General features: G+C 41.8%; 1 protein-coding gene across 1 annotated transcript; it reads right to left on the bottom strand.

The window, feature by feature from the left end:
- Nucleotides 1-17,795: 17,795 nt before the first annotated feature.
- Nucleotides 17,796-19,845, bottom strand: LOC111904733 (transcription factor MYB20). Its single transcript, XM_023900462.3, has 3 exons — nucleotides 19,591-19,845; nucleotides 19,051-19,180; nucleotides 17,796-18,735 (listed from the first exon to the last, which is right to left on the bottom strand). The coding sequence occupies exons 1-3, from the start codon at nucleotides 19,721-19,723 to the stop codon at nucleotides 17,985-17,987; spliced, it is 1,014 nt and encodes a 337-aa protein (XP_023756230.1). The 5' UTR covers nucleotides 19,724-19,845; the 3' UTR covers nucleotides 17,796-17,984.
- Between the last annotated feature and the right edge of the window lie 52,244 nt (nucleotides 19,846-72,089).

Below are 72,089 nucleotides of genomic sequence, written 5' to 3' on the forward strand. Positions count from 1 at the left end.
AACACCAAATAGCAAGGAGGATGATTTGGGAGAGAGGAAAGGGGAGGAAATCGGCCAGGGGTTCTATACTTTAGATGAAGTGTCGATTGCCTTATGCCATAGGGTCTATTTATACTTGTAGACTCCTTAAGGGTTACAACCTAAACCCTAATTAGATAATCTTCTCTTAAGGCGATCCAAATCCATTCCTTAGATAACTCTTGGACGATTTGAGCTATCCTTTAGCTTCTAGAATCCGTCCAATCCATATCTATATGGATTTACAGTCTAAAGTTTAACTATCAAACAATTGACAGTTTATACCCTCTTATTTAATTAATCTCTTTAAATCACCAAATTAATTCCAATTAATTCTATGACTTATATTAATCAAATAACAATATATTATTCTTTATATTATTCTCATAATATACTAATAATATTTACTCTCTCTTAATAAATCATCCTATCAAGTTGCTATGGTGAAGGCAACCGAAAAGGACCATGCACAACAGGGTCAAATACTTGTCTAATATAGTTGCAGCCTTAGACACTATTCCAACAATTACGACCACTAAATCGGGTGCGACCAAAAAGCCCCGTATAACGGCAGTATCGGGTAGATTTCCACTGAGCTTCAACTCAAGCCCCTATATAAGGGGGAGTAAACTCCATTTCAACCTTTTTCACCCTCTCTCTATACTCTCTCTCATAAAACCCGATTTTGTCCCAAAAACCGCAAGTTTCCGCCTCCAAATCGTAAGTTCTTGTACCCTAGCTTGTTTTACAACCTATTGCATGTCATTATAGCACAAAAATCGACCATTTAAGCTGTTCAAAAGGAGTTTACGGCCTAAGAGCCTCCTTAGGCCGTAAACCCCTAAAAAGCGGCCAAAATGACCCAAATTTGTCCCTAAAAGCTTGGAAACTAATTGGGGATTTAGCCTAGGAGTGTTTGCACCTTAAAACAATCAATTTTGGGACATAAAAGAGGGTTTACGGCCCAAGCACATGCTTAGGCCGTAAACACCCTCTAAACTTGTAAAATCACGTTCCAAACACTCCCAAACCACCATTAGGCTTAAGACATAAATTAGGGACATGCTATTTCAGGTGAGTTCATACCCCTAAATGAACCTTTTAAATGTTTTTACATGTTTTATAGGGGGAATACAAGTTAAACATGCCAGTTATCATATCAATCATATGTGATTGATAACCCGCATGCACAAGGATTTTCCACACTGTTAACTGTTTTACCGAGTTTGATATTGTAAATGGTTTTCTAAAATGTTTCCACTTGTTCAAATCTCTTAATTATATTGTTTTATCAAAGTTTCATTTAAAACTGATTTATGAAAGGTTTCCAAAAGAATTTCTAAAGGTTTTTCAAACTTATTTTACCAAAGAACACCAAGTTGTGATTTTCTTAAGTATAAAGTTGTTCTTCCATGTGTTGATGCCCCACTCGTTATATACCACTGCCTTGTTATCCTTTTACTTAGTTGATACTTCAACTTAGTTAAATGCTTATACTTGTTTACACTCTTACTTAGTGATACGCTTTTGTAACACCCAAAGTTTTGAAAAGCCAAGAAAAGAAAGAAAACCCCAATTTTAAGCGGAGACTCGGCGAGTCCAAGGAGGGACTCGGCGAGTCGGCCAAGGTGACTCGGCGAGTCTGCCAAGGTGACTCGGCGAGTCTGGTCTGAGCAAGGAAAACCCTAAATCCGGGATTTGGAGCTTATTTAAACGTCTCATTCTCCCCCTAGGGTTCCTTTACTGCCTCTCTAGCACATATCACTAACCCTAGCCGCCATAATCGTTTTGGAGCAAGATCTACCCTTAGTTAATCTTTTGGAACTTGAGAGAGAAGTTAGTCTTTGTGGAGCAAGAAGGGGGCCTTGGATCCAGAGTTGGTGGATCATTTCTGAGCATTTAAGGGTAATAAATCGTTACCTTCCCTCTTTTGTTTAATAGATCAACCTTGGCTATGTGATTTAGGGATTTTATGCCATGCTTAAGAACTATTTCGAGTTAGAAGCCTAGATCTGAAGTTGCTACTTCAGATCTGAGTGTATCTTGGCCTAGAAAGTCATAAAGCATCTGTTCTTAGGTTGATAGTGAAGCCTCTTTGTCTTAAACCCTAGTTTGGATGGTTTTAAGCCAAGATCTCTTGATCTACACGTAAAGTTTGCCACTTTACGTGGGGGATAGGCCTTAGAAGTATGGATCTATGAGTTGGAAGCCCTGTTTGGCTCGAAAAGCCACTGCATGGATTAAGGACTGAATAGACTCGGCGAGTCCTTCGAGTGGACTCAGCGAGTAGCTTGAAGATGAGGAGGAACTCGATGAGTGGGATGAACAGCTCGTCGAGTCGGATGAAGTTAGGCATGAACTCGGCGAGTTGGAAGAACAACTCGACGAGTTGGTTGAAGATTGCCTTGGGCTTGGCGAGTCTATTCTTGGACTCGGCGAGTCAGGTCGCGAAACCCCAAACCCTTCGAGTTGAAACTCGAATGAGCGAGTCGGGTGAAGACTCAGCGAGTTGGACAGGTCAGGACTCGGGAATAGTTGACTCGGTGAGTCATGGACTGACTCGGCGAGTCGAGTCGCGAATAGAAGGACCCTGAGCATATGAACTCGGCGAGTCATTAGGTGGACTCGGCGAGTAGGGTTGACCTGGAAGGTTGACTTTGACCAGGACTTTGACTTTGACTAGAGTTGACCTAGTTGACCTTTGGAGGACAGTTAGACTATGTGTTATATTGACATTGGTAGCTCGAGGAGCTAGTGGAGCAGCAGTTCGGAGTCAGAGGTCAAGTAGCAGTCAAAGGATTGGCAGCATCAGTTCAGCAATCTCAGGTGAGTTTCCTTCCAGTAGGAACGGGTGTAGGGCCACAATGCCGGCCCATTTAGCTAGTAGTAGTTTCCAGATTTGATCCGATGCAGTAGTTAGCATGTTTGATGCCTTCGTGGCTCAGACAGGATTTATGTGTTATGTGATCCGGGCTACGACCTGATGTAGTATATATGTGTTCATGCTAGTGGATATGTTTATGCTATGTTCAGTCAGCTTCGGACTTCGGTCCGATGTAGTGGACGGAGATCCGAGTCAGCTTCGGACTTCGGTCCGATGTAGGGGACGAAGATCCCAGTCAGCTTCGGACTTCGGTCCGATGTAGGGGACGGAGATACCAGTCAGCTTCGGACTTCGGTCCGATGTAGGGGACGAAGGGCCCAGTCAGCTTCGGACTTCGGTCCGATGTAGGGGACGGAGGTCCCAGTCAGCTTCGGACTTCGGTCCGATGTAGGGGACGGAGGTCCCAGTCAGCTTCGGACTTCGGTCCGATGTAGGGGATGGAGGTCCCAGTCAGCTTCGGACTTCGGTCTGATGTAGGGGGCGAGGTCCCAGTTAGCCCGGACTTCGGTCCAATGCAGTGGGCAAGGCCTAGTATGTGTTTATATGTTATTGTGTGGTATGTGGTAGTTTGGGGGAGCTCACTAAGCTTCGTGCTTACGGTTTCCAGTTTTGGTTTCAGGTGCTCGGTTTTCAAAAGAGGAGCTCGGGAACATTGCAGTGCACACACCATAGTCAGTTAGCCTGGGGATGTTTGACTCTGATAATGAGATTATGTTTTGAATTAATACTCTAAAAATTATGTTATGACTTATGATACAGTTTTGTAAATATGGTTTTAGTATTGTTTTAAAAGAAATTTTTGGTCGTGATTTTTGGGTTGTTACAAGTTGGTATCAGAGCCTTGGTTTGAGGGATTCGGGCGCACTCCCGAGTGTGTCTGAACTCAAACTAAGGATGTGGTATAGAGTTTTCAAAAGAAAAACCATGGTTACAAAAGGATTTTGGGAAAAGAAAACAAGTTTAGAAAAGTATAAAGAAAAGAGTTTTAGAAAAAGCAAAAAGAGTTTTGAAAAGAAAAAAAAGGTGTGGTGCATGCAATCAGCCGAGCTCAAGTAAGTATTCCCAATTTACCCATACAAGTTATGTTGTGATTTTCAGTTCCAGTTTTAGTTTCAGTTTCAGCTTCAGTTTCAGTAGAACAGCATGCTAGTATAGGACTAAGGATCTAGGAGGATGCCTTATGTGCCTGCTATATGTGTTACAGCTTTATGAGAATTGCATGCTAGTATTGAGTAGACAGCAGTAGGATAGCCTGTTTAGGTTATGCCTGGTAGCGCGAGCTTAGCATTGTATGCTAGTGTAGTTTCTTGTTATGAGAATAGTTTTGCCTGAGTATGTTTCCTTTACCCGAATGCTACTTGCTTTGTGCTTTGTGGGATTCTGAGTGATGGGAGTTAGCCATTAGGTGAATATGTCACATCACATGTGATCAGGATTGAATAATCTTAGAGTGCTGGATTTGGCCCTATTGCGCAGCTCTTGTCTGAGTCCAACCGTTGTAGGGACGAGACTTTTACTCGAAGGATTGTCCGAGCCTCATTGGATGTGATGGTAATCAGGTGGTGGCTAATTGGCATTACAAGGAGGCCTTTAGCAGCTGAGGACTGTTTGGGTAGAGTAAAGGGGACTTGGTGGAGTTGAGGTAACTCTTGAGGAAAGTACGGATAGATGTGGAAGGTAGTATGGGCCCGTACTACTGAAAGCAGAGGATCCGTACTCGATTCAAGAGGGGCCAAGACAAAAACTAGGGAACTAGTAGAATGTGTGAGAGATTCCGCAGCAGTAGTGTGTAATTGAGCAGGGATTGTTATATTTTTAGTATGGTGACATTGCGCGAGCTACCAGTTAGTAGTTCAGGCGTCGAGGAGGGATCCGACTCGGGCTTTGGAGCCGGGCAGCTTGATGATCAGATGAGGGATTTCATTTCCGCAGAAATCATGCGCAACATCATTGATCAGACTCCAGTGATTTTCGGTTCGGTTAGAGAGGCCATTGTGGAGCTCATAGACAGTCATCTTGAGGCCTTTAAGGCCAAGATAGTTTTAGGACAGATTGGGGCTCGTCTAGATCCCGATTCTTATGGAGTTCGGGGATCCATTAGGGACGGAGATCCCATTTCTAGTTTTTGCCATCAGAGGACAGGAGTGAGTGGGGCATCCTGTCTCCAAGAGAGACCTCTGCATGATTGGATAGTTGAGGAAGTTTCGCGAGCCATTCGCGAGAATCTGCCCGACATGGTCGTGAGGATCACTGATAGATTGATCAAGAGACTCCAGGATCAGACAGCTGTTGTTCAGTCGGCAGGCAGGGAGTCAGAAAGGAAGAGGAAAACAGACGAGACTCAGGTAGCCTCAGGATCGGGTAAGAGGCTCAAGGGTTCGGATTTGAGGACGAGGAACTATCAGAACCGCAGTCGGTGCGGGAAGTGCGGAAGGACGCACATGGGTGTGTGCAGGCGTAGAAGTGGTGGTGATGCTGGATGTTTCAAGTGTGGCCAGATTGGTCATTTTAGCAGAGACTGTGTTGTTACCATCGCCCAAGGACTTGATCCTTTATGTTTTCATTGCAGTCAGAGGGGCCACAAGAAGGCCTACAGTCCGAGTTTGTATACAGTAGGGCAGATGTCAGCTCCTGCCTCTGGGACATCGAGAGCCGCCAACGGACATCAGGGCCAAGCAAGGGCGCCTACGGCTCGGAGCCGAGTTTTCCGGTAGATTTCAGCAGGGATTCGAGCAGCACTGAGTGATGGAGGTATGTATCTTTTGTTTTTCTGTCATCTATTATTTGTGATATTATTGTTATGTTGCTGCATTGTTATCAATAAGCTTAAGTGTTGGGGGTATTTTATTACCTGCTTGTGGTTGAGTTTTATGCCATCTGCATACCTTGGAATTGAATGGTGAATTGGAGGTCGTCCCCTCTAGATCAGGTTACTTCGGATACAGTAACTATAGCATGTATGTGTAAGATGCAGTAGTGCCTCACTACTTGCGGAAGGCATTAGTCGGGTAGTGATCAGTTATATTTTCAGTAGTGATAACCCAGAGTTTTTAGTGGAGTAGCTAGTGGTCAGTAAGGAAGTGGGTTGGGGATGTGCACCCCAAACGCAGATTCTCGGGATGTAGCCCCTAAAGCAAATACAGTTAAGGATCGAAGGGTGTGGATCTGGTAAGAGTTAGTTGGAGTGCTAGCAAGGGTAAACGTCGGCGGACAGCATATCGCCCCTTTTAATGGAAGGAAGGTTGGAAATCCTTTCGACCACTAAGCAGTAAGGATCTAGTCGAATCCAAGTGGGGGAGAACCCTCCGAGTATACAAGGATAAGAGCCACGTAGACTCAGAATGAGTGTGCGGCCTCTGAGAGGAAATGATAGTAGCACACTGATCGATGGATCGAGAAGTTCAGAACTGGGAGTTCGGGGACCTTCCCAGTAGTTAGTTCATGTAATTGAGATGGTTAGAAGCTGGTTGGGAATCCAGGATTGGAGGACCACCTGTAGGGCTCAAGTGAGTCGGAATGAGGATTCTGAGAACGGTTAGCAAGAGATGTTTTCGTATTAGTAGCCAGTGTCAAATCCAGCATGCAGGATTGTGTAGATTCAGGAGTTGGGAGTTTGGAAACTTCCCAACAATAGCTTCTTATATCCGGATTAGTAGACGGTTGGTTTGGGAACCAAGCCGAAGAGTTCCTCGATGAAGCGCTAAGCATATCAAGGATATAAGATGTCGAGGATGATGCAGTATTCAAAGACTGAGGGCTGGTTTTGAGAAATCAGGATGAGGAATCACTAGCGGGACTAGGGATAGTCAGGATGTCCTCGGGATAGTAGTAGTAGTGTTGTAAGTCTGCGGGGGGTAGCCGTAGCATTCACTAGCAGTCAGATAGTAGTAGTAGTGTTGTAAGTCTGCGGGGGTAGCCGTAGCATTCACTAGCAGTCAGATAGTAGTAGTAGTGTTGTAAGTCTGCGGGGGTAGCCGTAGCATTCACTAGCAGTCAGGTAGTAGTAGTGGTGTTGTAAGTCTGCGGGGGTAGCCGTAGCATTCACTAGCAGCCAGATAGTATTAGAGAGTTGTAAGTCCGCGAGCGTAGCCACAACCTTTATCAGATTGGTAGGTAGCATAAACGTATGTTGGACGCGGGAAAGCAGTAGTACCCACCAGTTCGGGTGCAGTAGTGAGGATATGGGAATCCACGGGTTAGATTTCGGATTTCCAAGTATTTCAGTTATGGTTAAGTCGACGATTTGTCAGTATATCGTCACGTCATTTATGAGATCAGAGTGGTAGTGGACCGTTGGGGTTCGGGTATGGTAAGGGCTACCGTCAGTCTGGGAGCCATCATACTGTTAGTCGTGAAATTGATGATGTCAGGATGTGACGTAAGGACCTGATCGGTGGATCGGAAGGTTGTTAAAGTTGCAGTGTCAGGATGACTGGTGGAAACTAGTTCTAGAGGAAGATTTCGGTTAGAAGTTGTGGGAAGCAGCCATTCAGTCAGTCCACTATTTCAGTCAGTTTAGTGTGTTTCAGCCAGTTCAGTGATTTAGTCAGTTTAGTGTTTCAGTCATTTCAGTGTGTTCCAGCCAGTTCAGCGTTTCAGCCAGTTCAGTGTTTCGGGCAGCTTAGTGTTTCAGTCAGTTCAGTATTGCAGGCAGTTCAGTGTTTGGATAGTTTCAGAGTTTTGGACAGTATTGGTATTTGTGTTGGAATGCGAGTGCTGACGGTATAGTTGGTTGATTTGGAAATGGCAAGTCCCTCTCAGCAGGATGAGTTGAGCCTTCTACCAAGTATAGTGATCTGTAAGAATAGCTAGGCAGGTAGCTTTTCTTTCCGGATGGAAGGCTCGAGTTAGTAGGAATTGAGTAGTCAAATGAGAGATAAGTAGGCTGGTTCCAGCAGCATCGAGTCAGTATGGATGGCAGAATGGGTAGAACAGTTATAGATAGTCGAAGTATCTTCAGGAGTCGCTGGGAGCGACTAGGAGATTGCGATGGAGTGTAGTGACCGGTGGGAGTCCGGTAACTCAGATATTGACAGAATAGTTGGACCAGGGAGGTCTCAGTGCATCCGGTAGGCGGATGAGGGGTAACAGAATTCTCAGTCGGAGGAAGTAACATTAAGAAAATTATGGAAAAAAGAAGGATTCAGTATGTACCAACAGTAGTGACCAGCACTGTAAGTGGCTGGAGTGATGGACAAAAGGGGGTGTTAGATTTCCCATGTAGAGAGTTGGAGGCAGTTCGCAGGGCAGTTGGTTATAGCAAACTTCGAGGACGAAGTTTAGTTTAAGTGGGGGAGAGTTGTAACACCCAAAGTTTTGAAAAGCCAAGAAAAGAAAGAAAACCCCAATTTTAAGGGGAGACTCGGCGAGTCCAAGGAGGGACTCGGCGAGTCCGAGCGGGATCCGGGTTGAGGTATAAGCGACCGACTCGGCGATTCGACCAAGGTAACTCGGCGAGTCTGGTCTGAGCAAGGAAAACCCTAAATCCGGGATTTGGAGCTTATTTAAACGTCTCATTCTCCCCCTAGGGTTCCTTTACTGCCTCTCTAGCACATATCACTAACCCTAGCCGCCATAATCGTTTTGGAGCAAGATCTACCCTTAGTGAAGCTTTTGGAGCTTGAGAGAGAAGTTAGACTTTGTGGAGCAAGAAGAAGGCCTTGGATCCAGAGTTGGTGGATCATTTCTGAGCATTTAAGGGTAATAAATCGTTACCTTCCCTCTTTTGTTTAATAGATCAACCTTGGCTATGTGATTTGGGGATTTTATGCCATGCTTAAGAACTATTTCGAGTTACAAGCCTAGATCTGAAATTGCTACTTCAGATCTGAGTGTATCTTGGCCTAGAAAGTCATAAAGCATCTGTTCTTGGGTTGATAGTGAAGCATGTTTGTCTTAAACCCTAGTTTGGATTGTTTTAAGCCTAGACCTCTTGATCTACACGTAAAGTTTGCCACTTTACATGGGGGATAGGCCTTAGAAGTATGGATATATGAGTTGGAAGCCCTGTTTGGCTCGAAAAGCCACTGCATGGATTAAGGACTGAATAGACTCGGCGAGTCCTTCGAGTGGACTCAGCGAGTAGCTTGAAGATGAGGAGGAACTCGATGAGTAGGATGAACAGCTCGTCGATTCGGATGAAGTTAGGCATGAACTCGGCGAGTTGGAAGAACAACTCGACGAGTTGGTTGAAGATTGCCTTGGGCTCGGCGAGTCTATTCTTGGACTTGGCGAGTCAGGTTGCGAAACCCCAAATCCTTCGAGTTGAAACTCGAATGAGCGAGTCGGGTGAAGACTCAGTGAGTTGGACAGGTCAGGACTCGGGAATAGTTGACTCGGTGAGTCATGGACTGACTCGGCGAGTCGAGTCGCGAATAGAAGGACCCTGAGCATATGAAATCGGCGAGTCATTAGGCGGACTCGGCGAGTAGGGTTGACCTAGAAGGTTGACTTTGACCAGGACTTTGACTTTGACTAGACTTGACCTAGTTGACCTTTGGTGGATAGTTAGACTAAGTGTTATATTGACATTGGTAGCTCGAGGAGTTAGTGGAGCAGCAGTTCGGAGTCAGAGGTCAAGTAGCAGTCAAAGGATTAGCAGCATCAGTTCAGCAGTCTCAGGTGAGTTTCCTTCCAGTAGGAACGGGTCTAAGGCCACAATGCCGACCCGTTTAGCTAGTAGTAGTTCCAGATTTGATCCGATGCAATAGTTAGCATGTTTGATGCCTTCGTGGCTCAGACAGGATTTATGTGTTATGTGATCCGGGCTACGGCCTGATGTAGTATATATGTGTTCATGCTAGTGGATATGTTTATGCTATGTTCAGTCAGCTTCGGACTTCGGTCCGATGTAGGGGACAGAGATCCCAGTTAGCTTCGGACTTCGGTCCGATGTAGGGGACGGAGATCCCAGTCAGCTTCGGACTTCGGTCCGATGTAGGGGACGGAGGTCCCAGTCAGCTTCGGACTTCGGTCCGATGTAGGGGGCAAGGCCCCAGTTAGCCCGAACTTCAGTCCGATGCAGTGGGCAAGGCCCAGTATGTGTTTATATGTTATTGTGTGGTATGTGGTAGTTTGGGGGAGCTCACTAAGCTTCGTGCTTACGATTTCCAGTTTTGGTTTCTGGTACTCGGTTTTCAAAAGAGGAGCTCGGGAAGATTGCAGTGCACACACCATAGTCAGTTAGCCTGGGGATGTTTGACTCTGATAATGAGATTATGTTTTGAATTAATACTCTAAAAATTATGTTATGACTTATGATACAGTTTTGTAAATATGGTTTTAGTAATGTTTTAAAAGAAATTTTTAGTCATGATTTTTAGGTTGTTACAGCTTCTACTTCACTTATACTCGATATCGCTTCTACTTCACTTATACTTGATATCGCTCTACTTCGCTTATACTCGATACGCTCCTACTTCACTTGTTGTCGTTTCTACCTCATGATACGCTTATACTTGTTGGACGCTCCTACTTCACTCGTTAGTTGCTTCTACTTCACTTATTGACGCCACTACTTGAAGAACCACTCCTGCTTGTTAAACACTCACACGTAGTTAGATGTATGTTTGTGCTTGTATAGATGCATATAAATAATGATTGAAGGACTTAGGAAGGCTTGTTCGCCCTATTTCCTTTTCTTCGTTGAGATGTGGTCTGGTGGAATCGGATGGCCGTCCGAATGTCGTTTGCTTCATTAGTTATATATTATGTATACGAGTATAGACATATAGGTTTACTCTAGTCAGTTCAGCTATGAGTCAGTTCAGCAGCAATAAGCATATAGTTGAGATCTATAAGGGTCACGTCGCAGTTCATCAGATAGTACTCTCTTACGAACTCACTATATGAGTTAGGAAGTGACTGAAGAACCTAATCAACAGCCATCTCCTCACAGACAACGGATCCAACATTCTTAGCCTATCAATGTGTGACTTCATCCCTAGGACGTGTGCACACACCGACTTTCCTTCTTTATGTTTACTTGCCAAAAGGGCTTGAGTGATCTTGAACTTTTCAAGCCTTTGAAATTGTGGGTTAGGGAGAATAATTGGAGGAGGTGGAGGAAGTGAAGCATGATTTCTTGTTCCTCGATCGAATCGTGGAATATCATCTTCATGTGGGAAGCTTGTTCCACGGGATTTGGGAAGACCATAGTTGTCGAACTTTGACATCTACAAAACGGGAGAAAACGAATTCAAGTTAGTTGATTGATTGAGTCCTTAGTAAATCACCCAAATGAGATACTAAGGCTAGGACCCAACACAATATGCTACAACTCGGGAGAGGGATGCCGTAACCCAAATTGCAGAACATTTGAAGGTAAGTGAATAACGATTCACTAATTTCCACCATGAAAAACGAAAAAGGAAATTTAAGTTTTAAATCTATGAAAACTCCTAGATCCTATGAGATTCATTGAACATTTCAATGGCATGTTTGAATCTCGATATGCCCCTCTTGTTTGTGACTGGGATGCCGAGGATCACAAAGCGGGTGTGAGTAACCATGCAAACTACATGGTGCCCCCACATGTTACAGTCACCTATTCGATGTGCCGGTAAACTACACACGCTCTACCGAACTATGACAAACATTGAGTCACCCTTTGCTACCTTTGCTTAGAGCCATTTAGTGTGCCGGTTAACCACACACGCTCCACTAACGTCTTCGCAAGGGCACAAAGTGTAATTTCATGGAATTGCATCAATTCACTTTTGCCTAAGTAACTAAGATTGGGAATTTGAAAAACATTTAGTTACTTTTGTAATTAATTATACTTATAATGGAAGGTTTCGTCCCATCCTACCCGTTCGGCTAACGACCCTCCACTAGTCAAGAGTGCGGTGGGTAAGAGTGGATACCCATTCAATCGCCATTTTATAGGCAATTTCCTTCAACACCCCTTATAGACTAGCTTTGTAAATGAGGCCTACTAACGGTAAGACTTACTTTTACTCATACATATATGTAATGTTAGACTTTTAATGTTATATATAGTATAGGGTGTATTTTACACTTTTAAAACATTAGGTGGTCAAATTTAACAATCATACCTTTAATTCAATTAAATTGTAAACCAAAAACTTTATGGATTTATTAAACCTCTTTAAATTATACACCTTAATTAATTAATAAAACCATAAGGGAGTGATTTGAACTTTTCAAAACAATACTAGGGTTTTAGAATTTAACATTCCTAAATTAAACTTTTAATCAACTTTTAAATTCCAAAACTTGAGGGCAAGTTTTGAAACATTTCAAAATATTAGGGTTTAGGATTTAAAGATACATCAAAATTAAACAATTAATCAAAATTTAAATTCCAAAACTTGAGGGCATGTTTTGAAACCTTTTTCAAAACATTAGGGTTTGAACTATTTAAATTCCAAAACAACAAAACTATTGAGGTCAAATTTAAACTATAAAACCTAAAGGGGAAAATATGAAACTTTTCATAACAACAAGGATCAAATAACAAATAATCTAAATTAACAATTAATCACATAATTATCCATATTTGATTTATTTAATCATTTCTTGCAAAACAATTTATCAATTTAATCAAAATAATTAATCAATTATTACATAAGGAAACAAATATTTTATTAATTGATAAATATCTTCAATTAGATCAAGAATATAGTCATATATATATCAAAAAATTGGATTTATATTGATCTAATATGATAAGGCAAGTATCCTCAACCAAAAACAGCAAGAAATCCCGGTTTTCCCTCTTACTGACCAGCCGACTCGTCGAGTCAGGCATGGACTCGTCGAGTTAGCATGAACTCGGCGAGTTCATCCCCCAGAAACACAAAAATCGAACTTTTTCAACATACAAAGAGGGAATAACAATCACAAGTATCCTCAACCAAACCAGGCACTGATACCACTGATGGGTTTTGGTCCTAAGAACATCATATGTGCTCATACAAACCCTAATGCTTGGATCTAGGTTTCTCTATTGTACATGTAAGTTATCCAAGACTATAAACCCTAATTCTAGCATACAAGTAATCATATTAACATAATAATGGGTTTAAGATATTACCTTGATTGTTATGTAGCAATAACAATCACAATTCCTCCTTGTAATGACTTTAGAAAGCTTAGAGTCACAAATGTCACTCCTCTAATGGTTCACAAACACCAAGAGCAAGAGGATGAGGAGGAGAGAGGATGGAGGCTGCCCAAAATGTGTTCTAACCCTAGAAGGAAGCTTAGCCTCGTTTTTGGGTCATAAGGGATCTATATATAGTAAGGCTATTAGGGTTATCTAACAAGGAAACCTTAATTTGGATGCTTAAGCCCTAAGCAACCCATGGATCCCTTTCCTTAAGGCCTTGGACAATTTCCTTATGGGTTTCCCCATAGAATTCGTCCACTCCTTAATACAAGGCAATCCATGGCCCAAATTGTAATTATCTTATAATTACAATTCCAGTCCCTTAAGTTTAATTAATCTCTTTTAGTCACAAAACTAATTACCAATTAATTATTGACCAATATTAATTAAACAATATGATTTCTCCTTTAATATATTATTCTCATAATAAATTAATAAATCATATTTAATCATTTCTCTCCATAATTCATCCTATCAAGTTGCTTCGGTGAAGGCAACCCAAAAGGACCATGCACCATCGGGTCAAGTACATACCAAAATAGTTATGGACTTAGACACAAATCCAATAGTAACTGCATAGTTTCTTGAAACCCTTTGATTCCTTAAAGAATGAAGAATTTGGTGGTGGTCTGTATGTACGAGTGGTGATCAGCGATGGAGATGATGGTGAAACTGTGAAGCCAACTCCTTTGATTTCTTTTTTTTTTGTAGGTGAAGAAGACGTGAGATAAAAGCGAGAGAGAGAGAGAGAGAGAGAGAGAGAGAGAGAGAGAGAGAGAGAGAGATTAGGTCACACCTAATTATTTTGTTTCCTTAATTGAAGGGATTTAATTAAATGATCCCATTAATTAAATGTATCAAAATACGACTCAATAAAAATTATGACAGAATCATAATAATAATAATAAGCCTATAATAACCTTATAGACGATTTTATTAGTAAGAATGTGTGATAATGACAATAGTTATTTAAGATTGAACATATTCATATTATCAAACAACATATCTTCTTTGTCATTTTCAGAGAATAGCATTGTTCATACATCCGTACAATAGAAGTCCATCCACATTTGAACCTAGCTCTCTATCTCTCTCTCTTTATATACATATATATATATATATATATATATATATATATATATATATATATATATATATATATATATATATATATATATATATATCCTTTAGTAACTCCTAGCTTATGCTAACTTTTCTTATTTCAAATGATACATTACATGAATCTAAAAAGTGCAAATTTCTATATAAATTTATGTAGAGTTTTTTACATTTGTATTTTTTTTGTTAAATTTGGGTGGATAGAACCAACGTGGGTTGGCCGTGGCTTACTGAGGGTACTGGCAGTACCGATTAAAAGCCGATTCCAGCATGTATGTTATAGTGATAATGGTTAATTAGTCGTATAAAATATGTGGGTTGGGATGATTCCAGTTCCAATAATTGTGTTGATGTTGGAGAGGCTGGAGGTGATACGAAGAAAATTGATCAATTGTGTGTATAAGATCGTGTCTAAGATTCTCCTGGTAGGTCTTAGACCTATAGTGGACAATCTTGTTAGCATGGAGTAATCTGCATATATTAAAGGAAAAAGTATTATCAACAGTCCTTTAATAATTAATGATTTGGTCACTTGGGCAAAAAAGATGAAAAAAAGTTGTGTACTTCAAATTGACTTCGATAAGGAGTTTGATCACTGAACTGTGTTTTTTGGATTCATTTATGGAACAAATGGCGTTTAAATCCAAGTGGAGAGCATGCATTAAAGGATGTCTTACGTCTGGCAAGGCTTCCATTCTTGTTAATGGCTTAGCAACCATTAAATTCACCTTTAAACGAGGTGTTCGTCAAGGAGAACCAATGGCTCCTTTTCTTTTTATTCTTGCAATGGATGGGTTTAGTGTCACAATGCGATCTGTTTGTGAGCGTCATTTTTTCAAGGAATCAGCCTCCCAGATGATGGTCCTCTCTTATTGCACCTTATGTACGCAGATGACATTACATTCACTGGTGATTGGTCTAACATGAACCTTGTAAACTTAAAAAGAATCTCGTGATGTTTTTTTATTGGCGTGCAGGTTGAAAGTAAACCTCACCAAGAGCAAGGTATATCACATAGGCGTGAAGGATGCGAAAATTAATAATATTGCTAGAATTTTGTGTTGTGAGCAATGTAGGCTTCCTTTAAATTATATTGGGATACAAAATGGAGCAAATATAAAGTTGGTTGAAATCTGGAATCCAATAATAGATAAGTTTAAAAAGAATTTGTCTTCTTGGAAAGTGGACAATCTTTCATTTGGTGGAAGGGCGACACTTGTGAAGTCGGTTATCGGCAACCTTTCCCTCTTCTTTTTATCGTTATATAAAGCTCCTAGAATAGTTACTGAGGTAATACAAGTATTAGAAGGAAATTTTTGTGGTATGGCTCAAAGGAAAGGAAAAAGATCCACTAGGTAGATTGGGAAACTGTTACGTTACCAAAAGATAAAGGTGGTTTAGAATTGGGTTGCCTTCGGAGTCTAAATGTTACGCTTTTGGGGAAATGGGTGCGGAGGCTTAAAACAGAGCATACGAGTCTTTGGTCCATGTGTATTAAATCTTGCCATAACATCAAAAGAATTGATGGAAAACCTATTGCAAAGGCTTCTCTATTAGGTACATGGTCTTCGATTGCCTACATCAGGTATGACCTCGAGGGTGGGGTTTTTGTTTTGATGATGCTATTCAATTAATTATTGAAGATGAAAGTGGTACATTCTTTTGGAAAGATAGATAGTTGGCGGATGAGGCTCTAAAGGATGTTTATCCAGATCTTTACAAAAATAAAGTTGAGAGAGATTGAAAACAAGTCACAAATTGGTATGTGATAGACCTGGTCAAGGGACCGTGACAAATTGGAGATGGAAAATGCGACTAAGAAAATATAAAGCAGAGATTTCCTTAATAGACTTAGAACCAAAGATTGCTATGTTTAGGCTAATTTCTAGATGTGACTCATGGTGATGGAAGCATAATATCAATGGGGTCTTCTCTGTTAATTCCATAAGGAGATGCATGGCAATTATAAATATGAAGGTAAAATTACGGAGTTTAGTTGGATTAACTGGGTTCCTCAAAAGGTGACTTGTTTCGTGTGGAAACTGAAGCTTAACATGGTTCTGCTTCTTGATAACCTTTCCTAAAGAGGTATAAATTTAAACTCGATGCAGTGCGCCCATTGTTTGGCGGATATTGAAGAAGTTGGTCATCTCTTCTTCAAATGCGTTTATGCAAAGGAGCTGTGGTGGTAGTTTTGTGGTTGGTCTAAGATCTTAGAGCAAGTCCCTTTGAGTTTTTTCTCTCTGGTTAAGATGGTGGTTCCTTTAAAACCTAACAAGATGAAGTGGAAACTGTTTTTGGCTCTTGTTTATGTGGTGTTGTGGGCTACTTGGAGGTCTAAAAATGACTACATTTTCAATCGTAAAAAGGCTCTTGTTTATGTGGTGTTTGGCTAAATTTGCATGATTGGTGTATTAATCCTACTATTAACTGTACTTTGTAATGTCCTCCCTAGCATCTTCCTAGTCTTTTAATAAAATTATTTCACACTCGTGATTCAAAAAATCAAAAATAAATAAATAAAATAATAACAAAATAAATAAAATGAAAATAATAAAAATAGTAATAATAAAAACATAATAATAATAATAATAATAATAATAATAATAATAATAATAAAAGGTTATCAAAAGAGAAAATCAATTGTCAAATTTGAGCTCATCGGTATTTGGATTTAACGAAATATTGATAACAAAAAACGTTACAATAAAATATATATGGAATATTTACCAAATCAACATGGGTATTTGATCAAACGGAGATATAATATATATTAATCTATGTGATAGTTGATTGACCAGAAAGTCAATTGTGTACTTGTTCAGCAGATGGTCATGGCTTATGTCACTGAAAATGAAGGCAACCATAATCGCTTTCAAGGTTGGTGATGGATGCTGGTCAGTAACAAAAAAGTTGACATCTTTTGTAGTTAAAAATATGTTGACATTTTACCAAGTATTTTCCAATTATTATCGGTGACAAATACTTATTTATTATTATTCTTTGCTGGATTAGATTTGCTAATTTCGTCCATATATAAATATTTGTGTTTCTTATACTCATTTCGGTATGTGCTCACTGCCATAAAGTTTCTTTACTCTTTAGTTTTGGAGGATCCACAATGATTATTAGTTTAACTGAATAATTGAATGATATATATCGAATACGTAATTGTTATTCAATATATTAAAATTAACTTTAATAAAATATCATGTTGGTATTTAATTGTCATGATGGTATTTAATTGTCATTGAAATGCTGGATGAGAAAATTGAAAATTTTTAGTTAAAAATGATTAACAAATACATGATTTCTTAAATATATTTGTAGTATTAAAACATATTTCATTATTGACAAAACCGAACTAAAAAAAAAAAAAAAAAAAAAAAAAAAAAAAAAAAAAACTTGATTATGTTCCCTAGTGTCCACTCTGACTACCCAATATGAGGTTTGGATGAGGGCTCATTTTTGACGATAGTGATTATCCTTTTTGGATTGTGCCATGCACCATTTCTCATGGCCAACCCTTGATTGAAATGAGTTGAGCCCCTTAAGTCTTCATATTCAACTTGATATATTTTTTATTTTTGTTTTCAAACAGTAATTTATTTTTTAAAAGAAAAAAATAATAAAAAAGAGCACTAAATTTAACGAAGGGCTTTTCCTTTGTTATTGATTTCTTTTTCTTTTTCCTAAAACCCTAAATCCAAAAGAGTAGCAGGAACTGATAACCTTTCAGTTTTCTGGATTTACAAATCCACCCCAAAAGATTGGGAAAAAAAAAAAGATAAGAAAAGATACCAAAAAAAAAAAAAGAAAGAAGCGTTTGATTCACAAGAGTTGTTCGAATTTCCAACAATCATCATCCATGATCATTCTTGAGTAGTGGGTGACGTCAGGTGCAAAAGTAGTATGGCTTTGAATTTGAACATTTGTATCAGTTTCATATTCATCATTGATCAACATGTTCAAATTGCTGATGAATTCATCGTCATCCTCCCATAATCCTGCTTCGAAGTTGTTGTAATTTGTAGAATCAAAGGAAGGAGAACACCAGTCGAAACTTGGCAAAAACTGATCATGGAGTTCCTCATGTACATAACTTTGGTTGCAAACTGAAATGTCATAATTTGATGAGGTCGAAGAAGAGGAAGATGAAGAAGGAAAAGCTGGTAAAACGTTAACATCGTTAGGAAGCAGGATCTCATGAGGCTCTATCAATGGAACTTCATCAGTGCAAAAGTCAACTACTTGGAACGTTTCTGCAATTCTTTTGCTTTCTTGACCATCATCTTGTTCATCTTTAGCTACCTCGGTGACTGTACTTGACTGAATTGATGAAATTGTCTCGTTTAATACTTCAACTGATTCATTGTTTTCATGGTCCATTGCTTCTGAAAAATGGGTTTTCTCAGTTTCTGGTGGTGATTGGTGGTCTGTTAAAGTTGTAGAAGGAGGAAGTGGTTTATGGGTGAGAGGATCAATCCCCATTTTCTTAAGCTTCTTCTTGATATGGGTATTCCAGTGATTCTTGATTTCATTATCAGTTCTTCCAGGAAGATGAGAGGCTATCTTTGACCACCTAACAGTTAATACCAAAACTCAAATTAATTATTTCTTTTTTACACAAAACAAATTCATTAGTATTGAAATGCGACTATACATTTTAATAGAAAGAATATTATTCATCATAGACTATTGAGTAGGTGCATGACACCCTTTTCTTAAAAAACAAACAAAAGAAAATGATATTGCCGATGGACCATTTAAACTTTATGCACATTAGAATTGGTCCAATCATGTTGCCCACAAAGCCATTTCATGAACCAAAGCTTTGAATCATGTGCATATGCATGACTTGTCTGCCACTCAACATATAGAAATATGAGAAATTCACCTGTTGCCAAGCTGAGCATGGAGATCAATCACCATCTTCTCTTCATGTTCAGATAACAAACCCCTTTTCAAATCTGGTCGAAGGTAGTTTGTCCATCTTAATCTGCAACTCTTTCCACATCTTAATAGCCCTGAAATTTCAAATAAACCAATTCAAGTTGATAAATTTCGTACTTTTTTTTTTCAGATTACAACTTGTTACAAAGATAATTTGGCTATAAGATTCGAACTCATGATTTTATATTTAGTAATTAAGTAATATAGGAAAAAAGTGTTATTCAAAAGTAAATGTTATTAGATTTTTTATCCATATATACGTAAAAATTCAAGAACTTTTACGATTGCAGCACAACATCGAGATACTATACAACCCGTACAAGAAAATATTAATTGTATGCGGGTAGTAATGTAATTCAATGATGTGACACAATATATATGATTCTCTTCAAGTCACAACCCCCACAGTAAATAGTTAATTATCATCTCCATTTCTTTCCTAATAACATGAAAAGAGAACCGGCCCGTATATATAATTATCTACCTGCAAGTTTAGGGACAGCTCTCCAACAACATTGGCCATTGGTGAGGATGAAGTTAATAAGCTTCTTGTCTTCATCGGCTGTCCATGGCCCTTGTTTCAAGCCTACTTTATCGCAACATGGTTGTCTTCCCATTTCTCGATATATATAATATCGATATATGTATTTGTTATATCAGTATGTGTATGTGTATTTGTATCGACAAGTCTAACAAGCTCTGCAGAAAGAGAGTGATTGTGTTAGACTAGTAAAACCTTGAGAGGCATTGGGTTATATATAGCGTCGAAGTCACCTCAAGAAAACACGGTTTCATGTTTGCTTTTGTCTTGTTTTCAGAGTCTCATGATTTCTATATTTTTATATTAATTTTCTTTTCTCAAAGACTTTATCTTTATTTTGTAGCTCATACACGTGTCATAGTGATATATAGACATAGGTTTAAGTGCGTTAATGTTGTATATCAATGTTTTTAAAATTATTGTCATAACTTCTTGCTTCAACACTTGTATTTATAGTAAGTTTTAACAAAATATCGATTAAGTTATACGAGATAGGTTTATTTGTTCAAAATAATTATTGTGTGATTGTATGCATAAATGTGACCAATCAAAATTTAATAAAAAAAATTAAATAATTAAATAAATAAATAAAGGTAATTTAGTAATTTGATTAATGACTTCCAAAAATAATCTCTATAATCATGGTATTGATTTTTAACCTAATTTCTCCAGGTTTATATCTTAAGTCGTTCTCTTCTTTATCTAAAAACAAAATCTTGGCAGATCTGCAAAATTGGAATAGACTACAAAATCGATCTACAAAAATCGATTGACATCGTCATCTCCGATCGCCATCAACAATTACTCATCGACGTCATCTGACTGTAATGTCTACTCCGTCGCTCGTCGCTCACTATCGTCACACACCTCCACATACACCAAGAGAGGTCGTCGGAGCCTTGCTGTCATCTCCACAAACTGCCACCCTTTACCGTCACTCCTGTATAGCAGCCCCTCTGGATGCATCTCCTTTAATCCACCATCTCACGTCCTTCTTGTATACATCAGCCCCTTCATATGGGCTATTGGAATTTTGCTCTCATATATGTGTGTCATCGAGAACTAGTTTGAATGGGCCATTGGAGTTTTGCTGACAACCAGATGTGATCATGAATCTTGTTCTTAATCTAAGGTAACATCTTTTTTTTTTCTAAACCTAATTGACGCCTAGTAAGCCTAGTAAATTTAGTGGACTAATTGTGTTCAAGAACCATCTCTTAATATGAGGTATCATCTATTTTGTTCATGGATTTTTGAACAATTGTGCTATTAGGTGTTCTTGTAAAACTTTGAATATTTTTTGAACCCTTTTTTTAGTTTGACTTTTGTGACAAAAAGGAAAATATGTTTTGATAAGTTGTGATGATATTGTTTTAAATTGAATTATATTCTGCTTTCCATTAATTTAGACCTGCAAAGTTTTACAAAATCATTATTGGTTTGGAGTTTTATGGCGTCCAAGTTGTCACAAATTTTACACCTTATTTTTGTGTATGATTCATATATTTGTCCATCAACTTATGAAACTACTTTCTAGTAATCCCTTAGTGGTTTGTGTATTTTATACAATTCCAATTCTATCGGAATGGAATAACGAATTCAAATTCTATCTGAATGGAAACGCGAATTCTAATTATGTTGGAATGAAATATGGATATTTTCTCATTGATTATACATGTTCTATAATTTTTGGTTGTTGGGTTTGGCGTAGTTAACAAGTCCGCATATTTTTCCAAAGGAATATAGTCTTTTATTTATCGTTTGCTAATATATTATTGGATTCTAAACTACAATTGGATTTGTTTTCACAGAAGTTGATGCTTGAAGAAGCTGATGCTTGAAGAACGGATAACAAAAGTGAAAGTGTTTCTTAGCAACATTATTCTTTTATAATGAATTAGTGTATTTGTTAGATTTTGATGTTTTTTTCTGGATTTGAAAGGTTTTTAGTTTTATTCTTTTACAATAAATGTAATTTTTAGTAATTGTTACATGTATTCTATAAGAATTAATGTAGTTTTTGTTTTAATTCTTCAATTGATGGTTCAAGAATTTTGTTATTCTGCAAGAAATTTTTATTGTCATGTTTAAGAATATTTTTATTATTTTATGGTTCAAGTATATTTTTATTTTCAAACATACTCAAACATATTCTATCAGAATGTCCGAATTAAAAACCTTATAGTTCGTAAAATCGGATTTTTAAATTAATAGAATCTATGATCCTTTAAAATATGCAAATTTCCTTTATTAAATTTATATTAATTGAATAAAATACCCTTCTAGTTAAATTGGATGATATTTTTCAATTATATTTAATTCAATAAGATGTATTAATCACTTTCTTAAAATAAGTAAAATTATTGGCCCACAATCATTCATATATGCACACAATAATTAGTTAGAATATAATAACCTAAGTCTAAGTTATATATGTGTATATAAAAATAAATAATAAGTCTGACTTATAAATTGTTGTTCAAAAAAAAGTCGAATAGATCTGCCGTTCAAATATATATATATATATATATATATATATATATATATATATATATATATATATATATATATATATATATATATATATATATATATATATATATATATATATATATATATATATATATATATATATATTGTAACACCCCAAAGTTTGGAAAGTCAAGAAAAGAAAGAAGACCTCAATTTTAAGGGGAGACTCGGCGAGTCCATGGAGGGACTCGGCGAGTCCGAGCGGGATCCGAGTCGAGGTGTAAGCGACCGACTCGGCGAGTCGGCCAAGGAGACTCGACGAGTTGGGTCTGATCGAGGAAAACCCTAAATCCGGGACTTGGAGCCTATTTAAGCGTCTCATTCTCCTTCCTAGGGTTCCTTTACAGCCTCCCCACCCCAGAACACCAAACCCTAGCCGCCATATCCGTTTTCGAGCTAGATCTTGCCTTGAAGATTGCACTATAACTTGGAAAAGGAAGAAAGGCTTTGGAGGTGCAAGAAGGGACTGTAGATCCGGGATTGAGAAGATATTTCAGACCAATTCGAGGTAATAAGCTGTTGCTTGGAATCCCTTTGCACCTAGATCTATTCTCATGTGTGAGTTTTGGACATTTTGGCATGATAAGTAACCATTTCGAGTCAGAGGTCCAGATCTGAGGTTGCTACCTCAGATCCATGTTTGTTTTGGTCTAGAATCCCCTAAAGTATCAGCCCTTAGTATGTTGAAGAAGTATGTTGCCATAAACCCTAGTTTGAATGTGTTTTAAGCCTAGATCTCTCGATCTACACGTAAAGTTTGCCACTTTACGTGGGGGATAAGCCTTAGAAGTATGGATCTATGAGTTGGAAGCCCTGCTTGGCTCGAAAAGCCATTGCATGGATTAAGGACTGAATAGACTCGGCGAGTCCTTCGAGTGGACTCGGTGAGTATCTTGAAGATGAGGAGGAACTCGACGAGTGGGATGAACAGCTCGTCGAGTCGGATGAACTTAGGCATCAACTCGGCGAGTTGGAAGAACAACTCGACGAGTTGGTTGAAGATTTCCTTGGACTCGGCGAGTCTATTAGTGGACTCGGCGAGTCAGGTCGCGAAACCTCAAACCCTTCGAGTTGAGACTCGAATCAGTGAGTCGGGTGGTGACTCAGCGAGTTGGACAGGACAGGACTTGGAACTAGTTGGACTCGGCGAGTCATAGAATGACTCGGCGAGTCGAGTCGCGAATAGAAAGACCCTGAGCTTATGAACTCGGCAAGTCATTAGGAGGACTCGGCGAGTAGGGTTGACCTGGAAGGTTGACTTTGACCAGAGTTGACTTAGTTGACTGTCAGACTAAGTGTTATATGTATATTGATAGCTCGGAGAGCTAGAGGAGCAGCGGTTCAGAGGATTGTCGAGTAGCAGCCTGAGGTTTATCAGCAGAGCTCAGTAGTTCAGGTGAGTTTCCTTCCAGTAGGAACGGGTCTAAGGCCACAATGCCGACCCGTTTAGCTAGCAGTAGTATCCGGACTTGATCCAATGCAGTAGTTAGCACGTTTGATGCCTTCGTGGCTCAGACAGGATTTATGTGTTTATGCTAGTAGAAATGTTTATGATATGTTCAGTCGGCTTCGGACTTCGGTCCGATGTAGGGGACAGAGGTCCCAGTCAGCTTTGGACTTCGGTCCAATGTAGTAGTTAGTATGTTTAATGCCTTCGTGGCTCAGATAGGATTTATGTGTATGTGCTAGTTGATATGTTTATGCTATGTTCAGTCAGCTTCGGACTTCGGTTCGATGTAGGGGACAAGGTCCCAGTCAGCTCTGGATTTCGGTCCGATGTCAGCTTCGGACTTCGGTTCGATGTAGGGGACAAGGTCCCAGTCAACTTCAGATTTTGGTCCGATGTCAGCTTCAGACTTCGGTTCGATGTAGGGGACAAGGTCCCAGTCAGCATCAGACTTCGGTCCGATGTCAGCTTCGGACTTCGGTTCGATGTAGGGGACAAGGTCCCAGTCAGCTTCGGACTTCTGTCCGATGTAGGGGCAATGCCTCAGTTAGTCCGGACTTCGGTCCGATGCAGTGGGCAAGGCCCAGTATGTGCTTTATATGTTATTGCGTGGTATGTGGTAGATTGGGGGAGCTCACTAAGCTTCGTGCTTATGGTTTTCAGTTTTGGTTTCAGGTACTCGATTTTCAAAAGAGGAGCTCGGGAAGATTGCAGAGCACACACCATAGTCAGTTAGCCTAGGAATGTTTGACTCTGATAATGATATTATGTTTTGAATTTAATACTCGAAAGTTATGTTTGACTTATGATACATCTTTATAAATCTAGTTTTAGTAATGTTTTAAAATAAATTTTTAGTCGTGATTTTTGGGTCGTTTCAAGTTGGTATCAGAGCCTTGGTTTGAGGGATTCCGGCGCACTTCCGTGTGTGCCTGAACTCAAACTAAGGAAGTGGTGTAGAGTTTTCAAAAGAAAAATCGTAGTTACAAAAGAATTTTGAGAAAAGAAAACAATTTTAGAAAAAGTGTAAAGAAAAGAGTTTTAGAAAAAGTAAAAAGAGTTTTGAAAAGAGAAAAGGGTGTGGTGCATGCGATTAGCCGAGCTCAAGTAAGTACTCCCAATTTACCCATACAAGTTATGTTATGATTATCAGTATCGGTTTCAGTATCAATTTTAGTTTCAGTTTCAGTTCCAGCTTCAGTAGAACAACATGCTAGAATAGGACTAAGGATCTAGGATGATGCCTTATGTGCCTACTTTATGTGTTCAGCTTTATGAGAATTGCATGCTACTATTGAGTAGACAGTAGTAGGATAGCCTGTGTAGGTTATGCCTGATAGTATGAGCTTAGCATTGAATGCTAGTGCAGTTTCATGTTATGAGAATGGTTTTGCCTGAGTACGTTTCCTTTATCCGAATGCTGCTTGCTTTGTGCTTTGTGGGACTCTGAGTGATGGGAGTTAGCCATTAGGTGAATACGTCACATCACATGTGATCAGGGTTGAATAATCTCAGAGTGCTGGATTTGGCCCTACTGCGCAGCTCTCGTCTGAGTCTAACTGTTGTAGGGACGAGACTTTTACTCGAAGGATTATCCGAGCCTCATTGCATGTGATGGTATTCAGGTGGTGGCTAATTGGCATTACAATGAGGCCTTCAGCAGCCGAGGACTGTTTGGGTAGAGTTAGAGGTTCCCTAGGGCAAGCCTAGGATGAGAGTAGCAGAGATCAGTATGAGTAGAAGTGATTTGGTGGAGTTGAGGTAACTCTTGAGGAAAGTACGGATAGATGTGGAAGGTAGTAGGGGCCCATACTACTGAAAGCAGAGGATCCGTACTCGATTCAAGAAGGGCCAAGACGAAACCAGGGAATGGTAGAGTGTGTGAGAAATCCCTCAGCAGTAGTGTGTAAATTGATCAGGACTTGTTATATTTTCAGCATGGTGACGTTGCGCGAGATATCAGTTAGCAGTTCAGACGTCGAGGAGGGATCTGGCTCGGGATTTAGAGCCGGGCAGCTTGATGATCAGATGAGGGATTTCATTTCCGCAGAGATCACGCGCAACATCATTGATCAGACTCCAGTGATTTTCGGTTCGGTTAGAGAGGCCATTGTGGAGCTCGTGGACAGTCAACTTGAGGCCTTTAAGGCCGGGATAGCTTCAGGACAGGTTGGGGCTCGTCTAGATCCCGATTCTTATGGAGTTCGGGGATCCATCAGGGAGGGAGACCCCATTTCTAGTTTTTGCCATCAGGGGACAGGAGTGAGTGGGGCACCCTGTCTCCAAGAGAGACCTCTGTATGATTAGATAGTTGAGGAAGTTTCGCGATCCATTCGCGAGGATCTGCCCGACATGTTCGTGAGGATCACTGATAGATTGATCGAGAGGCTCCAGGATCAGACAGCTGTTGTTCAATCGGCGGGCAGGGAGTCGGAAAGGAAGAGGAAAGCGGATGAGACTCAGGTAGCCTCAGGTTCGGGTAGGAGGCCCAAGGGTTCGGATTTGAGGGCGAGGAACTATCAGAACCGCAGTCAATGCGGGTAGTGCGGAAGGACGCACATGGGTGTGTGCAGGCGTAGAAAAGGTGATGATTTGGGCTATTTCACATGCGGTCGAATGGGTCATATCAGCAGGGATTGTACTACTACCATTGCCCAAGGACTTGACCCGATATGTTTCCATTGCGGTCAGAGAGGCCACAAGAAGGCCCACTATCCGAGTTTGTTTACAGCAGGGCATGTGTCAGCTCCTGCCCCTGGGACTTCGAGAGCCCAACGGACATCAGGGTCGAGCAAGGGCGCCTACGACTCGGAGCCGAGTTTTCCGGTAGATTTCAGCAGGGTTTTGGAGCAGCACTGAGTGATGGAGGTATGTATCTTTTGCTTTTCTATCATCTATTATTGTGATATTATTGTTATGTTGTTGCATTACCTGCTCGTAGTTGAGTTTTATGCCATCTGCATAGCTTGGAATTCGAATAGTGAATTGGAGATCGTTCCCTCTAGATCAGGTTATTTCGGATTCAGTATTTGTAGCATGTATGTGTAAGATGCAGTAGTGCTTTACTACTTGCGGAGGGCGTTAGTCGAGTAATGATCAGTTATATTCTCAGTTGTGATAGTTCAGAGTTTTTAGTGGAGTAGCTAGCGGTCAGTAAGAAAGTGGGTTGGGGAGGTGCACCCCAAACGCAGATTCTCGGGATGTAGTCCCTAAAGCAATTACAGTTAAGGATCGAAGTGTGCGCAGTCAGATAGCAGGAAGGGTGCGGACCTGGCAGGAGTTAGTTGGAGCGCTGGCAAGGGTAAACGTCGGCGGTCAGCATATCGCCCTTCTAATGAAAGGAATGTTGGAAATCCTTTCGACCAGTGAGCAGTAAGGATCTAGTCGAATCCAAGTGGGGGAGAACCCTTCCAAGTATACAAGAATAAAAGCCATGTAGACTCAGAATGATTGCGCGGTCTCTGAAATGATTGTAGCACAGTGATCGATGGATTGAGGAGTTCAGATTTGGGAGTTCGAGGACCTTTCCAGCAGTTAGTTCATGTAATCGAGATGGTTGGAAGCTGGTTGAGAATCCAGGATTGGAGGACCACCTGTAGAGGCTCAAGTGAGTCGGAATGAGGATCCTGAGAAACGGATATCAGGAGATGTTTTCGTATTAGTAGCCAGTGGCAGAGTCAGCATGCAGGATTGCGTGGATTCAGGAGTTGGGAGTTTGGAAACTTCCCAACGAAAGCTTCTTGTATCCGGATTAGTAGACGGTTGGTTTGGGAACCAAGCCGAAGAGTTCCTCGACGAAGCGCTAAGTATATCAAGGATATAAGATGTCAAGAATGATGCAGTATTCAAAGAATAAGGGCTGTTTTTGGGAAATCAGGATGAGGAATCACTAGCGGGACTAGGGATAGTCAGGATGTCCTCGAGATAGTAGTAGAGTGTTGTAAGTCTGCGGGGGTAGCCGTAGCATTCACTAGCAGTTAGATAGTAGTGGTAGTGTTGTAAGTCTGCGGGGGTAGCCGTAGCATTCACTAGCAGTCAGATAGTAGTAGAGTGTTGTAAGTCTGCGGGGGTAGCCGTAGCATTCACTAGTAGTCAGATAGTAGTAGTAGTGTTGTAAGTCTGCGGGGGTAGCCGTAGCATTCACTAGCAGTCAGGTAGTAGTAGTAGTAGTGTTGTAAGTATGCGGGGGTAGCCGTAGCATTCACTAGCAGTTAGATAGTAGTAGTGGTGTTGTAAGTCTGCGGGGGTAGCCGTAGCATTCACTAGCAGCCAGATAGTATTAGAGAGTTGTAAGTCCGCGAGCGTAGTCGCAGCCTTTATCAGATTGGTAGGTAGCATGAGCACGTGTTAGACGCGGGAAAGCAGTAGTACCCACCAGTTCGGGTGCAGCAGTGAGGATATGGGAATCCACGGGTTAGATTTCAGATTTCTCAAATGGTTTAGATATGGCTAAGTCAACAATTTTGGCTATAGATCATCACATCAGTTATGAGATCAGAGTAGCAGTGGACCGTTGGGGTTCGGATATGTTAAGGGCTACCGTCAGTCTGGGAGCCATCTTGTTGTTAGTCGTGGAATTGATGATGTCAGGATGTGACGTATGGACCCAATCGGTTGGATCGGAAGGTTGCTAGAGCCACAGTGACAGGATAACTAGCGGCAACTAGTCTTAGAGGAAGATTTTGTTTAGAAGTCGTGGAAGCGACTAAGTAAGGAGTCCCTTGACTCCACAGTTGGGTTGGAGTTCAGTGTTTCAGTTAGTTCAGTGTTTCAGGCAGCTCAGTGTTTCAGTCAGTTCAGTGTTGCAGGCCATTCAGCGTTTCAGTCGGTTCAGCGTTTCATGCAGTTTAGAGTTTCAAGCATGTTCAGTATTGCAGGCAGTTCAATGTTTGGAAGGTTTCAGAGTTTTGGGACAGTATTAGTATTTGTGTTGGAATGCAAGTGCTGACGGTATAGTTGGTTGATTTGGAAATGGCAAGTCTCTCTCGGTAGGATCAGTTGAGCCTTCTGCCAAGTGTAAGTGATCTGTAAGGGTAGCTAGGCAGGTAGCTTTCCTTTCAGGATGGAAGGCTCGAGTTAGTAGGAGTTGAGTAATCAGATGGGATATAAGCAAGCTGGTTCCAGCAACATCGTTTCAGTATGAGCGGCAGAATGGATAGAACAGTTATAGATACTCGAAGTATCTTCAGGAGTCGCAAGAAGCGACTAGAAGATTGTGATGGAGTGTAGTGACCGGTGGGAGTTCGGTAACTCAGATATCGGTGGATTAGTTGGACCAGAGTAGTCTCAGTGCATCCAGTAGACGGATGAAGGGTACAGAATTCTCAGTCAGAGGAAGTAACATTGAGGAAATTAGGGAAAAGAGAAGAATTCAGTATGTACCAACAGTAGTGACCAGCACTATGAGTGGCTGGATTGATGGACAGAAGGGTGTTAGTTTTCCAGATAGAGAGTTGGAGGCAATTCGCAGGATAGTTGGTCATAGCAAACTTCGAGGACGAAGTTTAGTTTAAGTGGGGGAGAGTTGTAACACCCCAAAGTTTGGAAAGTCAAGAAAAGAAAGAAGACCTCAATTTTAAGGGAGAATCAGCGAGTCCATGGAGGGACTCGGCGAGTCCGAGCGGGATCCGGGTCGAGGTGTAAGCGACCGACTCAGCGAGTCGGCCAAGGAGACTCGACAAGTTAGGTCTGATCGAGGAAAACCCTAAATCCGGGACTTGGAGCCTATTTAAGTGTCTCATTCTCCTTCCTAGGGTTCCTTTACAGCCTCTCCACCCTAGAACACAAAACCCTAGCCGCCATATCCATTTTAGAGCTAGATCTTGCCTTGAAGAGTGCACTATAGCTTGGAAAAGGAAGAAAGGTTTTGGAGGTGCAGGAAGGGACTGTAGATCCGGGATTGAGAAGACATTTCAGACCAATTGGAGGTAATAAGTTGTTTCTTGGAATCCCTTTGCACCTAGATCTATTCTCATGTGTGAGTTTAGGACATTTTGGCATGATAAGTAACCATTTCGAGTTAGAGGTCCAGATCTGAGGTTGCTACCTCAGATCCATGTTTGTTTTGGTCTAGAATCCCCTAAAGTATCAGCCCTTAGTATGTTGAAGAAGTATGTTGCCATAAACCCTAGTTTGAATGTGTTTTAAGCCTATATCTCTCGATCTACACGTAAAGTTTGCCACTTTACGTGGGGGATAAGCCTTAGAAGTATGGATCTATGAGTTGGAAGCCCTGCTTGGCTCGAAAAGCCACTGCATGGATTAAGGACTGAATAGACTCGGCGAGTCCTTCGAGTGGACTCGGCGAGTATCTTGAAGATGAGGAGGAACTCGACGAGTGGGATGAACAGCTCGTCGAGTCGGATGAAGTTAGGCATCAACTCGGCGAGTTGGAATAATAACTCGACGAGTTGGTTGAAGATTTCCTTGGACTCGGCGAGTCTATTAGTGGACTCGGCGAGTCAGGTCGCGAAACCTCAAACCCTTCGAGTTGAGACTCGAATCAGTGAGTCGGGTGGTGACTCAGCGAGTTGGACAGGACAGGACATGGAACTAGTTGGCTCGGCGAGTCATAGAATGACTCGGCGAGTCGAGTCGCGAATAGAAAGACCCTGAGCTTATGAACTCGGTGAGTCATTAGGAGGACTCGGCGAGTAGGGTTGACCTGGAAGGTTGACTTTGACCAGAGTTGACTTAGTTGACTGTCAGACTAAGTGTTATATGTATATTGATAGCTCGGAGAGCTAGAGGAGCAGCGGTTCAGGGGATTGTCGAGTAGTAGCCCGAGGTTTATCAGCAGAGCTCAGTAGTTCAGGTGAGTTTCCTTCCAGTAGGAACGGGTCTAAGGCCACAATGCCGGCCCGTTTAGCTAGCAGTAGTATCCGGGCTTGATCTGATGGAGTAGTTAGCACATTTGATGCCTTCGTGGCTCAGACAGGATTTATGTGTTTATGTTAGTAGAAATGTTTATGATATGTTCAGTCAGCTTCGGACTTCGGTCCGATGTAGGGGACAGAGGTCCCAGTCAGCTTTGGACTTCGGGCCAATGTAGTAGTTAGTATGTTTAATGCCTTCGTGGCTCAGACAGGATTTATGTGTATGTGCTAGTTGATATGTTTATGCTATGTTCAGTCAGCTTCAGACTTCGGTTCGATGTAGGGGACAAGGTCCCAGTCATCTTCGGATTTCGGTCCGATGTCAGCTTCGGACTTCGGTTCGATGTAGGGGACAAGGTCCCAGACAGCTACGGATTTCGGTCCGATGTCAGCTTCCGACTTCAGTTCGATGTAGGGGACAAGGTCCCAGTCAGCTTCGGACTTCGGTCCGATGTCAGCTTCGGACTTCGGTTTGATGTAGGGGACAAGGTCCCAGTCAGCTTCGGACTTCGGTCCGATGTAGGGGCAAGGCCTCAGTTAGTCCGGACTTCGGTCCGATGCAGTGGGCAAGGCCCAGTATGTGCTTTATATGTTATTGCGTGGTATGTGGTAGATCGGGGGAGCTCACTAAGCTTCGTGCTTACGGTTTTCAGTTTTGGTTTCAGGTACTCGGTTTTCAAAAGAGGAGCTCGGGAAGATTACAGAGCACACACCATAGTCAGTTAGCCTGGGAATGTTTGACTCTGATAATGATATTATGTTTTGAATTTAATACTCGAAAGTTATGTTTGACTTATGATACGTCTTTATAAATCTAGTTTTAGTAATGTTTTAAAAGAAATTTTTAGTCGTGATTTTTGGGTCGTTTCATATATATATATATATATATATATATATATATATATATATATATATATATATATATATATATATATATATATGTATATATGTATATATTAATTATATACAAAATTGCCGCCTTAATTCACGCCTTACAAATGATGTAGCTCGCTAAGGCTCGTAAAAACTTGAGGCTTAACAGTACCGTCAAAATCATATCTTACGTTATTTAGAACCTTGGTTTATATACATAACGCTTTCAAGGTTTTCATTACATATAATAATTATGAAAAAATAAATATTTTCCTACTTATTATTTTTATTCATTTTAGTTCTTATCATTTTAAGATAATAGCAAATTTAATAAAAATTTATTAATTTTATTAAATATAACAAGTGTTATAATGAGAAATATGTAGAAAATGGTAGAAAACAATATTTTATTTCTTCATAATTATATATAGATTTTATGGAAAATTATAAGATCTTATGATATTACTAGTTTAACACAACTTTTAAAGGATTGTAGTGACTTGAATCTCATGTAATTAGTTAAGTTTAGATATGATAATACACCTTCCAAAAAATAATTAAAATTTGGTAGGAACCTCTTAGTTTGAGTGACAGGTTGATGATTTAGTGTTATTATCATATTTTAGTTTAGTTATTATTAATATCAAGATAGGTTGAGTGCTATTTACTCACCAAGACTGGAAGTGTCGAAATCAGATTTCATGATACCCTAGGCTATAGTGTCGAAATCATAGATTTTGAAAAATGATTATAATCACGATTCTAGAATTATCCAAGTCTATTGATATTCTTAAGACCCAAAATATAATAATATTCAAGTTGGATAGGAAATCAAGAAAAAAGTAACAAGGAGGCCTTTACTGATGTATGCATATTGTTAAGTTGAAGGTGTGCGAAGAACAAGAATATGGTCGAGGGAAACTTTTTCTTGGATGAAATTAATGTATGTCCCTTTTGATTTGTTTCCTATGTTGATGTTACACTAGATTTCCCTATAGGCATTCCATTGAAACATTGTCACAATAGACCAAAATGGTTTGTTGAATAATACATGGATCTATACGAATAGATTTCATAATATCTACATCATGGTACTTAACTCCATCACTAGAGTAGGAATGAGTAGCTTGTCTTTTGGACAACCAAGATACGAGATTGTCACCTATGAACGTGTAATGGGCCCAAGTTTACCATCGTATGTCAGGGCTAACAACCCAATTGACATCTGTGTACAAAGCAAGCTTAGTAAGGACATAAGGATATAGGTGTAACCCTATGTCAGGTGTTCCATGTAGGTAGCTAATTATGTGTTTAAGGAATTATTATATTCTGCGTAAGGGACATGTATAAACAAGCAAACCTCTTATACTATGTATGAAATCTCTAATCGGATAAACATAACATATTGTAAGGTCCTAGCTAAGCTCCTTTAAAGAGACTAGTCGTGAATAGGGTCACTGGTTGGATATGTTGAGTTTCAATATGGTAGCAATAGGTTTATAATTATCCGTGATGACTCATTTGATGATTTCCTTAGTTTACTTAAATTGACTACGGAACATGGTTTTAGTGGTATGAGTAATTGGTATGCCCAAAAAATAAGTCAAGGGGCCTAAGTCTGTCATGTCAAATATTTATTTAATGCATGAATGATCTGAATCTTAAGGTTAATGCAAGGAAAATAATGTCCATATATAAGAGTAAGGAGGCAAGCTTATGTTCACATTTTTAAATAAAAATGATGTGTTCCTTTTGCTACAAACAGAGCTGAGATATAAAAGATGACCAAAAAATTACTAATACCAAGCTTCTTGCACTTGTTTAAGTCCATAAAATGACTTTCATAGCTGTTAGAACTGAGTTCTATCAGGATCGATAGGTTCTAAGCAAGCTAATAATTAAGAACGTAATAAAGAACATGATTGTGGCTTTGAATATGTCGTATGATTAAAGCTTCAAAACCTCAGAAGAGCTCGATTAAGAACTTCAACTGTAGAGGTGTTCTAGGGTTACAAAACAATGAATGTGACAATCAACTGTTTATAATGCATACATGCATATATATATATATATATATATATATATATATATATATATATATATATATGTATAACAACCCCACTAACTAATCTAGAAAATCACGGATAGACAAGCCCAATCGGGATGCAAAACGTAAGGCCTAAGACGCAACACAAACGGACTCTACAATCTCCCCCTTTGCGTCTTTGGAGCCGAAACCTCAATTCTATTTAGCAACAGAAGACTTCTTCACGGTCTTAAACACCCTCGGTATGTCACACCCTAAAATCGATAACAGTGGAATATGTTCTGGGGTGGAGGACGTCATGTACAGTATCATAACAATTGCATAATAGTAAAAACAAGCGACAACAACCATTGCATTTATATATAGTAAATTTAATTACAATCGTGTTTTGTAGAGTTTAATAGACACCAAAAGTATAACAAAATAAAAGATGGGTCTTGTATGTGCTCCATCTTCTCCAAAAGCTGCACATGTACCTGTCTATCTTTGAGTTGAGGATACAAGTTATTTTGAAAACGAGTATCAGCATAAAGCTGGTGAGTTCATAAGAATTTAGTGTCGTTGTTGTATACAAGTGTTTTACAATCTTATAGTATAAAAACTGTAATTTATGTTTATAAGCAGTAGAAATCCCTAGAAAATCCTATATTTTCCAGAAAAGTACATTGTAAGTTAAATCCTTTGAGTTGTGTGTAAGTATTATCATTGAAAACCTTCAGTTGTAAAGGTACGGTAATAAATCTCATGAGAGTAACATAGATGAAGAAGAGTTATGCCTGTTGACAGTAGTAGTGGTGAAAACTTCCATTAGTAATAGATACTTACTTACTTCGGGATGTTAACTTAGACTTTAGTCTTAGTGTATTAATTTAAATATAGGTGTAACCCTCATGTAACCAGACTGGGTGATAATAGAGAACCCGATGACCTTCCCGGTCATGCGTAGTGTGGTGATGTAGTGCCACCCTAGGCCTAGTCGGCTCGGACTGTAGTTAACAGTCGGGATGTAATAGTGTCTGCCCCGTATAGATCTATACATGTAGTGTTGCCTTCCTTCCGGAAAGCCCTGGTCACATGGCGTAAGCGCGGTAGAGTGTCTTATAGAGGGATAGTGTATTATACTCTGGATTAGTGTATTCTCTTGTATTATAGCATAGTAGTCTTTCTGTATAGTTCATAGAGTATTCTCTTATACGTGTATTAACTTCTAATAATAGCGGTTATAGTGAGTATAGTAGTAGTAGAGGTAACGAGTACTAGTCTTAACTATACCTATTATAGTTAACTAGAGTGTATGATTTCCTGCCTTTGAATAACAAAGGTATTGAATAAGATGAAGACTTTTATATCTAACACAAATATATATGATATATAACTAAGAAATCAACGACAGTCGGACGGATAACAAATACCCTAAGACCACATCAAACAAGAACAGGAAATAAGGCGAGCTATCGGTCCTAAGTCCTTCAAGTCTTACTTATATAAATATATTAGTGTAGATATATTTTTAAAAAGAAAAGTGATTTAAAAGACAATTTTGAAAACAGTTTAGCAACAATGTAATCTTTAAAATGCATTTGATAATCAACTAAAATAGTTTTATTGGTAAGCAGCTAAAAGTGTAGAAAAATCCCTTTTTGATGACAATTTGTGAATCACATATGATTTAATAATAAAAACTTGTAGAATTATACTTGTATCCCCCCCTAAAACATGTAAAAACATTTAAAAAGGTTCGTTAAGGGGTATAGACTCACCTGCAATGAGTATATCGGGTGGATGTGTCGGATGAGCGTTTGGTGTCAAGTAGAGACTTGTACACCCTTTATGTACCTAGTAACATATGTTTACAAGTAATTAGTGATTTAGACTCTAATTATACACATATAGGCATCCTAATGTGATTAAAGGTCTTATGGTTGAGTGCTAGAAGGCTAATGGGTTGTAAGGAAAAAGTATAAGACCTCACCATGGAGTTTACTCTTCTAAAACTCACCTTAAGTGAGTTTACGGTTGGGAGACCATATCCACCATGATTTTACGGTCATAAACTCATGGGAGGAGTGTATTTGAGTGTTTTCAAGCCTCATATGGTTCTATAAGTGATTCTAAGGTAATATACAAAGCTATAGGGGTGTTTAAGTTTCCAAAAGTGTACTCCCTTGGAGTTTACATCCAAGGACCACTCCTTGGGAGTTTACAGCCGTAAATCCCATGGTTTACAGTAGTAAACTCTTGGACACTTCCATTCTTTGATTTCAGGGTCCTTGGCTCATTCCTAACAAGTTCTAGTGAGGGTATAAGGCTCTGTAGGGGGCTTAAACTTTCATTTGGCATGTTTTAGGGAATTTTATGGTCTAAGCATATGATTAGGCCATAAACTCTTGTTTACCCTTCAAATGACAATATTTAGGTGTTTCAAGTCTGAATTAGCAAGTCCCTAAGCCATATCTTAAGCCTAAAGGTGGTTTGGAAGTGTTTTGGGCTTGATTTGCAAGCTTAGGGGGTGTTTACGGTCTAAGCATGTGGTTGGACCATAAACCCTCTTTCAAGCCTTAAAACTTGATGATTCAAGGTTCAAACTCTTCTAGGTTAGGTCCAAAACTAGTTTCTAAGCTTAAAGGGAAGAAATTTGGCACTTTTGGCATCATTTTAGGGGTTTACGACCTAAGGATGTTCTTAGGCCGTAAACTCCTCTTTTTCAACCTTCATGAACGATTTTGGGTTAAAACACAAATCAATGATGTCTAGAATAATTTAGGGTAAGAGAACTTACGTTTTGGAGGCGGAAACTTGCAGTTTTTGGATGAAATCGGACTTGAGGAGAGAGAGTAGAGAGAGAAAGTGTGTCTACTGTGGTAAAAGGTTTCTATGGAATGCCCACCCTCCTTTATATAGGACTTGGGTGTTGTACCTGGTATACGACTACCCGATACTTATGTTTAACGAGGTTTAAACTTTTTACCCGGTTAAATGGTAAATAAATAAAACATTTATTTATTTGTCGGCTCCAATTTAACGGAACTTTTATAAAATAGAATATTCTATTAACAGAAACGGGTTATAACGACGGACTAAATTTTGGGTTGTCACATCATCCCCCCCCCCCCCCCCCCCCCGTTAAGGGAATTTCGTCCCGAAATTTAGAATTCAAGCAGTTAAGTTATTACAATACTGCTAATCAAAGAGATGGGGATATTTGAGTTTCATTTGATCCTCGCACTCCCAAGTGAACTCCGGTCCTCGCTTGGCGTTCCATCGAACCTTCATAATTGGGATGCGGCTTTGTTTCGTTCGTTTGACCTCCCTGTCCATAATCTCCGCAGGCTCTTCCACGAAGTTGAGGTTCTCGTTGACTTCAATCTCATCGAGTGGGATAACGAGAGTCTCGTCGGACAGACATTTCTTCAAGTTTGAGACATGGAAGGTAGGATGTATGTTACTTAGCTCGCGGGGTAGGTTAAGTTTGTAGGCTACGGGGCCGATTCTAGCGAGAATCTCGAAAGGCCCTATGTATCTTGGGTTCAACTTTCCATGCTTTCCAAAGCGTATCGTGCCCTTCCAGGGTGAGACTTTTAAAAGGACTCGGTCTCCCACCTAGAATTCCAAAGGTTTTCTTCGTTTGTCTGCATAGCTTTTCTGTCGATCCCTAGCGGCTTTTAATCGTTCGCGAATCTACACAATCTTCTTGGTCGTTTCTAGAATGATCTCCGGACCCGTGAGAGCGCTGTTAGGAACTCGTCCTTTAGCTAACTGAGTGTCACCCACATCAACCCAGCACAGAGGGGATCTGCACTTCCGGCCGTAGAGGGCTTCAAATGGAGCTGCCTTGATGCTCGTATGATAAATATTGTTGTAGGAAAACTCCACAAGGGGTAAGTGTGTATCCCACGCCTTACCAAAGTCAATCACACAGGCTCGCAACATATCCTCTAAGGTTTGGATCGTGCTCTCACTTTGTCCGTCAGTCTGTGGATGGTAGGCTGTACTCATGTCCGGCCTCGTCCCTAATGCTTTTTGTAGTGATTGCCAAAATCTCGAAGTAAACCTGCTATCTCTATCAGAGATAATAGATACAGGGACACCATGCAATCGTACTATCTCCTTAATGTATGTCCTTGTGAGTTTCTCCATCTTATCTGTTTGTTTGATGGGTAGGAAGTGCGCGGACTTGGTCAATCTGTCGACGATGACCCAAATGGTATCCAACCCACCTGTTGTCTTGGGTAGCTTGGTTATGAAATCCATGGTGATCCGCTCCCACTTCCACTCTGGTATCTCCGGTTGTTGAAGAAGACCTGATGGCTTCTGGTATTCGACCTTGACCTTTGCGCAAGTAAGGCACTTACTCACGAAGGTAGCAATCTCTGCTTTCATGTTAGGCCACCAGTATAGCTTTTTGAGATCCATATACATCTTATCTGAACCTGGGTGAACGGAGTATCGAGTGTTGTGTGCTTCCTTCATGACCAATTTTCTGAAACCACTGTGGCGCGGAGTCCAGATTCGGTCCATGAGATAATAGGCTCCGTCACCCTTGACCTCCAAGTTCTTATCCATTCCACGCAGGTATTCTCCCGCCACATTCTCAAGCTTTAAGGCTTCGAGCTGAGCCTCCTTAATCTAAGCGGATAGATGTGAATGGATAGTCATTGTTAATGACTTGACTCTTCGACGAGAATACTCTTTTCTACTTAGGGCGTCTGCTACTACATTGGCTTTCTCCGAGTGATAATGAATCTCGCAGTCATAATCATTGAGTAGTTCGACCCACTGTCGTTGTCTCATGTTGAGATCCTTTTGGTTTAGTATGTGTTGGAGGCTTTTATGATCAGTGTATATTATGCTCTTCGTTCCATACAGGTAATGTCTCCAGATCTTTAGAGCGAATGCAACCGCCCCTAACTCGAGGTCGTGAGTGGTGTATTTAACCTCATGTGTCTTCAGTTGCCTTGAGGCATAGGCGATGACCTTACCCTATTGCATCAAGACACAACCGAGCCCTTGGTTCGATGCATCGCAGTATACTACAAAATCTTCTATCCCTTCGGGAAGTGATAATACCGGTGCGGTGCATAGAGCTCGCTTCAGGGTCTGGAATGCTTTCTCATGTTTCTCTTCCCAGTCAAATGTTACACCCTTCTGTGTCAACATGGTAAGAGGTTTTGCAATCCGAGAGAAGTTTTGAATGAATCTGCGGTAGTAGCCAGCAAGGCCTAGAAATTGACGAATTTCTGCAGGTGTCTTCGGTGCTGACCAGTTCTCGATTGCTTTAATCTTGGATGGGTCCACGTGGATTCCTTCCTCACTAACCATGTGCCCTAAGAATTCAACTCTTCGGATCCAAAATTCGCACTTAGAGAACTTCGCGTATAACTTCTCCGATCGCAGGGTTTCTAGGACTCGTCGTAGATGATTCCTGTGTTCTTCCTCGCTCCGAGAGTAGACGAGTATATCATCAATAAAGACGATGACGAACTGATCTAAGTATGGACGACACACCCTATTCATCAAGTCCATGAGCACTGCGGGTGCATTAGTCGTTCCAAAGGGCATTACTACGAACTCGTAGTGCCCGTAACGAGTTCGGAAGGCTGTCTTCGGCACATCCTCCTCAAGCACTCGTAACTGGTGATACCCGGACCTAAGATCAATCTTGGAGAAGTAACTCGCCCCTTGTAGTTGGTCGAATAGGTCGTCGATACGGGGAAGAGGGTAGCGATTTTTGACCGTGAGTTTGTTGAGTTCCCTATAATCGATGCACATCCGGAATGATCCGTCCTTCTTCTTTACGAATAAGACCGGAGCTCCCCAGGGTGAGAAGCTCGGTCTTATAAAGCCCTTGCTGAGCAGCTCGTTAAGTTGACCGGATAGTTCTTGCATCTCGGCAGGCGCTAAACGATAGGGCGACTTAGCTACGGGGGTAGCTCCTGGGACTAGGTCGATTCTGAACTCAACCTGACGTTTGGGAGGTAAACCTGGAAGGTCCTCTGGAAAGATGTCAGGGAAATCGCATACAACATGGATGTCTTTTGGATCTCTCGTTTTCTGGCTTGTGTCGACGACGTGTGCAAGGAAGGCGCGATATTCCTTGCGCAAGTATTTCTGGGCTTGAATACTTGAGATGATATCAAGACTCGTACCGGGTTTGTCTCCGTAGATCAACAGAGTTTCGTGATTCGGTGGATTTAGGCAAATGGCTTTGTCGAAGAATAGAATATCAGCGCGATAAAGACTCAACCAGTCCATGCCAACATTGACATCAAAACTCTTGATCAAGACTGGTATGAGATCGATTGGGAATGAATGATCGTCTAACGTGAGGGTACAACCTATGTAAATTTCGTTAGAGCTTTCGGTCTTCCGGTTAGCCATTTCTACAACGAATGTTTCTTTTAGTGGTTGTGAGGATTGTTAAGTAAGAGTTTGAAGTTTTGGTTCATGAAGCTTCTTTCTGCACCACTATCGAATAAGACACAGGCATAAGAGTTGTTAAGAAGGAACGTACCCGTGACTACCGCAGGATCCGCAACTGCTTTGTTGTGGCCAATAGCGAGTAGTCTTCCTGTTCCTCCCGCATTCCCATCCTTCGGACAGTTTTTCTTGAAATGGCCCGCTTCACCATAGCCATAGCAGGCCTGACTCACTCCCGAACCGGGGACTTGAGAGATAGGTTTGGGTTGGGATCTACAAACCCGGACGGTATACCCTTTCCGGCCGTAGTTGGTGCATTGCAATTCACCGCAGGGGCCGTTGTGATGGAAGGGGCACTTGGGGCACTTGGGCAGGTTCCCAACATAAGTTTTTGCTGGTGCAGGGGTAGTAGGAGTGATAGCAGCATGGACAGCCACAATTTGTTGGTCTTCGGAGGGGGTTTCAGTTTTATTGCTCTTCTTCCGATCCCAAAGCTTCCTCTTTTTGTCGTTTGATTTGGGTGGTGCAGTGGCAGTTGTGGTTGTTGTAGTTGGAGTGGAAGGAGTTTAATGATCAATCAACATGTGGGCCAACTCCTTGGCGCTATCAAAGGTTGTAGGATGGGAAGATAGAACATTTCCTTGATACGGGGGCACTAAACCCCAGATGTATCGCTCTATTTTCTTGCTTTCAGAAGGGATCATGTTAGGGAACATAGCCACCAGGTCGCAAAACCTGGCCGTATAAGCCACTATGTCTGTTCCCTTCATTTTGAGGTTCCAGAGATCCTCTTCAAGCTTCTGTACCTCTCCTCTAGGGCAGTACTCCTTTCTCAGCAGGTCCTTTAGCGTGTCCCATCCCATGGCGTTGGCTGTTACTAGAGAGAGTGAACTAACGTGGCCATTCCACCATGTCAAGGCCCTTTCAGTGAAGGTGGCAGCAGCGAACTTGATTTTGCTTTCTTCGGGGCATGAGCACATTTCGAAAACAGCTTCGGCTCTTTCGATCCATTGGGACAGAGCAAGGATTCCTCCGGTCCCATTAAAGAATGTGGGTTTACAGTTCATGAAATCCTTATAAGTACACCCCTGTGTTCGAGAGGGGATTTCACCATGTCTGGAGTTCGTGCCCATTCCGGCTCCACTAGCATCGCCAAAATTCATTTGGGCCATGGATGCCGTCACAGCTGCGGTCACAGCTGTTTGAAACAGCACTGGATCGAACTGTGGAGGAGGAGGTGGTAGAGATGGAGTTTGAGTCGTTGGTCTGCCTCTGTTTGGGCGCTTTCGAGGAGGCATCTTTCACTGAAAGTTAATAGGGATTACGACAATAGTAAGAGTCTATTGCAAGTATGATAAGAGTGTTTCATGGACTAAATCAACATAGTCCAAAAATCAGAGAGAGAGAGAGAGTCATAGCAATAGAGTAGCTAACTGCCAATTACTGGTATTAATGATGTAATACAAGTTCGGGAAAAGTGACCTAACAGTAGGTCTTACATCAAACCAAAAGGAAAATGTTGGCAGTCTAGAGACCTAATTAGAGTACTTTCAAAGTTAGGAATGTTTACAGACAAGTGCTCTACTGAGCATAGAAAAGAAAAGGCTAGTCCTTAAACAAAAGAGCGAGATGTTTCGACATCTTCTACTAGTGACGGGTCCCCATTGGGCGAACCCTCAGATCTGCTAGTTTACGCATAACTTCCTGAAGTTGTCATTCATGAGTCCTCTGAGGTGCTCGGAGTACCCTAACTTCGGCTCGGGATGCAGCTAGCTGTTGCTGCAGAGCCTCTTTGGTCCTCCTTTTCCTATCCATAGCTTCTTCAAGTTGGCGGATGCGAACAGTGTTGAGGTTTGAGTTGGCATCCACTTCTACAACTCGGTCAATGGCTGCCTGACCTTACTCGACGTTCCTGGAAATCCTTCGGACCATGATGGGCAGAACTTGGTCCGCTGATCCTCCCTCGCTTATGTTGTAGAAGCTTCGGTCTACATTGTAAGGTAAAGGCTGACCCTACTCCTCGCTCCATGGGTTCAAAGTTATTGCCCACATGTGAGTGGGACCTTGAAATGCCGGATGGGGGTTGGGGTTTGGAGCTTCAGGGGGTAGGTTGTTAACTTCGGGCTCGGAGCTAGAGCTATCCGAGAAGCCTTCTGCATGGTGATCATCCAAAGGGATCGGATGATCATCTTCTGGCTCCTCATCGAGCCATCCTCCATTTCCTTGGTTTGGATAATACGGATCACCGGGGTAGTGGAAGCCAGCCATGCTATCTATGCGAGAAAGGGGGAAAGAGAATTTAATAGATGTACTTATCTAGGATACTTATGTGATGGATCGTTATTGGTCGACCCAATACTTGCATAGTGCATACCAATTACATGTAACCGAAGCAAGATAGTCCTTCGAATAAGCAACCCTAACATTAGATCCCCAATCAAACAAGAACAGGAAATGAAGCAAAGGCCACAGATTCTAAGTCTATAGCACCCTAGTCACATGTAACCGTGGTGTATCCACTTAGAAACTATTGTCCAACCGGTAACGACCCTTTTACTTATCACATACGTAGTTATTAGAATGCAGAATACTCTTATAGTATTCTTGTTCTAACGTTCTTGTGGTAGTGTTGGTAAGTTTTTAGACGTGTTGCAACACCACAATCACTCTTAGGCACATGCTAGTCACTCCTTGAAAAATATAGTTGATCAGGCTACATCCACCCAGATGTGACTATATGTCTCTAAGCTTAATTATGCTGTTCAACAATCTTAATACTTTTGTTCAGTTTTAGTATGATACTGACCCTTTTGTAGTGGTGAGTGCATATATATTTATATACTTAATTAAATATTTTAGTATTTATAAGTATATATTCTTGGTCATAGTGTTTTAGTCCCGAAGTGTTTATAGTTAGTATATCTTTTTATAGGTTGATATACTTGATTCTTTATAAACAATGCTCTGATACCAATCTGTCACACCCCAAAAACGATAACGGCGGAATACGTTCTGGGGTGGAGGACGTCATGTACAGTATCATAACAATTGCATAATAGTAAAAAAAAGTGACAACAACCATTGCATTTATATAGTAAATTTAATTACAATCGTGTTCTGTAGAGTTTAATAGACAACAAAAGTATAACAAAATAAAAGATGGGTCTTGTATGTGCTCCATCTTCTCCAAAAGCTACACCTGTACCTGTCTATCTTTGAACTGAGGATACAAGTTATTTTGAAAATGAGTATCAGCATAAAGCTGGTGAGTTCATAAGAATTTAGTGACGTTGTTGTATAAAAGTATTTTACAATCTTATAGTATAAAAACTGTAATTTATGTTTATAAGTAGTAGAAATCCCTAGAAAATCCTATATTTTCCAGAAAAGTACATTGTAAGTTAAATCCTTTGAGTTGTGTGTAAGTATTATCATTGAAAGCCTTCAGTTGTAAAGGTACGGTAATAAATCTCATGAGAGTAACATAGATGGAGAAGAGTTATGTATGTTGACAATAGTAGTGGTGCAAACTTCCATTAGTAATAGATACTTACTTACTTCGGGATATTACCTTAGACTTTAGTCTTAGTGTATTAATTTAAATATAGGTGTAACCCTCATGTAACAAGACTGGGTGATAATAGAGAACCCGATGACCTTCCCGGTCATGCGTAGTGTGGTGATGTAGTGCCACCCCTGGGCCTAGTCGGCTCGGACTGTAGTTAACAGTCGGGATGTAATAGTGTCTGCCCCGTATAGATCTATACATGTAGTGTTTCCTTCCTTTCAGAAAGCCCTGGTCACATGGCGTAAGCGCGGCAGAGTGTCTTATAGAGGGATAGTGTATTATACTCTGGATTAATGTATTCTCTTGTATTATAGCATAGTAGTCTTTCTGTATAGTTCATAGAGTATTCTCTTATATGTGTATTAACCAGTGTTGCAAAACTCGGCCTACTCGGCCGATTACTTGGAATCGGCCCTCCACCGAGGCGAGTAATGTCAACTCGGCCAAAAAACTCGGATTTAGTCAAAATTGGCCAAAAATCAATCAAACTCGGTCAAAAATCGGACAAACTCGGTCAAACTCGGGTCTACTCGGTCTTACTCAGGCCTACTCGGTTAAACTCGGCCAACTCGGTCAAACTCGGTCAAAGGCTCAAAATTGTCATAAAAAGAGAAAAAAATCAAGAATTTCAAGATTAATATGCATAATGCACTTAATGATTTATTATTTAATACAAACATGTCATTATTAGTACATATATATCTTAAATTTTCAGTAATTATCCACGTAGTGAGATAATTATGTGTATTTCGGTTTTTATGTATTCACATGTATCTAATTTTGGTTATATATTTCAATCAAATTATGATTTTAACTTATGAGTTTGACATATATAATTTTCCAAAAAATATTTCTACATGAATTACCGAATCCGAGTACTCCCCGAGTACTCCCGAGTACTCGCTACTCCCCAGTCGGCCGAGCAGGTACCGAGTAGCTAGTTCTACAACCTTGGTATTAACTAATAATAATAGCGGTTATAGAGAGTATAGTAGTAGTAGAGGTAACGAGTAGTAGTCTTAACTATACCTATTATAGTTAACTAGAGTGTATGATTTCCTGCCTTTGAATAAAAAAGGTATTGAATATGATGAAGACTTTCATATCCAACACAAATATATATGATATATAACTAAGAAATCAACGACAGTCGGATGGATAACAAATACCCTAAGACCACATCAAACAAGAACAGGAAATAAGGTGAGCTATCGGTCCTATGTCCTTCAAGTCTTACTTATATAAATATATTAGTGTAGATATATTTTTAAAAAGAAAAGTGATTTAAAACACAGTTTTGAAAACAGTTTAACAACAATTTAATCTTAAAAATGCATTTGATAATCAACTAAAATAGTTTTATTGGTAAGCAGCTAAAAGTGTAGAAAAATCCCTTTTTGATGACAATTTGTGAATCACATATGATTTAATAATAAAAACTTGTAGAATTACACTTGTATCCCCCCCCTAAAACATGTAAAAACATTTAAAAAGGTTCATTAAGAGGTATGGACTCACCTGCAATGAGTAGATCGGGTGGATGTGTCGGATGAGCGTTTGGTGTCAAGTAGAGACTTGTACACCCTTTATGACCCTAGTAACATATGAAGACATATGTTTACAATTAATTAGTGATTTAGACTCTAATTATACACATATAGGCATCCTAATGTGATTAAAGGTCTTATGGTTGAGTGCTAGAAGGCTAATGGGTTGTAAGGAAAGAGTATAAGACCTCACCATGGAGTTTACTCTTCTAAAACTCACCTTAAGTGAGTTTACGGTTGGGAGACCATATCCCCCATGATTTTACGGCCGTAAACTCATGGGAGGAGTGTATTTGAGTGTTTTCAAGCCTCATATGGTTCTAAAAGTGATTCTAAGGTAATATACAAGGCTATAGGGCTGCTTAAGTTTCCAAAAGTGTAATCCCTTGGAGTTTACGTTCCAAGGACCACTCCATGGGATTTTACGGCCGTAAACCCCATGGTTTACGGTAGTAAACTCTTGGACACTTACATTCTTTGATTTTAGGGACCTTGGCTCATTCCTAACAAGTTCGAGTGAGGGTATAAGGCTCTTTAGGGGGCTTAAACTTTCATTTGGCATGTTTTATGGGAGTTTACTGTCTAAGCACTTTCTTGGGCCGTAAACTCTTGTTTACCCTTCAAATGACAAGATTTAGGTGTTTCAAGTCCGAAATAGTAAGTCCCTAAGCCATATCTTAATCCTAAAGGTGGTTTGGAAGTGTTTTGGGCTTGATTTGCAAGCTTAGGGGGTGTTTACGGTCTAAGCATGTGCTTGGACCGAAAACCCTCTTTCAAGCCTTAAAAGTTGATGATTTAAGGTTCAAACACTTCTAGGTTAGGTCCAAAACTAGTTTCTAAGCTTAAAGGGAAGAAATTTGGCACTTTTGTCATCATTTTAGGGGTTTACGGCCTAAGGATGTTCTTAGGCCGTAAAATCCTCTTTTTCAGCCTTCATGAACGATTTTTGGGTTAAAACACAAATCAATGATGTCTAGAATAAGTTAGGGTAAGAGAACTTACGTTTTGGAGGCAGAAACTTGTGGTTTTTGGATGAAATCGGACTTGAGGAGAGAGAGTAGAGAGAGAAAGTGGGTGTAGTGTGGTAAAAGGTTTCTATGGACTGCCCACCCTCCTTTATATAGGACTTGGGTGTTGTACCCGGTATACGACTACCTGATACTTATGTTTAACGAGGTTTAAACTTTTTACCCGGTTAAATGGTCGTAATATAAATAAACTTTTTCCAACTAAATGGAAATGTAATTTACGTGTTTTATTTATTTTGTTACGACAATATTAACATTAAATACAAATAAATAAAACATTTATTTATTTGTCGGCTCCAATTTAACGGAAGTTTTATAAAATATAATATTCTATTAACAGAAAGGGGTTATAACGCCGGACTAAATTTTGGGTTGTCACACAGTATGATGGCCAAAAGATGATACCGAAAAGTAATGTACCACTGAAGCATGTATGTAAAATTCTTCTTGTCAGCCTCTGAATTCTGCTTGTACCGATGTATTATGTTGATGATGTGCTCCAAACAATCAGTAGAGAATAAGTGCTTATCTACCAGAACAAACAAAAATCTGTGACCTTCACCTTTAGTAAACATCATAGTGAGATATGCTGAATCAATTTGACACATCTTCATTATTTTCACATCCCCTAGCTTTGGTGTAGGATTGACTGTTGGCTTATTGTTCATAACCTTTGCTATCTCCTCATCCATATTCGCAACTTCATAGATGTAGGAGGCCAACATTCGCTTTAAGTGTTCAGAATGTTGTATAGCAAAATCCAATCATAGGGATTGAGATTTGGAGGATCTGCAAGAGAGATAGTCGACACTGTGTTTGCTGTACCACGAGTGATCTTGAAATTGACATTTGTAAATCTCCCAGCAGGTGAGGGTTTGAGAACCTTGACTGTAATGATCTTCTATGCACTCCAAGTCAAGTACTGCAGTTGGCCAAACTTGAGATAGAAATCAATCAGCTCTCGGTCAACCTTCGGATTAGGAAAAGGAACCTCAGCAGTTGTATCAAAACAATGGAACGTGAATGCCTTCCTTGTAATTGGCATATCAAACTGTGAGTCCTTTGAATTATCACAATCAAACGAAGCAACAGGTTCCAACATATAGATAGATGGAAACTCTATAGCTTGATTGACAAGTACTTCCTTCTTCCATAAGGGAAACAAGGCCTTTTTACAATTCAAGGCGTCTTCTTCTTCCTTGTTTCTCCTTTCCCTCTCCTCTGTTTCTTTTAGCTCTCGTTCCCTCTTCTTTCTTTGCAGAGCTTCAGCAATAGTTTCACCAACATCACTATCACTCTCATCAGAAGTCTGCGTTTCCTTTTCATGTGGACCAGAACCTGAAGCTACATTATCCTTCAGTTCGGTTGGGTGAATAGTCTATGTTTCAATTTTCACAGTCACTCACAGTTGATCACTTTCTGTCTTTATAACCACTTTCGGCTGATGAACACCAACACCTTCTCCCCCTTGTTTCGGAGGTACGAACCTTTCAGAAACACCCTTCATTTCATGGAGCATTGCAAGGGCAGGAATTAGTTTGGTGGTAAGATGATTTCTGATTGTGAGAGTGAGAATGGGATCATGAGCACCAAGGAGATTGGTCAACATGTTCTTTACATCGCCTGCACAACTTCGAAATATAGCCCGTTCTGTCTTCAACAAAGAAATTTCTTTCTCTGCTTGGGCTAACTGCACCTTCTGGACATCAATGGTAGAGACTTGTTTGGCAAGGTCTGCCTTCAGAGCACTTTCAGTTGCCAGGTTAGCTTGAAGAGAAGCAAATTGAGAATTCACTAAGCTTAAAAAGGAAGTGTTCTCGGTTTGAATAGATGATCTCACAGCTTCAAGCTTGGTGCTTTCTTCATGAAGGAAATTAGAAAATAAATCCACAGAGGCTTGTATTTTTGCTGCACTTGTATCAGCATGACTTTTCAATGAATCAAGAAAAATCTGAGTTGTATGAACAATCTCAGAAACATCAGTAAGTGCCTTCTTACAAGAAGAAGTAGAGTCATCAATAGCGTTAGTGGATTTTTCAATGGATGTTGTGTATTGTTCAATAGCAGTCTCCAGAAAAGCTTTAAGAACCACACCGCTATAAGCCTTGCTGTCTTCAAGCAAACGATCCAGCTTGTCACGAATGCCCTATAAATGTTGATTGCTGATAGGAGCATCATTTTCTTCATCAGAAGGAAGCCAATATGGATTGAAGTATGTAGAGTCATACTCATAATTCTTCCCACCAAGAGTGGCACCAGAATCGGTTGATTTGGTAGGTGAAAGAGGTTTAGTGAAGACTAGAGTTTCGGTTACAGTAGTTGCCCCCCGTATCATATACGTTGACTTCCACTATTGGGTCAGGAATAGTAGTGGTGGTTGATTGGGAAATTATAGAAGGTGGTAATGGTGAAGTAGAAATTGGACTGGTAGGAACTGGTGGAGCTTGTGGTAAAGAAATCATTGGTTGTGAAGTAGTGGGTGGAGGATCAATAGGAACTGAAACTGCAATTGCTTGTTTCGATGATGGAGGTGGGGTTGGAATTTTGTTATTGATGGGTTCAGTTGGAGTTGGGGATCTGGGAGGTGAATTGTGTAACACCCCGAGATTCAGGTGCATTTATTTCACCCTTATTCTTTATCAATTGGTCATGATTGGTCCTTGAGTGGAGGAAACCTTGCAAGTGAGTACGATAGGCGTACCAGAGGGGTACACCACGCGTACACATGCGCTTATTTTGGACGCGGAGTCGCTAGGTACACTGGGTGTACACATAGTTACGTCGGGCGTACCCGACCCAGATGCAAAACCCTAATAATACTTGTGCACTATTTAAAGGATGCTAAGGCTCATTCCTCAGCCTCCATATCAGTGAGTAAAACCCTAAGAGAGAGCCTTCCATCATCCTTAGTGAGTGTGTGTGTTCTTAGAGCTAATAGTGCCTTGGTGTGTTATTGAAGAAGGAAGAAAGGAGCTTGTGGAGACTAAAAGCTTGAAGTGTAAGCTTGGATCTGAGATCTACAGAGAAAGGAGCTGCATTTAGAGGTATAAAGTTTAAAACTTTCCTCTTCTTTTTGGTTGTGGTTGCATGTGCCATTTCTAGGGTTAAAAACCCCAAAGGTGGAGACTCTATGAGTGTAAGGTGCTCCATGGTCCAAGATATGTCCCTTTTTAGTAGTATTTGTGGTCTAGATCCATAAAGTCCCCATTTTGGTCGATGATATGAGGTCATGCTTGAGTTCTATGCCTTCTAGGGTTAGAGAATGAGATGTTTTGGGTGCTAGTGACTTATTAAGCCATGCAAGGGCTTAAAGTCATCGAATTTATGGTTTTGGAGGGTTAGATATGGTCAGATCTAAAAGTTGGACGTGGGTCTTAACTGTTTAAGACCCCAAGAACTGAAGGACTAAAACTGGGTATTACGCCGGGCGTAATTCCAGTATGCGCAGCGTAGGGGGTGGCGCACCCCAATCCTCTGATGTTATCGGTTACGCCCAGCGTACATGTTTGGTGAGCGCAGCGTAACCCGAAGGGTTGACTTTTGTTGACTTTTAGGGTTTGGTCAACTTTAGGGTATTTGAGCCATGTGAAGGGTAAAATGGTCTTTTACCCTCATAAGAGTATTAAGAGAAGGGATGGTCTAGCCTTGGGAAATGTGTTGATATCGAGTACTTATTTCATATGATTAGGCGGAGGCTAGGCCTCATCCCACGGAGTCCGATATTTCCGAGATTTGCGAGTTACCGAGCTACACGAGGTGAGTCTTCTCACTATACGTTACCTAGAGTGGTATTTATGTCGACCGGAGGGTCTTAAGTGTTATGTATAAGATTATGTGAATCTATGTGCTATGTGATATGTGTATGCTATATGATTGTGTAGACCGGCCCGGAAGGTCCAACAATACAGACCAGACCAGAGGGTCCAACGATTTAGACCAGGCCGGAAGGCCCAACGAATCAACGGGACTGGAGGGTCCCGCTGAGACAAATCGACCAGAAGGTCGTATTATAGCCTTGAGTGGCTTATATGTTGTATGTGGTATTTTGGGGAACTTACTAAGCATTTATGCTTACAGTTGTTGTGTTATGTGATTCAGGTGGCAGTGATGAGCGCGGGAAGGCGCCGACATGATTCGTACACACTTATGGAGTTTATGTTTGAGATTATGGGGAGATGTTTTGTGATGATAACAATTGATACAATATGTTTTGACAATATTTTATGAGTATGTGTATGTTTTAAAGATGAATTTTTTTTTTGAAAATTTACGTTGTTACAAGTTGGTATCAGAGTCATGGGTTGAGGGATTCGGATGCATCTTCGGGCGTATCTGAACTCAAACTGAGGATTTGAGGAAAATTTTGATAATAAAGTAAAATTTTTGAAAAGAATAAAAAGAGTTTTGAGACAAACAAAGCAGAGCCGTGTGTACGATCAACCACGCCCGAATGGTGAATTCCCCAAAAGTACCCTTACATTATGTGTTATAAGATATGTTATGTTATGCATGCTAGAGTAGGCTAGGTATACATATTAGGACAAGAGTGGCCTGATTTGTGATGGCTTAGCCTTGGATATTTCTGCTGCTGAGATGCTTCGTGAGCAAGTAGATAGCAGTTAGGAACTCATGAAGATAGAGTACTTGTAAGCCAAGATCCAAGGAGGAGGACTTGAAGTGAATGCTGATGCGGTGTGGTCAGTAGTATTGGGCCCGTACTATTGAAGAAACCGGATCAGTGGGCATTCCAAGTAAGAATCTTTTGGACAACGGAGGACAAGTAGGGTTGCGTCATCGAGTTTGTGTATGCTCGATCAAGTCTCTGATAAATTTTGTTGTATTTCAGAGGCATCATGGTTGGGACCCGACACACACCTGAGAGTAGTGGTGTCAGCGTCGAGGAGATCCGTCGATTGATTCATGAGGAGATGGTTGCTGCCATCCGGGCTGAGATTCCTGAGATTTTTTGGGGACATCAAGACCACGTTGATTGAGACTTTTGATGAGCGGTATGCAACGTTGACTGAGGCTGCTGCAGCTGCAACTACTGCTGCTGTTGCTGCTGCCAGACCTCAGGGAGGTGACTTGTTGTTGTTCCGGGAGTTCAGCAACACGAAGCCACTAGAGTTCGACGGGACGCAGGATCCGATTGCCTCTATGAGGTGGATCTCTGACATCGAGGGATGTTTCTACACGTGTTCTTGTCCAGAGCACTTGAGGGTTCGGTTCGCCTTGAACCAGCTCCGCATAGGAGCGAAGGATTGGTGGAAGTTCGTGACGGCAAACTTCACTTTGGCTAAGATTTCCGAGGTGACTTGGGAGAGGTTCACCGCTATGTTCAGAGAGGAGTATGTTCCCCTGGTGGAGAGGGAACAGTTGATTCAGAAGTTTTTGACCCTTAAGCAGGGTACTGATTCTGTAGCAGTGATCACCAGGGAGTTTCATGAGAGGGTGATGTTTTGCCCTAAGCAGGTGTCATCTGAGCAGGCTCGTATGAGCCGTTATCTGAGTGTGCTGAAGAGAGATATTCTGGAGTTCATGGAAAACTTGACTTGTCGGACATTTGCTGAGCTCCAGGAAAATGCCCGGAATAGGGAGATTGAGTTGGAGACTTAGGCCAGAGAGGAGGCCGAGTCACAGAGGGTGGATCGGCGGCCGACTTAGTCTCAGCCGGCAGCCAACCAGGCTAGACCCGCTGATTCGAGATCTGGGGGCGCGAAGGGCCGCACTTGTGCGAAGTGCGGTAAGAGTCACGAGGGGTCGTGCAGGGCTGGGGTATGCTACAAGTGTGGGAAGGAGGGGCATATCGCGAGGGATTGCCCTAAGGGATTTTCGGTTTGCTTTCATTGCAACCAGACCGGCCATCGGAAGGCCGAGTGCCCGCAGCTTCTTCAGGGATCAACACAGGGATTTGCGCCTGCCGCTAGGACTACCGAGGCTCGGCCGGCGAAGGTTGAGGCCCCGATGGCTCGTGGGAGAGCATTTAAGTTGACCGCGGAGGAGGTCCGCGCGACGCCCGATGTTGTGGCTGGTATGTATTCTCTTTCCATCTTTTATTTGAGTTGAGTTTTTATGCTTATATGATGGTATGCGTAGGTACTTTTCTTGTGAGTTCTGTGCCTGCGTTGTTATTATCTGACTCGGGTGCGAGTCGTCGTTTGTTTCCGTAGCATTTAGTCAGCATATTAGTATCTGTAGAGAGGCGTTGGATCGGCCTCTGCGAGTTTCCATAACTGATGAGCGAGCAGTGTATGCTTCGGATGTGATTCGAGGATGTGTCCTTGAGATCTTCGGTGTGGAGTTTCCGATAGATCAGGTTCCGATCGTGATGGGGGACGTGTGTGTTATAGTGGGTATGGATTGGCTGAGCCGATATGGAGCTGTGATAGATTGCGAGTGTCAATTGGTGACGATTCGAGACCCTAGTAGGGGAGTTCTTACGGTGTACGGCGAGGGTATACGCTCGGGGTCAGCATTTTGTTCGGCCGCCAGAGCGAGACAAAGTCTACAGCAGGGCTGTAGGGGATTTGTGGCATATGTGATGGATGCGAGGGTTGATTTAGAGAGACCGAAGTCAGTTGATGAGGTCCCGATAGTGCGTGAGTTTCCGGATGTGTTTCCAAAGGAGTTGTCGGGTGTGCCTCTGTAGAGGCAGGTAGAGTTCAGTATTGAATTAGTTCCAGGAGCTACGCCTATCGCCAAGGCACCATATCGCCTTGCGCCTCCGGAGATGCAGGAGTTATCCTCGCAGCTTCAGGAGCTGCTGGGGAAGGGGTTTATCAGGCCGAGCAGTTCGCCATGGGGGCGCCTATTCTTTTGGTCAAGAAGAAGGATGGTTCATTCCGGATGTGCATTGATTATCGTGAGTTGAATAAACTAACGGTCAAGAATCGTTACCCATTGTCCAGGATCGATGATTTGTTCGACCAGTTGGAGGGAGCATCTTGGTTCTCCAAGAATGATTTGAGGTCTGGTTATCATCAGGTGAGGGTGCGGGAGGAGGATGTCCAGAAGACAACATTCCAAACTCGTTATGGGCATTACGAGTTCGTGGTGATGCCTTTCGGACTCACCAACGCATCGGCGGTGTTCATGGACCTCATGAACAGGGTGTGCAGACTGATGTTGGATCGCTCAGTGATCGTGTTCATCAACAACATTTTGGTGTATTCGAGATCCAGAGAGCAGCATGAGGAGCATTTGAGGGAGATCCTCGGAGTTCTGAGATCGGAGAGGCTTTATGCCAAGTTCTCCAAGTGTGAGTTCTGGCTACGAGAGGTTCAATTTCTAGGGCACCTCGTTAACCAGAATGGGATATTGGTCGATCCGGCCAAGATTGAGGCCGTCATGAGGTGGGAGGTGCGGAGATCACCCACCGATATCAGGAGTTTTCTGGGTTTGGCCGGCTATTATCGAAGATTTATTAAGGATTTCTCCAAGATCGCCGTGCCACTCACCAAGTTGACCCGGAAGGGTGTTGCGTTTTCTTGGGGTCCAGAGCAGCAGACCTCGTTCGAGACGCTTCACCATAAATTATGCGAAGCCCCAGTGTTAGCCCTTCCGGAAGGGATGGAAGATTTTGTGGTTTATTGTGGTGCATCGATATCCGGATTGGGAGCGGTGCTCATACAGAGGGGGCATGTGATTGCATATGCATCGAGGCAGCTTAAGCCTCATGAGTCGAGATATCCCACTCATGATTTGGAGCTGGGAGCGGTAGTGTTCGCTCTCAAGATCTGGCGACATTACTTGTATGGGGTTCGGTGTACGATATACACGGACCACGAGAGCTTAAAGTATTTGATGGATCAGCCCAACCTGAATATGCACCAGAGGAGGTGGTTGGATGTGGTCAAGGATTATGATTGTGAGATCCTGTACCACCCAGGCAAAGCTAATGTGGTAGCCGATGTCTTGAGCCGTAGAGTGGAGGGCGCTCCAGTACAAGATGTTTGATTGAGATTGACAGTGATGACCCCGGTGTTGGATGCTATTCATGGGGCCCAAGCTGAAGCTGTGAAGCCAGAAAGCCAGAAGAGAGAGCGAGTTGTCGAGCTGGTATCGGAATTAGTTACCGATAGTCGGGGGCTTATGACATTTCAGGGTCGGATTTGGGTACCGTCCGTGGGAGGCACGCGTCCCATTTTGATGTAGGAGGCTCATCGATCGAAATTCTCAATCCATCCCGGGGCCACTAAGATGTATTTGGACCTGAAAAAGGATTATTGGTGGCCCTGTATGAAGAGGGATGTCGCATGGTTTTTTGAGAGATGCTTGACCTGTCGTAGGGTGAAGGCTGAGCACCAGCGTCCACATGGTAAGCTGCAGCCATTAGAGATTCCCGAGTGGAAATGGGAACAGATTACCATGGATTTCATAACAAAATTGTCGAGGACCGCGAGGGGTGTTGATGCAATTTAGGTGATTGTGGACAAATTGACGAAGAGTGCTCACTTCCTGGCCATTAGTGAGATCTCTTCCGCGGAGAAGTTAGCAGAGATGTACGTGAGAGAGGTGGTATTGCGGCATGGTGTGCCAGTCTCGATAGTCTTAGATTGAGATGTACGTTTCACTTCCAGATTCTGGAAGAAGTTTCATTAGGAATTGGGTACGAAACTACATTTTAGTACTGCATACCACCCACAGACTGATGGGTGGAGTGAGCGGATGATTCAGACGCTCGAGGACATGCTCCGGGCATGTGTGTTGGATTTCGGTGGGAGTTGGGACACGTTTTTGACCTTGGCGGAGTTTTCCTATAACAACAGCCATCATTCAAGCATTGGCATGCCGCCCTTTGAGCTGTTGTATGGAAAGAGGTGTCGAACCCCTATTTGTTGGGGAGAAGTAGGGCAGCGTGTGATGGGCAGCACCGAGATTGTGCTTCAGACGATAGAGCAGATCCATCAGGTCAGACAGAGTTTGTTGACCGCTCAGAGTCGGCAGAAGAGTTATGCGGACAGACGCCGGTCCGAGCTCGAGTTTCAGGTCGGCAACTTCGTGCTCCTGAAGGTCTCTCCTTGGAAAGGAGTGATCCGATTTAGGAAGATGGGCAAGTTGGGGCCCCGATATCATGGTCCTTTCAGGGTGATTGTGAGGGTAGGCAGGGTAGCCTATCGTTTGGAGTTGCCAGCAGAGTTGGGGCAGATTCATGACACTTTCCACGTGTTGCAGTTGCGAAAGTGTATAGCCGATGAGTCGGCAGTAGTGCCATTAGAAGATATTCAGGTGGATGCGAGCCTGAATTATTCTGAGAGACCGGTGGCGATCAGGGAATTGAAGATCAAGGTTTTGAGGAACAAGGAAGTGCCTCTGGTTCTGGTTCAGTGGCAACATCAGAATGGGTCCGAGATGACTTGGGAGTTAGAGTCGGAGATGCGAGGGCAGCATTCAGAGTTGTTCGAGGAATGAGACTTCGGGGGCGAAGTCTGGTTCTAGTAGGGGAGAATTATAACACCCTGAGATTCAGGTGCATTTATTTCACCCTTATTCTTTGTCAATTGGTCATGATTGGTCCTTGAGTGGAGGAAACCTTGCAAGTGACTACGCTGGGCGTACCAGAGGGGTACGCTGCGCATACTCATGCACTTATTTTGGACGCGGAGTCGCTAGGTACGCTGGGCGTACCCATAGTTACGCCGGGCGTACCCGGCCCAGATGCAAAACCCTAAGAAGACTTGTGCACTATTTAAAGGATGCTAAGGCTCATTCCTCAGCCTCCATATCAGTGAGTAAAACCCTTAAAGAGAGCCTTCCATCATCCTTAGTGAGTGTGTGTGTTCTTGGAGCTAATAGTGCCTTGGTGTGTTATTGAAGAAGGAAGAAAGGAGCTTGTGGAGACTACAAGCTTGAAGTGTAATCTTGGATCTAAGATCTACAGAGAAAGGAGCTGCATTTAGAGGTATAAAGTTCAAAACTTTCCTCTTCTTTTTGGTTGTGGTTGCATGTGCCATTTCTAGGGTTAAAAACCCCAAAGGTGGAGACTTTATGAGTGTAAGGTGCTCCATGGTCCAAGATCTGTCCCTTTTCAGTAGTATTTGTGGTCTAGATCCATAAAGTCCCCATTTTGGTCTATGATATGAGGTCATGCTTGAGTTCTATGCCTTCTAGGGTTAGAGAATGAGATATTTTGGGTGCTAGTGACTTATTCAGCCATGCAAGGGCTTAAAGTCATCGACTTTATGGTTTTGGAGGGTTAGATATGGTCAGATTTAAAAGTTGGACGTGGGTCTTAACTGTTTAAGACCCCAACAACTGAAGGACTGAAACTGGGTATTACGTCGGGCGTAATTCCAGTACGCGCAGCGTAGGGGGTGGCGCACCCCGATCCTCTGATGTTATCGGTTACACCCAGTGTACATGTTTGGTACACGCAATGTAACCCAAAGGGTTGACTTTTGTTAACTTTTAGGGTTTGGTCAACTTTAGGGTATTTGAGCCATGTGAAGGGTAAAATGGTCTTTTACCCTCATAAGAGTATTAAGAGAAGGGATGGTCTAGCGTTGGGAAATGTGTTGATATCGAGTACTTATTTCATATGATTAGGCGGAGGCTAGGCCTTATCCCACGGAGTCCGAGATTTGCGAGTTACCGAGTTACACGAGGTGAGTCTTCTCACTATACGTTACCTAGAGTGGTATTTATGTGGACCGGAGGGTCTTAAGTGTTATGTATAAGATTATATGAATCTATGTGCTATGTGCCATTTGTATGCTATATGATTGTGTAGACCAGACCGGAAGGTCCAACGATACAGACCGAACCAGAGGGTCCAACGATTTAGACCGGGTCGGAGGGCCCAACGAATCAACGGGAATGGAGGGTCCCGCTGAGACACATCGATCGAAAGGTCGTATTATAGCCTCGAGTGGCGTATATGTTGTATGTGGTATTTTTGGGAACTCACTAAGCATTTATGCTTACAGTTGTTGTGTTATGTGTTTCAAGTACTAGTGATGAGCGTGGGAAGGCTCCGACATGATTCGTACACACTTATGGAGTTTATGTTTGAGATTATGGGGAGATGTTTTGTGATGATAACAATTGATACAATATGTTTTGACAATATTTTATGAGTATGTGTATGTTTTAAAGATGAATTTTTTTTTTGAAAATTTACGTTGTTACAAGTTGGTATCAGAGTCATGGGTTGAGGGATTCGGATGCATCTTCGGGCGTATCTGAACTCAAACTGAGGATTTGAGGAAAATTTTGATAATAAAGTAAAATTTTTGAAAAGAATAAAAAGAGTTTTGAGACAAACAAAGCAGAGCCGTGTGTACGATCAACCACGCCCGAATGGTGAATTCCCCAAAAGTACCCTTACATTATGTGTTATAAGATATGTTATGTTATGCATGCTAGAGTAGGCTAGGTATACATATTAGGACAAGAGTGGCCTGATTTGTGATGGCTTAGCCTTGGATATTTCTGCTGCTGAGATGCTTCGTGAGCAAGTAGATAGCAGTTAGGAACTCATGAAGATAGAGTACTTGTAAGCCAAGATCCAAGGAGGAGGACTTGAAGTGAATGTTGATGCGGTGTGGTCAGTAGTATTGGGCCCGTACTATTGAAGAAACCGGATCAGTGGGCATTCCAAGTAAGAATCTTTTGGACAACGGAGGACAAGTAGGGTTGCGTCATCGAGTTTGTGTATGCTCGATCAAGTCTCTGATAAATTTTGTTGTATTTCAGAGGCATCATGGTTGGGACCCGACACACACCTGGGAGCAGTGGTGTCAGCGTCGAGGAGATCCGTCGATTGATTCATGAGGAGATGGTTGCTGCCATCCGGGCTGAGATTCCTGAGATTTTTTGGGGACATCAAGACCACGTTGATTGAGACTTTTGATGAGCGGTACGCAACGTTGACTGAGGCTGCTGCAGCTGCAACTACTGCTGCTGTTGCTGCTGCCAGACCTCAGGGAGGTGACTTGTTGTTGTTCCGGGAGTTCAGCAACACGAAGCCACTAGAGTTCGACGGGACGCAGGATCCGATTGCCTCTATGAGGTGGATCTCTGACATCGAGGGATGTTTCTACACGTGTTCTTGTCCAGAGCACTTGAGGGTTCGGTTCGCCTTGAACCAGCTCCGCATAGGAGCGAAGGATTGGTGGAAGTTCGTGACGGCAAACTTCACTTTGGCTGAGATTTCCGAGGTGACCTGGGAGAGGTTCACCGCTATGTTCAGAGAGGAGTATGTTCCCCTGGTGGAGAGGGAACAGTTGATTCAGAAGTTCTTGACCCTTAAGCAGGGTACTGATTCTGTAGCAGTGATCACCAGGAAGTTTCATGAGAGGGTGATGTTTTGCCCTGAGCAGGTGTCATCTGAGCAGGCTTGTATGAGCCGTTATCTGAGTGTGCTGAGGAGAGATATTCTGGAGTTCATGGCAAACTTGACTTGTCGGACATTTGCTGAGCTCCAGGCAAATGCCCGGAAGAGGGAGATTGAGTTGGAGACTTAGGCCAGGGAGGAGGCCGAGTCACAGAGGGTGGATCGGCGGCCGACTTAGTCTCAGCCGGCAGCCAATCGGGCTAGACCCGCTGATTCGAGATCTAGGGGCGCGAAGGGCCGCACTTGTGCGAAGTGCGGTAAGAGTCACGAGGGGTCGTGCAGGGCTGGGGTATGCTACAAGTGTGGGAAGGAGGGGCATATCGCGAGGGATTGCCCTAAGGGATTTTCGGTTTGCTTTCATTGCAACCAGACCGGCCATCGGAAGGCCGAGTGCCCGCAGCTTCTTCAGGGATCAACACAGGGATCTGCGCCTGTCGCTAGGACTACCGAGGCTCGGCCGGCGAAGGTTGAGGCCCCGATGGCTCGTGGGAGAGCATTTAAGTTGACCGCGGAGGAGGTCCGCACGACGCCCGATGTTGTGGCTGGTATGTATTCTCTTTCCATATTTTATTTGAGTTGAGTTTTTAGGCTTATATGATGGTATGCGTAGGTAGTTTTCTTGTGAGTTCTGTGCCTGCGTTGGTATTATCTGACTCGGGTGCGAGTCAGTCGTTTGTTTCCGTAGCATTTAGTCAGCATATTAGTATCTGTACAGAGGCATTGGATTGGCCTCTGCGAGTTTCCATAACTGATGAGCGAGCAATGTATGCTTCGGATGTGATTCGAGGATGTGTCCTTGAGATCTTCAGTGTGGAGTTTCCGATAGATCAGGTTCCGATCGTGATGGGGGACGTGTGTGTTATAGTGGGTATGGATTGGCTGAGCCGATATGGAGCTGTGATAGATTGCGAGTGTCAATTGGTGACGATTCGAGACCCTAGTAGGGGAGTTTTTACGGTGTACGGCGAGGGTATACGCTCGGGGTCAGCATTTTGTTCGGCCGCCAGAGCGGGACAGAGTCTACAGCAGGGCTGTAGGGGATTTGTGGCATATGTGATGGATGCGAGGGTTGATTCAGAGAGACCGAAGTCAGTTGATGAGGTCCCGATAGTGTGTGAGTTTCCGGATGTGTTTCCAGAGGAGTTGTCGGGTGTGCCTCTGGAGAGGCAGGTAGAGTTCAGTATTGAATTAGTTCCAGGAGCTACGCCTATCGCCAAGGCACCATATCGCCTTGCGCCTCCGGAGATGCAGGAGTTATCCTCGCAGCTTCAGGAGCTGCTGGGGAAGGGGTTTATCAGGCCGAGCAGTTCGCCATGGGGGGCGCCTATTCTTTTGGTCAAGAAGAAGGATGGTTCGCTCCGGATGTGCATTGATTATCGTGAGTTGAATAAGCTAACGGTCAATAATCGTTACCCATTGTCGAGGATCGATGATTTGTTCGACCAGTTGCAGGGAGCATCTTGGTTCTCCAAGATCGATTTGAGGTCTGGTTATCATCAGGTGAGGGTGCGGGAGGAGGATGTCCAGAAGACAGCATTCCAAACTCGTTATGGGCATTACGAGTTCGTGGTGATCCCTTTCGGACTCACCAACGCATCGGCGGTGTTCATGGACCTCATGAACAGGGTGTGCAGACCGATGTTGGATCGCTCAGTGATCATGTTCATCAACAACATTTTGGTGTATTCGAGATCCAGAGAGCAACATGAGGAGCATTTGAGGGAGATCCTCGGAGTTCTGAGATCGGAGAGGCTTTATGCCAAGTTCTCCAAGTGTGAGTTCTGGCTACGAGAGGTTCAATTTCTGGGGCACCTCGTTAACCAGAATGGGATATTGGTCGATCCGGCCAAGATTGAGGCCGTCATGAGGTGGGAGGTGCGGAGATCACCCACCAATATCAGGAGTTTTCTGGGTTTGGCCGGCTATTATCGAAGATTTATTAAGGATTTCTCCAAGATCGCCGTGCCACTCACCAAGTTGACCCGGAAGGGTGTTGCGTTTTCTTGGGGTCCAGAGCAGCAGACCTCGTTCGAGACGCTTCAGCATAAATTATGCGACGCCCCAGTGTTAGCCCTTCCGGAAGGGATGGAAGAGGGATGTCGCATGGTTTGTAGAGAGATGCTTGACCTGTCGTAGGGTGAAGGCTGAGCACCAGCGTCCACATGGTAAGCTGCAGCCATTAGAGATTCCCGAGTGGAAATGGGAACAGATTACCATGGATTTCATAACAAAATTGTCGAGGACCGCGAGGGGTGTTGATGCAATTTGGGTGATTGTGGACAAATTGACGAAGAGTGCTCACTTCCTGGCCATTAGTGAGATCTCTTCCACGGAGAAGTTAGCAGAGATGTACGTGAGAGAGGTGGTATTGCGGCATGGTCTGCCAGTCTCGATAGTCTTAGATTGAGATGTACGTTTCACTTCCAGATTCTGGAAGAAGTTTCATTAGGAATTGGGTACGAAACTACATTTTAGTATTGCATACCACCCACAGACTGATGGGTGGAGTGAGCGGATGATTCAGACGCTCGAGGACATGCTCCGGGCATGTGTGTTGGATTTCGGTGGGAGTTGGGACACGTTTTTGCCCTTGGCGGAGTTTTCCTATAACAACAGCCATCATTCAAGCATTGGCATGCCGCCCTTTGAGCTGTTGTATGGAAAGAGGTGTCGAACCCCTATTTGTTGGGGAGAAGTAGGGCAGCGTGTGATGGGCAGCACCGAGATTGTGCTTCAGACGACAGAGCAGATCCATCAGGTCAGACAGAGTTTGTTGACCGCTCAGAGTCGGCAGAAGAGTTATGCGGACAGACGCCAGTCCGAGCTCGAGTTTCAGCTCGGCGACTTCGTGCTCCTGAAGGTCTCTCCTTGGAAAGGAGTGACCCGATTTAGGAAGAGGGGCAAGTTGGGGCCCCGATATCTTGGTCCTTTCAGGGTGATTGTGAGGGTAGGCAGGGTAGCCTATCGTTTGGAGTTGCCAGCAGAGTTGGGGCAGATTCATGACACTTTCCACGTGTCGCAGTTGCGAAAGTGTATAGCCGATGAGTTGGCAGTAGTGCCATTAGAAGATATTCAGGTGGATGCGAGCCTGAATTATGCTGAGAGACCGATGGCAATCAGGGAATGGAAGATCAAGGTTTTGAGGAACAAGGAAGTGCCTCTGGTTCTGGTTCAGTGGCAACATCGGAATGGGTCCAAGATGACTTGGGAGTTAGAGTCGGAGATGCGAGGGCAGCATTCAGAGTTGTTCGAGGAATGAGACTTCGGGGGCGAAGTCTGGTTCTAGTAGGGGAGAATTATAACACCCTGAGATTCAGGTGCATTTATTTCACCCTTATTCTTTTTCAATTGGTCATGATTGGTCCTTGAGTGGAGGAAACCTTGCAAGTGACTACGCTGGGTGTACCAGAGGGGTACGCTGCGCGTACTCATGCACTTATTTTGGACGCGGAGTCGCTAGGTACGCTGGGCGTACCCATAGTTACGCCGGGCGTACCCGGCCCAGATGCAAAACCCTAATAAGACTTGTGCACTATTTAAAGGATGCTAAGGCTCATTCCTCAGCCTCCATATCAGTGAGTAAAACCCTAAGAGAGAGCCTTCCATCATCCTTAGTGAGTGTGTGTGTGTTATTGGAGCTAATAGTGCCTTGGTGTGTTATTGAAGAAGGAAGAAAGGAGCTTGTGGAGACTACAAGCTTGAAGTGTAAGCTTGGATCTGAGATCTACAGAGAAAGGAGCTGCATTTAGAGGTATAAAGTTCAAAACTTTCCTCTTCTCTTTGGTTGTGGTTGCATGTGCCATTTCTAGGGTTAAAAACCCCAAAGGTGGAGACTTTATGAGTGTAAGGTGCTCCATGGTCCAAGATCTGTCCCTTTTCAGTAGTATTTGTGGTCTAGATCCATAAAGTCCCCATTTTGGTCTATGATATGAGGTCATGCTTGAGTTCTATGCCTTCTAGGGTTAGAGAATGAGATGTTTTGGGTGCTAGTGACTTATTCAGCCATGCAAGGGCTTAAAGTCATCGACTTTATGGTTTTGGAGGGTTAGATATGGTCAGATTTAAAAGTTGGACGTGGGTCTTAACTGTTTAAGACCCCAAGAACTGAAGGACTGAAACTGGGTATTACGTCGGGCGTAATTCTAGTACGTGCAGCGTAGGGGGTGGCGCACCCCGATCCTCTGATGTTATCGGTTACGCCCAGTGTACATGTTTGTACACGCAGCGTAACCCAAAGGGTTGACTTTTGTTAACTTTTAAGGTTTGGTCAACTTTAGGGTATTTGAGCCATGTGAAGGGTAAAATGGTCTTTTACCCTCATAAGAGTATTAAGAGAAGGGATGGTCTAGCGTTGGGAAATGTGTTGATATCGAGTACTTATTTCATATGATTAGGCGGAGGCTAGGCCTTATCCCACAGAGTCCGAGATTTGCGAGTTACCGAGTTACATGAGGTGAGTCTTCTCACTATACATTACCTAGACGGGTATTTATGTGGACCGGAGGGTCTTAAGTGTTATGTATAAGATTATATGAATCTATGTGCTATGTGCCATTTGTATGCTATATGATTGTGTAGACCGGACCGGAAGGTCCAACGATACAGACCGGACCAGAGGGTCCAACGATTTAGACCGGGTCGGAGGGCCCAACGAATCAACGGGAATGGAGGGTCCCACTGAGACACATCGATCGAAAGGTCGTATTATAGCCTCGAGTGGCGTATATGTTGTATGTGGTATTTTTGGGGACTCACTAAGCATTTATGCTTACAGTTGTTGTGTTATGTGTTTCAAGTACTAGTGATGAGCGCGGGAAGGCTCTGACATGATTCGTACACACTTATGGAGTTTATGTTTGAGATTTCGGGGAGATGTTTTGTGATGATAACAATTACTACAATATTTTTTGACAATATTTTCTGAGTATGTGTATGTTTTAAAGATGAAAAATTGTTTTGAAAATTTACGTTGTCACAAATTGCCTCTCGGTGATTCATGATGACCCTCCTCTTCTTCATCTTCTTTATCATTATCTGAACCAGAAGAGTGGGTCTCTTGGACCTTCTCGCCATTTTCTTAAGCTTCTTGGGCTTGGAAGATTCTCCTTTATGAGATATACGTTTTCGAGACTTAGAGGCTTTAGTCTTATCCCCTTCTGTGGACTCCTTCTTTGTGGTAGTACGTTTCCCTCGGTTGCCAGGCTTGTCTATTGCATCCAGGACAGCCTGATGTTCTGGAGTAAGGACTCTCGGTCCCTTGGGAGGAAGTTTTCTGTATTCTGCCATAACTTTACATTCAGCTGAGACACAGCGAAACATGGATTCAAAAATGGATCCATTGTGATGAAAATTTGTGGGATCAGAGATGATGATCTTCTTAGTGTGAAACGTGGCAATGGAAGCAACTAGGGCATCCTTCATCACAGGAATGTCCAAAGTGTTAATCTCCCTCCTTGTAATAAGCGTCCAGAAGTGCCCACATGATATCTCTAAATGCCTTGTAGAGGTATGAAGACTCTGCACCACTTGAGACCAGATAATCGTCCCATAGTCAAGGCTAAGACCATTGTAAAGACCGTATAAAAGGGTAAGAAAATCCTTGCTGGTGCCATCTAATCCACCACTCCTTTCTGCCAAACTATTGATGAGAAGAGTTAACAAGCCATTCCACTGAGAAGGTAAGCACGACTTCTTAACTTTTATGACCGTGGTGAGAACATCTGTATAGACCAGCACATAAATCATGGTGAACAACTGTGTAGTCGTGATAAAGTCTGGTGAAATTACTGAGGAATCAACAACAATATTCAACAATGAGCAAAACCTCCCTTTTGAAATCGAAGCCTTCTTGTTATGGATTTGAAAGAAAATATGTTCTTTATTCTTGTCATATGAGGCCGTGGAGTAGACTTGCAATAAGAATGACATTGGAATGGCTTCAACTTGAGTTAGGGCTACAACCAGTGGAGAATACTTCAAGCACTCGAGAACTTGAAGCATATACGAATCATACAAGAACGGGTTAAGTTCGATGATCATATTCTGATTAGGCTTAATCGTAAGCAATGTAGATGATGCAGTCTGTTCTTGAACTGAGGAAGAAGTCGCCATTGTTGATCGAGGAAGGAAGATAAACAGTTGAAACTTACGTCGTAATCTTGAGAGAATTTGTTGGTGGTAAAAGAAAAATAAAGGAAAAACTCTTTATATACCGTTGCCAGGAGAGAGAATGTAGATGATGATAATGACATGATCACTAAAACGTCGCTTGGAAAAGCACGATGTGACAGGCTGGGTGTTCCCAGGTAAATGTCAGCACGCATGGGTATAGAGACCGTTCAAATTCATGCCCCCAAATTCTTCTCATCAATCGTTGTTTGAAATTTAGTGCGACTTCAAGAAACATAAGTGCCCCTGTTTAAACAAAACTTGAACTAACAACAACTAGAGTTGTGAAAATAAAATTTTCGTGCAATAGAGTGACAATCGATAAAGAAATAAAGCAAGTGTGTATGGGATGTAAGTGATGTCTCATTATAAGACTGAAAGCAGATGATCCCAGGAAAGAATCGCTTCCTTCAAAGTCAAGCAAGACTTAAAGTGCTTGTGTGGTTTCCCGAAAAATACGATCAAGCGTTTGTTGAGAAACAATGAAAGGCTTCTTTTAATTGTTAGACTTTGGGAAGCTTATCTTCAACCGAACTTCGAGTCTTAACATAAGACTGAACGTTGGTAGAAGTACTTGTGAGACCGATGTAGTCTGTTGAACAAGTAGGTGAGATATAAGTTGGAGTGAAAAATGAAGTAATAGAAATCTCAAAACAAAAAAAAAATAATAAACTGGATCTTTTTGGGAAGAAATGCCTTGGTTTTATACAATTTCATAAAAACCACGCACAAATAAAATAAAAAGAGATTTCATTGGGTAACCAGTAAGTTCTTGAATTTGATAATTCACCATCAATTCATTATAGGAGTTAGATTATGGGTTTCACTAATCACGTGGTATACGTATCCAAGATCACAAACACAAACTTTGTGCAACCATAAACCTCAGTGGTAAGAACCGAGAGTCTCAAGGCTTACATTGGTGAAGCGAAAGTAGATGGAGAATATAAGAAGGTGGCTAAAGAACCGAAAGTACCTTCTGCTGTAAAAATATGACCAAGCAGACAAACTCTTAACTCATATGAGAAGAGTAAGGTAGCTCTAGACCGAGTTGATGTAAACAGCCTAATTAGGAAGAAACAATAGGTATAGATCGAATCATTAAGGCCTGCTCGAAATCATAAAGGCTTTGGTCAACATGTAGCAGCATGCTGCTAGGGACCCTTAACTAGTTCTTATAGAAATAATTGTACCTGTTTTAACTCCAAATTCTGTTGTACTTGTACCCTTGTGACCTAATTCAAGTAAGAACAAACAAACACACCACACAAACAGAACAAACAAAATGAAAAATATTTTGAAGGATTGAGTTTTCTGAAAATAATAAAAATAGAAAGAGAAAATATTTTTGGATTTTTGAAGTTTTCTGAAAAAGAATAAAAACAGAAATAGAAAATATTTTTGGATTTTTGAATTTTTTTGAAAAAGAATAAAAGCAGAAAGCAGATAAATTAAATAATCATAAACCATATTAAAGAGAAGAGAAGAAATTTAGACAGTATACAACCGAAACCTTATCTCAATTGAGTGAAGCGAAATAGACCGAGCGTTCGATTCATTTTGGTTCTTAAAATTTCTGAGCCGAAATAGACCGAGCGTTCAGTTCATTTCGGTTCCCAAAAATTTCAAAGCCGAAATAGACCGAGCGTTTGCTCCATTTCGCTTGTCTAATTTTAGTGAGAGATTTGAGGGTTCGGTACCGACTTTGCTTCCATAATACCCAAGCCTTGTAGGATTTTGTTAAAGAGTGCTTCAGGTAATGCCTTAGTGAATATGTCAGCCAGTTAATCAGTAGATCGAACAAAATGTACTTCCACGTTCCCATCTTCTACATGATCCTTGATGAAATGATATCTAAGTGCAATGTGCTTAGTTTTTGAGTGTTGCACTAGATTGTGACAAATCCTTATTGCACTTTCTGAGTCTCAATAGAGAGGAATCTTCTTCATACTTAGCCCGTAATCTCTCAGTTGACTTTGAATTCATATTACTTGTGAAGTGCAAGACGCTGTAGCTATATATTCAGCTTCGGCTGTAGATAGTGATACGCAGGTTTTCTTCTTGGACTGCCAGCTAACAAGTTTTCTGTCAAGAAATTGGCATCGACCGGTAGTGCTTTTTCAAGAGATGAGGTTCGCTTCAGGTAACGGAATATATTCTTCACTGCCACCATGTGAGGTTCTCTTGGATTAGCTTGAAACCTAGCACAATAACAAACAGAAAACATAATATCCGGTCTACTAGCTGTTAGATACATAAGGGACCCTATCATTTGACGATATAGTGTTATGTCGACAGTAGGTTTTTCTAGAGATGGTGTTAACTTAGTGCCAAATGCCATTGGAACCTTCACTTTTGAGTCGCCCGTCATACTGAATTTCGTCAGTAAGGTCTTTGTATAAGCCTCCTGGTTGATAAATATACCTTCTGTTTCCTGTCTAATATTTAAACCAAGGAAAAAGTTAATTGGACCCATTGCGCTCATTTCAAATTTAGTCTCCATCAACTTTCTGAACTCAGTTGTTGAGCTAGGATTCATAGAGCCAAAGATGATATCATCAACATAAATCTGAACAATCATAAGATATTCGCCTTATTTCTTTCGAAATAAGGTTGGGTCAACCGCACCTTGTTTAAATTTTGACTTTTTTAGGAAGCGAGTCAAAGTTTCATACCAGGCTCTCGGTGCTTGCTTTAATCCATAAACTGCTTTGTCCAATACATAGCAATGATTAGGGAATTTCTCGTTCACAAACCCTAGTGGTTGCTCAACATAGACAGTTTCTTCTAATTCTCCATTCAAAAACGCACATTTGACGTCCATTTGGAAAACTTCGAAGTTTTTATGAGCAGCATACGCCAAGAAGATTCTAACTGATTCCAACCTAGATACAGGAGCGAAGGTTTCCTCATAATCTATCCCTTCCTCTTGACAATATCCTTTCACCACCAACCGATCCTTGTTGTGAATGACATTCCCCTCTTTATCTAACTTATATCTGAATACCCGCTTCAAGCCAACCACAGATGCATCCTTTGGTGTACGTATCAGCCTCCAAACTCTATTACGTTCAAACTCATGAAGCTCATCTTGCATTGCTTGAACCCAATCTAAATGATCAAGTGCAATATTTACTGTTTTCGGTTCAATCTTGGAAACAAACAAATTAAACATACAAAATTCAACTTTAGAGAATAATGCAGTTTGTTTCGCTTTCAATTGAGAACGAGTAAGAACTTTTTATGAAGTTTCACCTATAATCTGTGCTTTGGAAAGGTCTTTGGTCCATTTCAATAATGATTGATAATTTGGGTCATATGCTGGATCCAATTTAGCATTCACTTCTACTTCAGCTTCTGATAGATCACCCTCGCCTTCGTCAGTTGTACTTTCACTCTCTTTCTCCCCCTCGACTGGCGAAGTGTAATCTGTGGCAGTATTAGAGTTTGCACCCTCTGTGGGAGGTGTATTCTCCCCCTCGATCGAACTACTACATGGTAGTTTTGGATCAGTGATTTCTCCTTCGCCTTGACCTTTATTAGTTGTGGATGGAATTGGATTCTCCCCTTTGAAAGATACTCTGTTTGTTTGTGGTGTAGTTGAACTCTCCCCTTGGAACTTTGAGTCTGTTGATGGTGGATCACTCTTAGCAGTAGGAGGTTGACTTTTCATCTCTTTGGCGGCTTCATCTATAATTTTCTTGAGACTATCGATTGTCTTGTCTGCTGCTTTTGCTTCTGAGTGTGCTGCTTTCTCTGGTTCATCAAACAGGCGCATGTATTCTTCAAACAGGTTGGCTATTGGAACTGAGACTTGTCCAGATTCTGGAAAAATTTCTCCTAAGTTACTTTCAATCCTCTGAACTTTCTTCATGTAGTTACCATCAAAGGTGACATAATAGGTTTCTTCAATTCGTTTTGAGCATTTATACAACACTCTGTATGCTTTCGACGTTAGTGAATAACCCATAAAAATTCCTTCATCTGCTTTGACATCAAACTTATTACGGTTCTCTTTAGAATTGAAAATAAAACACCTCGAACCGAATTGTGGAAAAATTTGACATTTGGCTTTCGGTTGCTTAAGATCTCATATGGAGTAATTGAGAATCCCTTATTTAGTAAGGACCGATTTTGAGTATAGCATGCAGTTGCAATAGCATCAGCCCAAAAGTATAACGGAAGTGAAGCGAAACAAAGCATCGTTCTGGCTATCTCACATAAAGAACGGTTTCGTGTTTCAAAAATCCCCTTCTGTTGTGGTGTATAAGGGGCCGAAAAATTATGAGTTATCCCCTTGTGAGCCAGAAAGCTCTCAAAATCATTATTCTTTAATTCCAGATCATTGTCACTTCTGAGGACCGTTTTCCTCAGCTGCACTTCCACTTGCTTGATGAATGTCTTCAACTTGGGAGTCGCATCTGATTTCTGTTTAAGAAAGAAAACCCAGGTGAAGCATGAAAAGTCATCTACAATTACAAGAATGTACTTACTTCCACCGAAGCTTTTAATAGAGAAGGTCCACATAACTCGATGTGCAAGAGTTCAAGAGCTTCAACTATCTTTGTATTGATTCTTGTAGGGTGGCTCTTTCTGCTTTGTTTGCCCATTTCACATGTTGCACACAGATGTTCCTTGTCGAACTTGAGAAGAGAGAGTCCTCAAACGTGATCACCAAGCACCAACTTATTAATGTCTTTGAAGTTCAGGTGCGATAGTCGTCGATGCCACAACCAACTTTCATCTGTATTTTCCCTTGACAACAAACATATTGTTGGTTTTCCTCATATAGGGTTGAGATTTAGAGGATACATATCTCCTTTACGTTTAGATTTCAAAAGAACTTTCTTGGATTGCTTTTCAATTATCTTAGAGCCCTCATCGTCAAATGATACTTTCAGTCATGTGCCCACAACTAACTGTGACACACTGATGAGGTTATTATGCAATCCTTCCACATATGCCACTTTTCGAATCGAAAAATCTCCATTTGTTATCATACCGTATCCCTTGATTGTTCCATGGGAGTTATTTCCATATTTCACACACCCACCATCTTTCAGGGACCGAAATCCCTTAGCTCTTCCTTCCTTCCTGTCATGTGATGCGAGTAGCCACTGTCTATATACCATTCCTCATCGAACTGCTCGACACTGATTACCTACAAATTCAAGCAGATTTAGGAACCCAAAGTCGCTTGGGTCCTTGTGATTTTTTCATAAAAAACGAAATTGCAGTGGAAATATCAACCAAATATGTTCTTTTTACTAGAGTAGTTTGATCTTTTCTTTTAATTGTATACACTTTGATTGTAGTTTTGTCTTGTTTAAACTTAAGTTCATTGGTTGGTTTGTTAGATGGTATTGGCATTTGATTTTTCTTTTGAGATCTAGGGTTAGTAGATGATTTCTTATTGTGGAACTTAGAATCTGAAGTTAGCTTTCCCTTTCCTTTGATGTCCTTCAAAGAATTTGCCTTTCTCTGGGACATGGATGGACCGAAACTGGGTTTAAGACCGAAATTGGGTTTATGACCGAAACCGGGTTTAGGACCGAAACTGGGTTTATGACCGAAACTAGGTTTAGGACCGACACTGGGTTTAGGACCGAAACTGGGCGGTGGACCGAATGTTGACTTTCGGTTCTGAGACTTGGAAACTTGGACTGAAATTTTCCTTTTCTTTTTCTGATGATGCTCTCTTAGAGGGAACATGATTTGGATTTTGAGATTGCCATTAACTTTTTTTGCTCATTCCGATTCTTTGCATATCTTTGATTTCTTAGGCGTTTCTGTTCAGCTAGCTCCTTTTGTGATTTGTGGATGTTGAAGCTGACCTTTGGGTTCTCCTTATGAGTTTCGGTTGTTTTGATGTAACAACTCAAATTTTCAAATAAATTTTTCGTTAAAAATAAAACATCATTATTCGACAAAAGGGTTTATTCCAAGTTTATTTCAAAATAAAAAATAATAAATCTCCAGAATCTCCAACAGTGGCAGTGTGTACGTGTCACGCCGGCGCCTTCCCACGGTCATCACTAGTACCTGAAAAACATAAACACAACTAGTAAGCATAAATGCTTAGTGAGTTCCCCAGTATACGACTTACCCACATACGCCTTCCGGCCCGGACCTTTCGGTCCACATAATATTGCCTTCCGGCCCGGACCTTTCGGTCCACATAACATTGCCTTCCGGCCCGGATCTTTCGATCCACATAACATTGCCTTCCGGCCCGGATCTTTCGATCCACAAGATAATTGCCTTCCGGCCCATACACATATATAACACATAACACAAATACTCTAACACATAAAGCACATATATCATACCGTTCTTTCTAACACATAAAGTCTCGCCTTCCGGCCCGTATAATCATACATCACATATAAGCACACATCGCATATAAAGCATCTATCTCTCTAGACATAGCATGAATATAACACACGCGACCTTCCGGTCTAACAGTCAAACCCTTCCGGGTGAAGTATAGTGAGAAGACTCACCTCGTAGTACGCAGGCTATAACCTCCTCGAGCTACTCGCACACAATCCGCTAGTCCGCAGGTTCCCTATAATACCACAGCCCTAGTTAATGATCTTATCAAACAAGACAACTGACCCCTCTAAGATATATACAGGTCAACGGTCAATCTTGACCGGACTCGTCGAGTACAAAGGGTAACTCGACGAGTATAGACATCCTGACACCACTCGCCGAGTCCGAAGAACGACTCGACGAGTTCCAGTAGATCTTCAAGCTACTCGCCGAGTCGGAAGAACAACTCGACGAGTCCTAGTGAACCTTCAAGCTACTCGCCGAGTCTGAAGAACAACTCGGCGAGTTCTAGTGAATCTTCAAGCTACTCGCCGAGTCTGATCATTGGGCTCGGCGAGTCCCCGCCATGCAGTCAACCCGCTGCCTCCTGTATTTCGCATGATTTCGAAGTATATAGATATAGGGCTTCCTGGACTTTCACATATACTATTACAGGGGTTTTTAAACACTTATAACAACAATATAATCTAACTAACCCTTAATTGGGTTTCCTAAACCCTAAACTCGCATTCAACGTAAAAGTTACAGATTTCAATCCGAAAATTACCTGGAAACGTGTTTCCTGTGTCTCCAAACCTCCAATACTCAATTCCTTTGATCACCACCTTGCTCCTCCTTGTCTAACAATCTCTTCAAGCCTTCTCAAGTCCTCTCTCTTGCTTCAAATGCTCACACACTCCCAGGGGATCTTCAATCGGCCAAAAAAAACACGACATGACGGCCATAATATCATTATATACGGTTCAGAATCGAAACGGCTAGGGTTCAGCTGAACAGCGTCGACTCGCCGAGTCCCTTATTGGACTCGTCGAGTCCAGTCGCGCGTCTGCGACCAAGACCATGGCCCTACTCGGCGAGTCATGCACCAACTCGCCGAGTCCCCTCCTAAATGTGCCCCAAAAATAATTTAAAGAAATACCTGAAATTCCGGGCTGTTACAACTCTCCCCCACTAGAACTAGACTTCGCCCTCGAAGTCTCTCATTCTGCGAATAACTCCGGATGTTGCTCCCGCATTTCTCTTTCCGGCTCCCAAGTCATCTCCGATCCCT

The sequence above is a fragment of the Lactuca sativa genome, chromosome 3 (assembly GCF_002870075.4).
Source record: "Lactuca sativa cultivar Salinas chromosome 3, Lsat_Salinas_v11, whole genome shotgun sequence".
Lineage (NCBI taxonomy): Eukaryota > Viridiplantae > Streptophyta > Magnoliopsida > Asterales > Asteraceae > Lactuca > Lactuca sativa.

Bases quoted from the DNA above. Each gene is read 5' to 3' on its own strand.
- LOC111904733 (XM_023900462.3), bottom strand. From the start codon at position 19,723: ATGGGAAGACAACCATGTTGCGATAAAGTAGGCTTGAAACAAGGGCCA. The intron at 19,181-19,590 runs GTAGATAATTAT...TTGAAATTTCAG, and splicing joins AGCTGTCCCTAAACTTGCAG to GGCTATTAAGATGTGGAAAG. The intron at 18,736-19,050 runs GTGAATTTCTCA...ATTAACTGTTAG, and splicing joins CATGCTCAGCTTGGCAACAG to GTGGTCAAAGATAGCCTCTC.